Raw genomic sequence first — 71,459 nt, forward strand, 5'->3', positions numbered from 1 at the left:
ACAAGACAGGTGTACTCATGGCAGTAGGACATGCCATGTGGCATGGCTGGTGGAACCTGGAAAACCTTTATTCATCACCAAGCTATAGCTGTTTTCTCATTCAGAGCTGCCTGGTGATACTCATGAGGTTGACCCCAGGTAGTTTCTCCTGAGGTGGTGGTAGACAAGGTTCCTGATAAATAAATAAATGGGTGGAACTGCACTCTTGGCCATGGAGTCAGGTGACAGACATTAACACAGTGTAAACCTCTGTAACTCTCTGCTGAGAGTTGAGATCTGAGTCTTGCATGGTGGGAGAAAACACTAGAACAAAATGCATTGAATGAATAACTCTTGTGTGGTCTTGGACTCTTATTTTCTCAGTTCATCTACCATGAATTAGGAGGAATTTAATCAGATTGGCCATGCAGACAATGCCACAGAAGTGATTCTGAGCATAAAGCCACTCCACTGTCCTTTCCAGCTGCAGATGTATAAATATCACTTAACTGCTTGAGAAGTGCTTATCTGACAACTTTTTTGCCACTTTTTTAAACAATTATGTTTATTCCTTCCCTTTTTGATGGTCTAGGTCATGTTGTCCAGAGGCCATCGTTCCTGATATTAGTGTTCTTATGAGATGTTGCGTCAAGGACTCAGCCAGTTCCTACATGATACAGTCATCTTCCTCTAGCTCCTTGCTTGTAAAGTTAGATCAGTCCCTCTCCACCTCTGATGGGGATTGTCACCTGACATTGATCATCCTGTTTATCTCACCTATGAGAACAATACATAGTACCAACCTATACCCCATACTACCTGTTGGGATGCTTCAAGAGTGCCATTGCAGAAATCCATGGCTGAGTCTTGTTGGTGAAGTGCAGAACACTTCAGAGTCATCCCTTGGATTGTATCTTCTAGGAGCGGAGAGAGCAAGAATGATCAAAGAATCCGTGTAGAGCTGCTGTCCCAGGGATGTGGAAGATGCCCCTTCCATCTTTTGCCCTGTATTTCTTCCTTTCTACATCTCTGTGGCAAGGGAAATCCTTCCCCTGTCTTGAGTGTAAAGTATTTCTTGTTCAGAACTTGGTTACGTTGCGTAATGCACACCCAGCCCGGCCATAAGAGTTCTGTTGTTGGTGCTGGCCTGGAGATGATCTGTCATTACTAGCAGTGGCCCTGGCACAGGCCGAGAGGACAGGGTGGAAATGTTTTTCCAGGTACTTTGGCCATGTTTGTGCCATCTATGGGATAGGCAGCTCTGCCTCAGCTTTGCACATAGCTGCTAAGAAAAATTTATTGACGACATTTGTACCGCATGATGTTGTAGTTTGCTGTACCTGATTCAAACTTTCTCATTCATTTTGAACTCTCCCACCTGGGCCACATGGAACCAGCAAGAATTACAGGAAAAATGTGTTAATCTCACATAAATTACTTCTTTGGTTACCTACGAGGAAGGAGAAATGATCTGTGATGTCTCAGGGCAGATCTCATCAGTCACGCAGGAAAGTTTCAAATCAGATCTGTTAGAACAGAATATTTACAGTATACATTAGGGCAGATGAAACCTCTTCTAGATAAAGTAGAGCTCTGGCTGAGTGCCCAGCCTTGTTGCCAAACAGCTGGCCTTGCTGTTGGAACAGAAAGTAGAAAATGTACATTTCCCTGGAGTAATCTGTATGAAGGTTAACAGAGGTTAGAGACTTGTTCCCACAGACCAAAACTACCTGGAAACCTCACTGATACCCATTCCAAATGCTTGTTGGAGAGCCTTTAAGAAAAATGGTTTATTTAAAATCAAAGCCCATTCAAAGGCTGCCATTCAAAATGACCATGGAGGCATGCTTCCCTAGGCTGAAAGATACGGTGCTATGGAAATCAGTCTCTGTGCACAATGAGATCTGTGCTATGTATTTTTTATTTCCCCCCTAGATTTTATGTTACATTCATGTACTTTAGAATATGTTAAAGTTCCAAATCACTAATAAATGTAGGCCCAAAATCTACTTCTGATAAGTACCAGCAATTCTCTTTGTATTTTTTTCTTAAGGTAAATCTTTATACAGAGATTTGCTTTCCCCAGCTGGCCACACTCTCACTTTCCTTTCTGGGTGCTTGGAAGGCCATTTCGCTCAGCCTGCACGTGCACAGGCCAGTCTGCATCATAGTTATTTTTACATATGATTACTTCAATTCTGGGAAGTAGATAGAGAAGCTAAATTCCTTTTGTGAACATCAGACAATAATTCTGTTTATGCAAAAGGTCGTAAATAGTTTTTGTGTTTATGTCACTGTTTCAGATCATGAAGGGAAATATGTTTTGCTAAACAGAATAAACTTGGGCCAAAAATATATTACAAAAGTTAGGTTTCTTTAGTCAAGAAACAGAAGGAATATTGAAGATGACTAAGCACAATTAATGATTTTCAAGTATCTGGTATCCAATAATCCTTCCTGTGATCGGTTCATTAGGTAGTCCATAAATTGGCTATATATTTCTTAAACTGCAGAACAATGTTATATGTGCAAAATGCTAAATAAGTTTTTTTTTTTGTTTTTTTTTTTTTGTTTGTTTTTTTAAATGAAGCTATTTAGAGAAAATCTGAGCAGAGAATAGATTAAATATACCAGGCCTCTCAGTTTTTCATGCCTGTGTACCAGCTGCTGAGGAGAGCAAGAATCCAGAGCCAGGTATGTGGTGCCATCCATATCTAAGCACAGTTACTGTGTGCGTGTACAGCTTCGTGTGTGTGACTGTGAGCAAGGGCTGTGCCTGCAACTGGAACACAGCTGCAAACTCAGGAGCATGTATATCCAGGTGCCAGCAACTGTGCAGACTGGGATCCAGGGGCAGCTGTTGGACAGGCTGAATGCCTGAGGCCAGGTGCTGGGGAGACCCACCTTGCACATATAGGTTTATGCATTTCCCGCTAACATACCTTCATCCTGATCAGAGTGAGTGGGGGAACAGGATGAGGCTGTTACTGCTGTTTGTGTTTGCAGGTGAGCTGAGTGTGTCTGTTTATGCTGATTTGTGTGGCCAGCCATGCATGTACACATGTGTGTGTTGTAGATGGGTGTTTGTGTGCGTGCCTATCAGGAACACAAGCTCAGCCCTGATACTTTCTGGACCTGAGGACATGGAGCTGTGGCAGCCTTGCCTCTGCTGGGTAATGCATTTGGCAACCTCCAACACCTCAAACTCTGTTATGCTCATTCCTGGTCTTAGGTCTGTGGATATTTAGGCAGAAATTGAATCCCTACCATTACTGAGAATAATTTAGTTCGTCACCTTTGCAACTGTCTTCAAGTCATTTCAGGCAACTACTACGTGGCCTCCTCTCCACCAGGCTAAATAAGACCAGCTTCCTCAAATTCTTCTGATGGAACATGAGCTCCTGGCCTCTGACCACCATGGTTGCCTTCTGCAGGACTTTCTCCAGCATCTCAGTGACCTCTTGGACTGTGAGGTTTGCAGGTGGAGAGGACATAAACGGACACACTATTTCAGACTTGGCCTCACATGTGCTGAATGGAGGCAAATTGTAACTCTCCTACACTTTCATACATACACAGTCTACAGCCTGAAACGTGGCTTGGCCTGCTCATAACAAGAGCATGCTGCTGGCACCTGCTGTAAACCCCAGCTCCATTCCAGCAGGCCTTCTGCTCACCTGGCCTATGCTGATGCCTGTGATTATCTTGTCCCAACCCACACAGAACTGTGTTTTTTTCCTTACTGGACTGCATGAGGTTTCTGCTTCCCAGTCCTCAGCTTTCTCAACATCCCTCTGAATTGGGACACTGCTATTTCTTTTCAGCCACTCCCTCAAAGTTTGGGTCATCTGCCAATTTGCTGGGAGGCTGTACTGGGTCTGGCTGGGATGTTAACTTTCCCTGCAGCAGCCCATACAGTGCTGCACTCTGCACTTGTAGCTAGAACAGCAGTGGTATCACACCAGTGTTGTGTCTGCTGCTGAGAAGTGCTGGCACAGCATCAGGACTCTAACCCTCCTAGGGGGTGGGCAAAAAGTGAGAAAGAAACATCAGCAGGGCAGCTGACCTAAACCAACCAAAGGGATATTCCATACCATATGATGCCACACTCAGCAATAAAAGGTGGAAAAAGGAAGAAGAGGGGAGGGGTGGGCTCTCGTTGCGAAAACGTCTGTCCTCCTCCCGAACACCGGCTACGTGCGTTGAGGCCCTGCTTCAAGGACGTGGTCAAGCATCGCTCATTTGTGGGAAGTAGAGTAATTTCTTTCCTCTGCACTTCCACATAGCCTTTACTTGTTTTGTTTAATTATTCCCTTTCCCCCCTCCCTTTTCCCCTTTCCCTTTTTTCCCTTTAGTTGAATTGTTTAATTAATAATATTTCCTTAATTATATATATATATATATATATTTCCCCTTTTTAATTAAATCATCCTTATCTCAACCCGTGAGTTGTTCTTTCCTTTACTTCTTCCCCTCCTCATCTGAGGAGGGGGAGTGAGAGAGCGGTTGTGGTGTTCAACTGCCTAGCACGGTAAAACCACCACAGAGGCACGCTGCGTTTCACCATTCAGGTTGTTATTGAAGATACCGAACAACATGGGAATCGGTCTTAAGCCTGAAGTGCCACACTCCTTACCACACAGCAACTGGATATCAAGCTGATCACTCAGCTCAATGCGCTGGGCCTGGCCAACCAGCCACTTCCACGCACCTGACAGAATGCACTGCTCAAGCAAATACTCAGCTTCAAAACAGGAACGGTGGGGAAGATGGCAACCTCCTAAGAGTCAATGTGGCATCACTTTAAAGCAGTTTTAAAGCCTTTTTTTGCCCCCTGGTCAACTCCAGCAATATGGAGATCAAGGTACTAGTTTTTTTTTTGTTGTTGTTGTTTTTCCTCCTCTAAGCTCACTGTTTGCAGTTCCAGGCACACATTAGCTGATTTGCACTTCCTTGTGGGGCTGTGCCACAGAACGATCTGGAGGCTCAAACAGATGTAGTTGCAGTGCCTTGAGGGGAAAATGGGAACATGTGAGGATAAAAGACTTAGAATTATAGAATCATTAAGGTTGGAAGAGACCTCCAAGATCATCTGGTCCAACCACCACCCTACTACCAATGTCACCCAATAAACCACGTCCCTAAGCACTACATCCAACCTTTCCTTGAACACCCCTAGGGATGGTGACGATGGTGACACCACCACTTCCCTGGGCAACTTGTTCCAATGCCTAACTGCTCTTTCTCAGAACGACTAGTCTAGGATGGTGCTGAAATGCTGTACATGACAGAGGGAAGTCTGGCATTGTCTCTGGCTTTCATCATCACGACTGAAAACAGTTCCACCTAACAGCCCTCCATTCCAGCCCCCCCAAGCTATCTAACCAAAGAGACTCCACAGACCAGAAGTGTAACACACTTCATTAAATTTCCTTGACACCATATTCATTGCAAAATTAAGAGCAAAGTTTAGCATCCTTTGTTACTCTACACATTATGAAATAATCAAATAACTGACTAAAACCTCTGCTGATGACTTTGGGATGCCTGTTCTGAGGGGCATTCTTGTCTGTCTGTGGTCCACAGCTGGGAGAAATGTATCTTTGAACTAGAGGAGGTGACTGTCCTTATAGTTGCTATTGTGACTTGCAAATTTTGCTCTAGGCAGCACTTACTGGGAGAGGGCAGCTGTAGTGCTATAGGTACCCAGTAAACCCACATCTGTACCCACAATAAGATTTCAAGTGTTTGGATTTCATCAAGGTTAAATAATGCAGCTCGTGTTTCTAGTTAGCCTAGCACACCATATAATAGAAGATGGCATTACTTGATAAAAAATAAAGCAGGGTTGGTTATCTGCAGCGTTTCTTGTAAATTTTTATTTTATCTGGAAAAGGAACTGGAACATTCAGGAACATTAGCAGGAGTGATGTTGTGATACAAAGACTGACATTTACCTATGCAGTATTATCAGCTTTCAGAAATATAAATAATGTGCATGCTTGGCGATCTCTCAGATTTAACTCCAGTAGCAGATGGGATTATGTTTGCAAAGGACTTGCCTGTGTTGTCTACACTGAACTGAAATTGAAAGCTACTGTGATGGCAATTTATCTAGCATAAATAATTAGGAAACAAAGTATAATTACTTGACTTTTGTCGACTTCTGCTAGTAACCCTTTTAAAAGTAGTAATTATAACAAATCATTTGAGATTTGAAATGCTTACCTTGCAAAATATTGTGTAATAGTTTCAGTTTAAGAAAACCGCTTAAAGCAATTGAAAAAAGACCTCTGCCTACAAGTGCTATGCAATTGCTTTATTTCACAATTTAAAAAAATAAAATTTGCATAAACTTCTCTCAGCAGGAGTAAGTAACTATGAGAAAAAAGTGAGAGCAGTAACAATAATGTTCTATAAAAAGTTTATATATTGGAGTAAGTTATGACATAACAGAAGAGACTGAAGGGCATAAAGAAAAAAAGTTACTTTTGAAGGGGTTTTAAAGACTACAATAAATCAAAGTAAAGAGCTACATGGATAAACATACAAAGGAAAGAAATCGGAGGAGGAAATTTCCACTAACAGCAGCTATGTGGTATCTAATGAGGAGACCTGATCTCAGCGAGTAAAAGAAATAAGTAGGAGCCGTAAGAACATATCAGTTTACAGAAAAAGTAAGGTTCTATTCAAATCAAGTTTTATTAGAATATGGACAGATCATTAAAAATATCAAGAAAAGTGAACCTACAAAACAAGTGAGTTAAAATAATCCACATATAAAACAACGTCGGTGGAATTGCCTGGCTAAAGAGAGAAAGCTCAGTTTTACAAGCAGGTTATTTCCCTCTGAGATTTGGGTGAACTAGTGGGGTACTGCACCCCATACTGATCACTGCAACTGAGCAAATGCAACTCTTCAGAACGGTGTTGGAGGTCTCCTACCCTGGCAGGTCAATGGTATCCCTTCCCAGAAACACCTCAAGAGAAATTTAAGTGCATCTTCTTGGAAGCATTATTGAGAACATAACAGAACAAGGAAGTTGTGCTCAGTTTAATAAGGCAGCCTCTGTTAAGAAGGGCTGCTACCATATGCTCCATGACACCATCTTCCTTGCCATTTTAAGCCAGTGATCTAAAAATGATGTCCATAATGTCACAGGAATACGTTTTAGGATTTAGGAAGATGACCTACATGTAGGCCTCTATGTAATCAAACACGTTGCCTTGATTGATGAACTATATCGCCACATGCTCAATCAGTCATTATACAGATTTATACACTTTCATTATAATATTTCCATTCAGTTCTGCAAGCTTATTGCTTCCACTCAACAAAAATACACAACAAAACAAGGTATTGGTTTTGCCTGCAATGCCAACATTAAATTAAACAAGAGATCTATGAGACTTTTCAGAAGCTCAACAAGATTAAGTGGAAGCTGAGCCACCGTTAGGTGCAAAGCTTGTTATAGGCTCATCCCTTCCATTACCTTCCAACAGAAATTTCCATAATTGCTTGCTCATGCATGCGCACAGAAGTGCTGTTGTTGGCCCAAATGAAAAGTTAACTCTCAACTAGCAGAGGAAGAATCTGAAAATGTAGCCTCTGCTTCTGTTATTCTTTAATCTATCTATATGCAAGCACAGAACATCTCAGTTACTTACTTTGCTTTACATACAAATGTATCACTATACAACTTATCTTGTAACTTCTATTTTATTTTTTGTGTGCATCTAGTCAAGGTCACATATGTACCTAGGATATTTTAATACAATCTTACTATTACAGTCCTCAAGACCTCACTTGGGATAATGAAAGCACTGGTACAAAGACGCTTAGCCAATCTCCGTAAGTTATAGCAATGACTGCTAACAGGAGAAAGTACTCAAGCAAAATACCACAAACTACGTTTTATTAGTAGGGGATCCTTGTGAAAGATGCAGGTGATCTGAATAGACGTGTCTGTTAGAAATTGCTATAGCTATTACCACCCAATAGAGAGTGTACACATTTTCTCCTTCTGGAAAGGGTAGAACATAATTCATTTTAACACTATGTGCCTTAGAGAAAGATTTCTTGTTATTAGATATTTTCTCACAGATAAATTCTGTCAATGCTCCTAAAAGGGGAGGAGAGTACAGGTGAAGTATTAAAAATGAAAGGGAATACTGTTTAAATAAGAGACATTTCTAGAATTTGAGCAAATTGATTACATGGTTTTCACCAACACTGTTCACGTTGGTATACTGTATGATATATAAGAATGAACTGACTTAAATAAAATTCTGTACTTCAGTTGTGACAAGTTTCAGCAGTATAATTAGAATATAAAATATAAACAAAAACAAAAATCTTCTTCTGCATTTTTTTAATATTGCAGTTAACTAGAATTTCCAAATGCAGTGACATTCACATCCCATACAACTTAGTGTTTCCTTTTCTGTAAGAAGTACATGAAAAAAAAAAACACCAATAAACCCTCAGAACACGATATTTCAGACCTTCACTTCCTATATGTAAACCATAAATTAATGTTGTGAGCAAAGCCAGTTAAATTTTTGTTGAGATAAACAGCAGCATAGAACCAGAGCAAAACTGAGGCATCAATAAAAGTTTTCTGTAAACAATAATAAAGACTATAATATATAATAAATGGTTGTACCATTAGTTGTTTTCTTAAACTAACCCCAAAATATAAATATTAATTCACTGTAAACCATGCAAGTCTTTAAACCCCTGGATAAGATGTTGATACATTTTTCTCTTCTAAAACAGGTATTGATAACTGGATAGCTTAGATATCAGTATTTAAGAACTACCATGCTGCAGGAGGCCTTAGAAGTACCTGGAAATTAAAACAGTTCCTAAAATTCTCTACAGTTCCTAAGATTCTCTTCAGGCTATGCTTTAAGTGATCCTATTGAACTTCTGTTATCCACTAGCTCCACTTAGGGTAAGTCATCCTTTCCCTGAGAGACTTCATGACCAACTTTCATCAAAACAGCTAGGATCAAGTGTTGCATTATGGCATGATAACAAAAAATAAATAAAAAGGAAAGCCTCAGGTTTCCCGTAAAACACTAAGAAAAGACGTAAAAGACATAAACATAAAATAAAAGATAAAACAACTTGAGAACCAAGCAATGTGCCAACTGACACTAACTTCCAAGGAGTGGGCATTCCTAGATTCTCCATAGAGAACTTCCCGGATGTCTGCTGAGGCAGTAACTGGTCATCTCTGTGAGGAGCAACTGGCAGTCCAAAGGCTTAGCTGTAGGATAAGTTATCATCCTGGTATGAGTGACAGCTTCTCTCCCCTCTATCCTTTGGCTATTTCAGTCAATAATGATAAAGTGTATTATGTTTCTCTCTATCACTGAATAAATCCTTAATGATAGCCAAGACTTCAGTGCACTAAGTACTGTATAACTGTTACAAGAAGGAAAGCAGGAAGACACCACTGTTAAGAAAAATCTTGGGTGACAAAGTCCTTTTTCACTGCCCGTTTCCTGAATGTACTTTTTAAAAGAAAATATTTAAATTTAGAAAAGTAAAGTTCCACCCTCATATTACATGAATTACTACAGCCGTGTAGGTCATAGCAAAAGAAGAATTTTGAACACTGGACAAAGCTTAACACAACACCATACCAGAACACTCAACACCTAGTAAAGTTATATTATCAATTTGTTTTTGATTTCCAAATAGATTTCCAAAATACATCTGCAGCATTTTTTTCCTTGAGGGTTTCTGCAGAAAACCTGACTTTTCTGCAATTCTAAAAAAAAATACTCTTTAATATCACAAATATTCAAAGGACATAGATGTGTCCAAAACTCAGAAGTCTGTATACTTGAGATCCTACCATGTCTTTAAAATCCCTCTGGATTCCTTCAGGAAAAAAATATAGCAATGTGAGAACTAACATTAATGAAACAATAAGGAAGCACTAAAAGATTCCAAACTTGGAATATAAAGATTGACTAGACCTTTATCACCACAAAAATAGACTTTTTCAAAACTGCATAGTAAGAGAATTCTGTAAAAATCCTTGGAGAATAATGCATTAGCAGTGATAGACTGTTAATGCACCCTTAATAAAAAATGTATCTCCAAAAAGAGTGCTGAACACAAAAACAAATGTTGAATATTATTTGAGATAGTTATGAAATTTTAGAGGTAGATAACTAAATCAGTTATTTGGGAGAATTACCACTACAGCTACTGGTGTAAACAGTATTACATTTTACCTATATAGTGTTCATATCTGTGCAAGAGTGCAGAGAGCAGGAAGAACATTTCTCACCTAACAGCAACTATATTAATTCAATGTCTTTGGTCTGCATCAGTTCTCCTAGAAATGGGGGCAAGGGGAAGAACATTAGGAAGGCAAGACAAATCAACCCCATTTGTGTACGCAGGCAAGTAAGAGGCAAAATGCACCAGCCAAATTATACACTAAGGGTGACTGGGCTCACTGCACAATCCTCAGGACATGGCTAGATCAGATGGGTAATACCCAAACACTCTATAGGCTGAAAATTAAACATCAGAAATCTTGTACAGTAGTTTCCACGATGTGAATTCAGTCATCTTGCCTTACGTATTCACAACGGTGCTGTGTTGTTGCAAAAGCACTTTCATTCCTGTTCACCATATCCATCAGATTTGGGGGTTCCATTAAGAAGAAAAGCAGTAACTAATAACAGCACAAGGCTTTGTCACTAGTGAACAGAGTATGTTAACTGGTTAACACTTGTGAAGTGTTAGTTGTTCCAAACAGTAACCATTTCAAAAACAGCGTCACCACCAGAACCTGATGGTATTTCAAAGCATCTGTTAATACACAAATGGAATCAGAATTTTTCTATCCTTTGGGTAGTCTTCAAATTTCTCAAGGTACCACCTGAAAAACAAAGGTACAAATGTGATGACTATTGCATCTTTAAAATATTGTCAAGGAAGTTAACTATATAAAGCTTTCAATTTAATCCATATATTTTCAGGATACAAACCAGAAAAGTGTCTTTAGAACCTACGCTGGATAGAAACTCGCTATTTACCACACTCGTTCTAAGGAAATCTAATTGCCAACTACAACGAAACAAAGCTATCGTTGCTAGCAATGGGAAATCAAACTAGTAGGTGTGATGAGAGCAGCCAGGGAAGGAACGGACTTCTCTTCTAAGATGCGTATTGTAGTGCATCCTATTTATATTTTAAAAGTAGAGGAAAAAATAATATCCAAAGGGATAAAAGAATAAAAAGACCAATTTTATAATGACTACATGTAGGAGCAAGAGATGCTTTACACATTGGAACAACAATTCTCTTCTGGACAGAAACATCTTCAACTCCAATCAGGACATGGATAATCAAACTGGACACGTCAAACATCACCGTAGCCTTACTACTAACCCTCTTCAAATTATTATTTCAAATTAACTTTAAATTAACTATTTTCAAATCTGGACAATTTCAAAAGAATGACTGTATAGCACTAATAAATGTTACTTCTCTGATCACCTTAAGACAAACATTTACTCCCACTTTCAAATAGCTCTTCCAGTTCTCTAATATCAAAAGAAAAAATAAGTTTACTTCATCTGGGCTCCTCAAAGTTGCAAGTGTTCATATAACAATAATCAACTGAAATATCAAAGTTCAAATAAGCAGAGAACAAAATCGACAAACTACAACGTTTTGGTGTTGTGCAGGCTCATAGTTTCCATCTAGAATAAATGCTTGTGGCCTATTTGCAGTGATACGTGAGGGGAAGCCCTGTGACTTCTTGTACAGAAAGCATATACCGCATGATTACCTGAAGCTATGGGATACCACATTACATTATTTATCCTTTCAGCCATTTATTTTAAGTTTTCCAAACAGCCAAAACTAAAATATTCAATTACATGGGTTTGCTATTTCTTTTTTTTCCTTCACTCCTCTTCCTGTTTTATGCATTTATTCCCTTAATGCAAGTTATATCCTTTAACAACCCTTAGCTTTTCATAAAGCTCTAAGTAAAGAGCTCAAAGTTTTATCAAGGCTTAAGATAAATGGAAACCACCCATGGAATTTGAGCCTGAAGAACATCATGTACGAGTAGAGATTGAGGAATCTAGTAGTCACTTAGTCTGATGAGGAAGAAGCCAAGGGACCCTGTTATTTTTGCATATGATTACTGGAAGGTGGGAGTTACTTAATAAAGAGCAGAACTACGAACAAAATGCAAACTCCCACAGTAGGATGTAATAGCCCCATGCTAGACAACAGATTAGAGACTAACTGATTGGGTAGCAGCTTTGCACAAAAGGGCACGGACATTCTGGTGGACAAGTTGAACGTGGCTCAGTGATGGAGCCCTGCAGTGATGACAGAAAGCTGTATACTGGGCTGCTTTAACATGTATAGAGCCACCAAGTCAAGGGAAGTGCTTCTCCACTGTTCAGTCAAGAAGCTGCATCCAGTTTTGGGCTTCCAGTGCAACAGAAATGCCCACAAAATGAGTCCAGCATATGGTCAGTAATACAGCTGTGTAGTCTGAACATAAAATACATGGGGAGAGGCTTAAGGAATTAGACTTAGTCAGCTTGAAGGGGCATTTAATTGCAGTCGTCCAGTACCAAGAGATTTGAGAATATAAATAACTTTTTTAGAGGTGCACAGCAAATGGACGAGTGGCAGGGAATAAGAGCTACATCATGGAAAATTCCAGATAGACATAAGGAAAGAAATCTTCGCCCCCTTTGCCAAGGACTTGGCAAAATGGTATAGCTTTGGTGTTAGCCCTGGCACGAGCAAGTCAGACTAGGTAACTGGACTAGACAACCTTCAGCTGCCCCTCCCAACCCGAAGTACGTTATGGCTCACTCAGCAGTGGCAGGTGGTAGAATAAGGAGAAATAGTCACAGGTGACCTGGAAAGTTCAGGTTGGACAGTAAGAAAATCTTCTCCACTGGGACGGTAATACAGAACTGTAACACCCAACAAGGTACAGAAAGATATTTATTTCTGGAAGTTTTCAAGACTCTGCTAAACAAAGCCTTGGTTGATATGACACTTAGCAATGGCATTCTTCCAGTCTCTCTCCTCCTTCTATTCATTTCCTCTTATGCCACCAAGTTCCACAAAAACAGCCAAAGCAGGAAGCCAAAAATAACTAATATTAGTGTGTTCAGGTTCTTTTAAACGTGCTATTCCCAAAAATTAATTCTCTCAAGAAGTTTTCTCAAACTGATTCTTCTGTTAAGAAGGAAGCCAAAATGTGAATACAGCACCTTATCAGACTGATAGTTTATTTACAGAGCAGAACCTTTACATACAAAAATAAGCAATCAACTCTATCAAATGGATATTTAATAGACTTGATTTTGATGGTCCTGCCTGTAGCAGAAACATTTGGTTATTTTCAATAATTTAATACTATAGTAAGAAGTTTGAGCTGCAATGCAAAGTAGACTATAACGTATGATCAAGCAAAGGTAATTTTCCCAAATGTATCCAGTCCCTACAGGTCCAGGATGAATTGTGTTCATGTAATGAATAGCCGTTATTTTAACCACCTCATTGTACACTGTGTGCTTATGTTCCTTATGCTTAACACTACTCTTCTGCAATCATATGTTTAGTACTACTCAAAGCGTTATCTCATTCTTCATTGCAGTTAACAGCTTTTCATTAGACTTGTTCTGCAACATCCCTACGGGATTCGGTATAATTTATACATTGGAAATGAAGTGTGGCACAGAGACAACAGAAATAAGACAAACACTTACTGGTGGTGTTGCTTTGCCCTAGAGCCCAAGATAAAAAGTGTACACAATGCAAATGCAAGGCTTTCGATGGTGCAGCAGGCAAGGGCAAACCCAAACCATTCCAGGATCTCTCCAAAAAAGTTGGCTCCACTGACATACTCAAACATTCCTCCTAAAAGCAGGACAGGTTTATTTGAAAAGCACCTTAATGAAGGACATATTCAATCTAAATCTAAGACATCCTATATCACCAATGTCTCTATATATTTTTAGAGGCAGTGGAAACTGTTTTCCAGTTCAAGCTGTACTATGAAGGATTACTTCAGACATCCTTCTAGAACAGATCTTCTCCAGTTCCACTTTTCTTCTTCGAATCATGAAAAAAGATTTGGTACCAGAAGTGATTCCATACCTCTGTAAATAATTACTTCAAGCTGTATCTGACCATGTAATAAACCTTTTTTTTTTTTTTTAAATATGCAAAAAATAGAAAATACAATGCCATTTAAATAGTCCCATAAAATACACCGAAGGTTACTTAGCATACAATGTCTCATTTCTCCAGTTTAAGTATCTCAAATTATATTAATGGTAAAGAATATTTTTCTAAATTTAAGTTGCAAATTTATGCTCTAGCTTAAGATGCATTGCCCTTTTGTTCCTGTGCCCTGCCAGGTCTGGAGAAAGATCACTTTAGCTACTTCAGTCCTGACCCTCGTCAATAGAAATAACTGGCAGTTTGTATTAAACACATTTTACAGCTAATGATGCCTAAACAGTCAGTATTCACCTGCTGGGAGTTATTTTAAAAAATGAGAACTTTCACCCTAATTCCAAAGTTAGAGTACAAATTGATAACATCTCAGTAAGTGCTGTGCTAGTGGGACCAAACAAGCAAATATTTGCCAAGCGTAATAAAGGACACGTTTTGACCTTGCTTTTAATTACTCTGCTTTTGTGACAAAACAGCAGAATTCTAGCACTTGAAATGGAAAAGTAATATCAAAAAGACCAACTCCTCCTGATTATGCAGCAAAAGAAATCTTATTTCCTTCTAAACATCTGTACACTGAACATCTCACACGATGTCCGCATTCATATTAACAGATGTTAATTCAACTGCCCATGTAAAGATACAAAGTTATGTTCTTGGTGAAAATATGAACACTATGAAATCACTTCCTTAAATAGTCATTTATGATATGAGAGGAAACCGGTAATAGCAATTTGTCTATCTCTGGTGAAATATATCAAGCTTTGGAAGGTCTCCACACAGACTTGCAGAATATTTTAGGTTGAAAGGGTCTTGAGATCATCCAGTCCAACCTCACTCTGTTCAAAGCAGGGTCAGCTAGAGCAGGATGTCCAGAATCGTGTCCAGTCACATTTTCAGCATCTCCAAAGGTGGAGACTCCACAGCTTCTCTGGGCAACCTATTCTAGTCTTTGGCCAACCTCATAGTAAAAAAAAAGTTGCATTCACATGGAATTTCATGTTTTAATTTGCGTTCATCGCCTTCTGGCCTGTCACTGTGGACCATTAAGAACCTGGCAACCTCATCTTCATTGCCTCCCATCAGGTACTTCCTTACATTGATGGGATCCCTGTGAGCCTTCTCTTCTCTAGGCTGAGTAGTCCCAGTTCTCTCAGCTTCTCCTCACAAAACATGCTTCTTTTGCTAAAAAGATTTTTGTAACTCTTTACTTACCTCTTGGTATCTTGTAACCAGTTTCCCCTGGTTTTCTCAGATTTCTAAGAATATGATCAGAATGAATATTGATTGCCATGCCAGCCAGCCACCCTATAAAACCTGAAGAGAAATATTTAAAATACTTATCTTTAATACACTGAGTCAAAGCACTCAATCAGGAAGAAAAAAAGTCATATTTCAAACATTAGGCATACTGTCTCAAAGCAGTAGTCATGTAAGCAAGATAAACAATTCTAGTGACATTATGCACAATCCCAATCCCACAACAAGCTCTTTGGCCAGTAAAGCTCACAGTAATCAACAGGTCTCTTGACAGGAATAATATTTTTAAGTATAAAGTTTCATTCTCATGTTGCCAAACTCAGGTATGCACATATATTTAAATGTATATGTGCACAAATATACACACATAATGTGTATAACCCCTAACTTCCGTAAAGAAAATCAAACACGCCAACATTTTAAACAACACTGAAGGTATCAGCCATTCTCATTCCTAGCACCTTAGTCTTTTTTTCTTAAGTGACAACATGCCAGAGTTTCCACAGCACACTATACAATAAAAGGAATTTAAAAAAAAAAAACAAAAAACACAACACTAGACTAATAAAGACAACATAATCACGTTCCCGGAAGTTAGGTTTAGAGTCTTGCTAAACCTAGTCTTGCTGAGCACTATAAATATGGAGCTAGCAATTATTGAATAAGTATGATGCAAAGAGAGAAAGACCTTGGACTTCCTTTAGGGAAAAAATTCTGCTGTACTGTCTCAAGCTCAGTCCAAAGTCATAAAAGATTTCTTTCTGTGACCTAAATGAGAAATGTATTTTAAGATACCTGTAACAGAGAGCAAATTCTAGTGAAGTTGAAATAAAAACCTGAGAGAAATAAACAAAAGGACCTAAAGCTCTCTACAGATTTGATAGTTCTACAGATCTATTGACCTGGCAGATAGGAGATCAACCTGAATAAATTCATATTCAGTGATCCACAGAGCAAAGTAACTCATTTCACAGTCAGTTGTTGCTTTAGTTGTAATCCAATTCTACCGTGGACAAAGCATGCTTAAGGTTGACACTCAGCACTTCAAGAGAACCCTAGTTTTCTGTTCATCTTGGACTTCCTTTCAATATATGTTTGGTGATATTAGTGAAAGGGATAAAATAGTGGTAGGCAGCAAATAATATTATCCTATACAAGGTTATCTTAAACAGCCCTAAGTCATTTGGGAGTTATCCATCTGAATAGAACTTAGCTGTGAAGACTTAGTGGTGAGTAGGCTCTCATGAGGTCTCAAACCCTAAAAGAGCTGCAGGCTAGAACAATGAAAGGGACAACTGGAGAAAGAATGACTAGAGCTCTCATAGGCAGCCTGTGGGGTATTCTTTATTAGTCTGCTTGCTTTGCAACCTTAGTTTTATCACATGTTGTGCGGCATTTGAAGCCGCACTCTTTGCTTTCCTTTCAAAACAGACTAGTTCACTGCTCTGAACTAAACCGATGCAGTCTGTAGAAACCATGAGGGAACTGCATTAAAGCCATATTAGTGCTCCAAATCAATTGCTAGTGTATATGTAAGGCATTGATTTCCCAGAATTAACACCTAAGCATCTGAAAGCAGACATTCCACCAGTATCCTAAGGATCCACAGATAGAAATCTGGAGAAGTGAAGCTAATTAACCACAGTGGTGGAAGGTCTCAAAGAAACAGTGTTCTCTATCTTTGCTGCAAATTTCTCTTCAACTTTCAGCTGAAAGTTGTTTGTCTGCTACTTGTTGACACACTCCCATTTTTGTTTCTTGTGCAGCTTCATAAAGGCTAAACAACTTATTAACACAATTATACAGCAAGTGTGCTTTCCTGCTACTCTCTAATCTCCTAATTTTTTGTTATTTTAGCTACAGCTTTAAAGACACCGCCACGTTTCTGAAAAGCTAGAACATAGCCCAATTGTTCAGGGAGCATCTGGCGTACAATAAAGCACTTCTGCACTTGAGTGACCAAAACTACATGACCAAATCTGCATGAACTGCAGATATTCGAATGGTGCTATTTTGTGTTTATCCCAGATAACTATTATAAATAGCCACTACATTCCAAGTTTGAAATGTATGTATGTATACACTTTTAGCGGGAATTAAAGAAAAAAAGAAGTCTTAGGTTTGGTGCTCTCTGACCCATACCAACCTATCTCAAGATTTATTACAAAAAGCCTCAAAAAAAAAAAAAAACAGCGAGTGACAGTACTACAGTAGATGTTATGCATACCAACAATCTCCACTTCCTTACTTTTCAGGGTAACTTTAGACTTGAATAATAAGTCGCCCTTGTAGTCATGAAACCAACACCTCTTACAACTAGCAGTACAGAAAATAAAATTAAATTCCACATTGGTATTACTTGCAAAACACAAAAGTTAACATTCGTACACAGAAGTAATCATAACTAAAGGCAGATGAACCTAAACATTATCATTTATACATTTACATCTTTCAGAAATCCTTGAAACAGAGCAAAAAAATCAAGGAAACCTGAACATGGCCTATTAACTTCCACACCCCCCCCCCCAACTTCTCAGTAAGGAGGCATTAATTTATGCCTCATGACTCATGTTTTGTTTACCGCACAGTTTTGAGATAATCTTTTGATTAAGGTACTAAACTAGGACACCGGAAACTGAAGATTTATTTTGTGTTGCATCAGTCTTTAACAGTTTTGATCAACTGTTCTTTTGAACACTTTCTTTTGGAACCAAGTTTAATCAAGAGACTAGAACTTCAAATGTATCAGGAGAGTTTCAGGTCTGTCCATATGACTACCTACTTCCCCAGTGAAGATATTCCCTTGTACCTCATTTTCTCCATTTTTGTAGCACAAACAATACTTCCTCTTAATCTTTGCCAGATAATCTATTTAGACCCAAATTTCTTCAATCACAGTCATTACAGCACAGCGGCCCTCTACTGTCATCTGCCATAATACTGCAATAAAGCTGTACAAGGCCTGAGAAATCTGTGAGAAACACCATTTTGCTTTGACTCCATAAAAACAGTAAGAATTGTACTGGGTCAGATTAAGAATCCACAAAACCTAGTGTTCCATCTTTGACTGACGAGGCAAAACATTCTGCCTCATCTTCAGATCATAGAGAACCTTCAGTAAATAACTTCCTTCGAAAAATGGTATTACATTTGACAGTAGGCAAAAGTAGGTGACTAGCAAATAACAGGTAAAGAATAGAGTCAGCAAACACCTTGTCCTTTTAATTATACGCCTGGCTTCAAGCGTAAGTGTAATCTCACCACCTGATAGGACTGAAAGATCAGCCCTCCAACCCCACCCTCGTGGGACAGTTTTATTATTTACCAAAGCCCACTCATTGCAGTGTGGGCAGATAGGTATGTTTATAAAAAATAGCCTAACATCAAGAACTTTTGACGTTAGAAATGGTATTCTGGTATTTAGCAACTGACTTTACTTCATGAATTTGTTCAGTTCTGTTTGACCACATATAAACCTTTAGTATCTATGGCATCAAGAAGCAAAGGAATTTTAGCCTAATCTATGTGTTACATGGAAAAATCTGATTTGTTCTAAACGCATATTCTGCTAGTTTCATTTAAGGCCTGTAGTTCCTATACTAAGCAACACTTGTCTCTTGTTCACTTTGGTGTTAAAGAAGATAATACATTCTTCTAGCACTGACATCACAGGAAAAAAGATCTGTTTATAAATGTAAAATAAAAACCACTAAAAGGCTTCCACCTACACTACCACGAACAAGATAATTAAGCTTATTTACAATGCTGAGAAAAACTAAAACGTGACCGAAGAATACTATAATGTTATAATAAATAAAGCTGTGATGACAAAGGTGAATTTCTACTCCTAATGCTCTCATACAACGTCTTAACTCACCTGTAATGAAACAAGGATCTTTTAACCAGCCTGAAGGGTATTCTGCATAGTTGCTTAAGCTTCGGCCTTGTAAGTATCCATTGTAAATGCAGAACAGAAGTGCGAGCAGGAAGGTGAAAAATGGTGTTGGCTTTCCTTGCCGGATCAGGAAAGGAAATATGAGTGCCCTATAATGAACCAGGAAAGAAGAATCATTGCATAAATAGATATAATATTTTTGGTTTCCAAACCTGCTATCCATATTCCATATCCTGCTTGCCAAATTCTCAGTGGAGTCTTTGATCCTGGCTCAAATGGGTAGTTATCCTTGGACACGCAAACATTCCTTCTGCTGCCTAACAGGAACTGCAAGCCGAGTCCCCTCTCCCCTTACGAGGGAAATTTTGAACTTTGCATCCAAGGCAATTACTTTGACCAGAGTAATAAAGACAAATGATGTTAAGCACATCTTAGTTTTGTCCACTCACCTGTGCTGCTGAATGGTATAACCAAGCATTTTGAAGTGAACCTGGGCTCACAAACCCTATCCAAAATTCACCAGGTGGAAAAGCCCATGTGAAACACACTGCAGCAGACTGTAACCTAACCAAGACACCTTGCAGCCAACAGCTCTGGTGTCCTTACCTGTACAGCACCAGTCGGTGGAGAAACCTCCTGGGAGGATGGACAGCCACGTTAAAAGCACCTGAGCTGTCATACTGGGGAAAGTCAAAAACCAGCAGCAGACAGACCGGCCCCATACACCTTACACGGGGGAGCACTCATGTGTGTATGGTGGGCATTTCTGCTCAGGGGCTGGGCCATACGATGTATTTTGTGAATGAGCTGCCAAACTTTATAGGCTGTGCTATGAATGTATTCAAAAATGTGAAAATCCAGCGGATATTTTGATGAATTCACTATCTACGTTGATTGTGAGGCTGATGATAAGTCACATTTTCCACGTAGCAAATTTTCATGGCTTTGGCGAGGAAAAGGAACCCCCTTGATGTGATTGCAACGGAGCTATAATGGGAACAGCCTGAAAATACTGTTACCGACTCACAGAAGCGCTACGGTTGGAAGAGACCTCCAAGACCACCCGGTCCAACCAGCCCCCTACTACCACCGTCACCCACCGAACCATGCCCAACCCCTTCCTCGGCCACCCCCAGGGCCGGTGCCCCCCCACCCCCCGGACACCCGTCCCGAGGCCCACCTGTGCACGTAGTGCACCACGAAGCAGCCGAGCAGGACGCGGTTGGGCCAGCGGCTGGCGGCAGCCCCGCAGGCGGCCACGCCGAGCGGGACGAGCAGCGCGGGCAGCTCCTGCAGCGCCCAGGCGGGCCGCGCGGGCAGCGGGCAGCCGAAGCGCGGCGACGAGTACCGGCCGTAGGGCATGGGCACGAAGCGCAGCAGCAGCGCGGAGGCGGCGCCCAGCGCCACCAGCCCGTAGGCCAGCAGCTCCAGCAGGCGCCGCTCCTCGGGGCCCGACGCCCGCCGCCAGAACGCGCACGGGCCCTCGCCCCCCGCTGCCATGCCGGGGGGAGCCGGGGGGAGCCGAGCGGCGCCGAGCGGAGCCGAAGGGAGACGAAGCCGGGGCGGAGGCAGCGGAGCGCCCCCATTCATCCCCACGCGGCGCCGCGCGCCAATGGGCGCAGAGGGGCGGGGCCAGCGCCGGGGCGGCGGCGGAGCCACCGGGGCGGCGGCGGTGGGGGGGGCGGCACTGCGCATGCGCGCAGCGCCGCGTGGCGGCGGTAGCGGCGGACCCTCGCCATCACGGTGCTGGGCAGGCTCCTGGCCGCCATGGGCCGCAGGGCCCGCGACCGGCGGCGGCCGCAGCGGCAGGAGCGGGGCGGAGGGGATCAGGCGGTGAGAGACCGAACCGTGCCGGTCCGGTCCGGTCCGGTCCGGTCCGGTCCGGGCGGTGCGGCGGCTCGGCGTGACGGTATGGGTGTGTTTCAGGGCTGGTCCGGCGGCTACCCCGAGATCGTGAAGGAGAACGAGCTGTTCGAGCGGTACTACCGGGAGCAGGCCGTCGTGCCCGCCGCCGAGTGGGACGCCTTCATGGCGGCGCTGCGCGAGCCGCTGCCCGCCACGCTGCGCATCACCGGCTACAAGAGGTGAGAGGCCGGCCGGGCCGGGCCGGGCCGGGCCGGGCGGAGGGTACGGGGTCGGCCTCAGCCTCGCCTCTCGCCCCGCAGCCACGCCAGGGAGATCCGGCACTGCCTCAAGGACAGGTTCTTCGCCGAGCTGCGCGGCCTCCGCGTCGACGGGCAGGAGGTGGAGATGCCGCAGCCGCTGAGCTGGTGAGCCAGCACCTTGCCCACAGCCCTCTCCAGATATTCCTGCTCTATCTCACCCCCTTCCCCCACTTACTCCCCTTTTTCTCCTCTTTAATTCCTCCTTTTGCCCTCTTCCATCTCCTTCCCCCCCTCTCCCAGGTACCCAGAGGAGTTAGCCTGGCACACCAACCTGAGCAGAAAAATCCTACGCAAGTCGCCGCAGCTGGAGAAGTTCCATCAATTCCTGGTCAGCGAGACCGAGTGTGTAAGTCCCCGGTCAGGTCCTGGCACTGCTCTCCAGCCCCGCGTGGAGTTGTGTTTCAGGGCGGCGTGACAAGTTGAGGCAGTGCCTTTTTCTCCCAGAAGTCGCCTGACGTAGAAAAAGGCCGGGTTTTATATTCCATTGATTCATCCTGTAACTCTAGCACATAATTATATTGCTCTATATTACATTGATTCATCCCATAACTCCAGCACATAACTACCCTTTCAAATATTTCTGCTAAAATGATTGCATTTTTTTTTTGTGAAAATGAGTGCTTCTGGAGTAACACGAAAATAAGTGCCTCTGCACTAATTAGTTGCTGTTAAAAAATATCTGCTTGAGTGGGATAAAAACCATGTGTATACACACCAAGACTAACCTTTAGTAGCGGATGTTTCACACTTTCACTTGTTTGAAGCCAGTTTCTCTTTTCTTTTGAACAGAAGTGACAACTAGAATTAATATAAATGGAGTAAATCTGAAATTCTTTGAAATTTCTGTTTGAGGAAGCACTGATTGTTATATGGTAACATAATTTAATCCTAAATTTGAAGCTGTGTTTTTGACTGCTTTGTTATTTTAATTTAAGGAAGGGTTGTTTTTTTAAGTTTATTGTCAAATAAACATCAAATGTTTTCCTCTTTTTTTTTTCTAAGGGAAATATCAGTCGTCAGGAGGCTGTTAGTATGATCCCACCTCTGCTGCTTAATGTTAATCCTCATCATAAGGTAACTCTAAGATACATGTGCTAGCCATTTTTCCTAGAAGACGTTGATTAAACTGGACCTACAGTGACAGCGTCAATGCTAACGTTCTGTGCTGGCGTGTTTTATACTTTCTGCACTTAGACCACAGCGCTCAACTAGTGTTCAGTTCATAAACTGATTGTCAGGGGGACACCTGCTTTTTCAGATATAGGCAATACGAAGAAAAAAAGACTTAGCTTTAATGTAGTTGTGTGATCTTCATTGCAATGTGTAAATGTACTTGGCTCTATCCAAGTTAAGCATCCTATTTGCGTTACAACCCTGTTTTTAAAATAAGGTAACTAAATGTTTTTAATTTTCTGCTGTCTGTCACGCTGTGAACAGACATGCTTTTCCAGATCTGGTAGAGTCATGTTCTCTACCAGCTGATTTTCAGTCCTTTATACCTTTTGAAGAAGTTGCAAACTTCTCATCTGTGTATCTGTTAGGCAAAGTAATTTCAGTGAGCTGAAACCTGCTGTTGATGGTGGCTGAAAATTACAGGTTGCTAACTTATATTTGAGGAATGCACAAGACACTTTCTAATGGCAGATTGTAGGAATGGAGGTATCTGGTAGCAGACTTCCTGTTCTAAACTTGGCCACATTTGCATGCACTGTACTTCAAGTCAGAATGAATGTCAGTCAGGTAGCCTTGCTCTTTTAGTATGTATCAGGGAGCTAGTTAAAAGTGCCCTGTGATCTTAAGCACCCATGTTGTGCACTTATTTTAAAAAATTTTTAAATCTCCCTGTCTTCTCTGAAAGGATTGAGTGATAGAGATTGTCCTAATGAGTCCCAGGTGCATTTTGAGTTTTGTGTGGTGTTGAACAGGTAGTAAACGTGTTTGACTTAATGTAAAACACAAATTGTCAGAACATTTTTGCACATGCTATATTTGTATTGCTTATATTGGGGTAGCAGCGTACATTTTTGCAATGCGTATTTAACTTAGGTGACTGTATTCCAGTGAGTGCTTATCAGAAATGCAAGCAAAATTTCACGAATTTCCTCATAAATTGGAGTAAGTTCTTTAGCCTCTCTTGTGATTAGGCAACAAAGAGCTGCTGTAATGCCTTAGCTATTGTCATTTAGGAACTTCTGTGGTTCTTACTGCCATATATTCAGAGCTGCTTATAATGACCAATGTTCCAGGTTATTTGTCATGCTTAACCAGCGTGTCCTGTACATCGTGTCTTACGAAGCGATTCTTTAAGTTTCAGTGGGGTCTGCTTTCCAGTTTAGTCTTATTTGTACCAGGGGCTTAACATAAGGATCTGTGCAAATTTGTCCCATTTTTATCCTGTTGCACCAAGAGTCCGGGAGATAGATTTTTAGAATTGTGGGTTTTTTCTTCCACTAGTTTAGATTCTCCCTACAAACCACAGTTCTTCTCATGTTGTAGACCCTTAGAGATAAAACTGTTTTCCTTGATGTGTTTAAAGAACAGAACTGTACTTTGTAGTTTCTTCCAGATCAGTGTTCTGAGAATCATAATCATTTTGCATTTATATGCAAAAATATATATATTTAACCAAGAATACATAACACGTTTTTCAAGTACATAGGTAGGGCTTGTTTTTTTAACCTTTTTGTCTTTTTAGATTCTAGATATGTGTGCTGCACCTGGATCTAAGACTGCACAGCTCATTGAAATGTTGCATGCAGACATGAATGATCCTTTTCCCCGTAAGTTTGGAAAAATGAGCAAAAAAATACTACTTTAAACTTCCCCCTTTTTATGTAGTAGATTAATATCATAGATAGCAACTGCATTTAACTATGTACTGAATTTCATCATTGGTTAAATTATATGAGATGGAAAGTACTTCTGCCTTTTCCTTGAAATATTGTGGACTTCCTTGGCTTGAAGAAGAGAGATGGATTATTTATCTTCACAGTTGAGAGTGCAATACATGCAATCACAGATCAATTTTTGTATGTAAATCAAGTTCACTTACTAGGTGGTGGTCTGCATGCCTTTATGTTCTACTGGTATCCTGGCAACCAGGTTGCTCAAAGTCCCATCCAGCCTGGCCTTGAGAACTTACAGGGAGGGGGTATCCGCAGCTTCTCTGGGCAGCCTGTTCCAGTGCCTCACCACTCTCAAATCTCTACCTTTACTTAGATGCTCACAGAAAATGCTGCCTCTCTAAATTGTGAATTTGGGTGGATTCTTCCTGTACACCAGCAGATTTTCAGTGTAACCCAGAGATTGTATTTGGTGGTAGTGGAGGTTTTATCTCCAAGGGTTTTACTTTGAGAACAAGAAGGGAAGGGCCCTTGGTTGTGCCTTGGAAACTCAGCTGCATGGAAACTAGAAATCTTGAGACTGTATTTGTCACATTAGGTAAACCCTGCCATTCTTAATTTGTGTTCAGTTAGGCGTCCTCTGTTTATAAATGGTCTTCTCAATAAGAATCTCTAGTAAAAGATCTGCACAAATTCGAAGATAAAGCAAGACACTCTGTAAATTATTTAGCTGTTAAATAGTAAAGCTTCTTCCCACTGTTTTATGTTCACAGAGGGTTTTGTAATTGCTAACGATGTTGACAACAAGCGGTGCTATTTGCTGGTTCATCAGGCTAAAAGATTAAACAGTCCATGCATCATGGTGGTAAATCATGATGCCTCCAGTATTCCTAATCTACAAATAGATGTTGATGGAAGAAAAGAGGTCCTCTTCTATGACAGGATTTTATGTGACGTCCCCTGCAGGTATCTTGCATGCATACAAGTACTTCAATTTTTGTTACCGAGTTATGTGTTCTGTGCTGCTTACTGTGTTACCACTTTTGGTTATGTCCAAAAGAGGTGAATCTCTTAAACTGTCGTAGGTAAGGGGATACCAAATCAAGGTGGCCTTTTATTATTCCAAGTGGTACTTAAATTTGATTAGCTGAAGGGTTACACATTTTCATTTTATGCTCAGAATATTAAAATACAAATACAGCGTAGAAATAAAACAATACAGTGTAACATGGGAGAGGGACTTAATTTTTCGCAATTGTAAATGACTTGGATATGGAATGAATTTTACCCACAAATAATACAGAGGTCAAACAAATTTGTTACAGTGGAGATGGAACTATGAGGAAAAACATTGATGTATGGAAGAAGTGGACAACACAAAACAGTTTGCAGCTCCATGGGTAAAAATGCTTGTTATACATCTGTCCCTTTGTTTCTCCTCCTCTTCCTTTTACTACCTTTTTAGCACTCTCATGCATTTGTATATTAATATATGACAAAGCAGTGTTACTTTTCTCTCAGATCAAGAGCTTATATGTTATTATGAGAAAGTGTTAATGTTTTAGGTGTAAGGTCAACCTCCAGTGAGATGTATAAATCCAAGTTGCTTTTATTGCCATGAATATATGACATTACTATTCACTGAATTATTTTCTACATGGTAGGTAATAAAATAGGAAACAGATCATTTGGTAGGATTCTTAGTGTACATGCAGGTGAAATACTGATGGAAAATAACTGATAATCACAGAAACTTGTAAAGTTTAATAGTGGTGTTCTAATGTATTCTAGAATATTGGAGCCCATACATAAATGGTTTCAGTTACCTGAGACTGACTTATGTTTATTTATGGTGAATGAGTGTTTAGCCTAGGACAAGGTACTAGGTAAAAAAGCCATAATTTAAGCATAGATGAAAAACTTAAAATTTTTTATTTGCATTTGTTGCAATCTGGGAATGCAGTCAGTTAGCATGACTCGGCTGACCTGTGATGACATGTTACTGCTTGGTAACTCATCTGTAATTGTAGGGTTTATTTCAGTTGTAAGTATGCAGCTATAGTATAAGCTGGTCATCCAGCTCAATGATACTTTCCACTGAAATCCAGTGTTAGCTAAGCTTTTTTTGTCTGTGATAAGTCATATTACACTTCATTTTAATTCGAGATTTCTGAGAAGAGTAGGGTTTGGGAGGTTATTTTTCTAGCGTTGCATACTTCATTAGAAACTTGATGGGGCGCTAGATAGAACAAAATACAGAATGTTGTGTTAAAACTTGCCATGCAGTACCACTAATGTTTGACCTAATTGCTGTTTTTAACAGCTGTAATTGTGAGTGTGTGCACAGCATAGAGATAGCTGACAGTTTACAACTGACTTTAATTTGTGTGTTGGGGTAACAACTGTTGAACTCAGAATGTGCTGAGTTAGCCCATCAAGAGCTATTTGTCTGAGGCATAGGTAGCATAGCTTTCCCTGGAAGGAAAAAAAAAAGGGGGGGGGGGATGGGAAATGTTTCTGTTTCCTGAATGATGCCTGATTAGACCAAGAATGTTCTTTTAGGTTGCAGTTACGAATTGCGACCCGTGGTGTTGAGCAGCTGGCAGAAGGTGGGAGAATGGTATACTCTACATGTTCATTAAATCCTATCGAAAACGAAGCTGTAATCGCAGCTCTGCTGGAAAAGAGTCAAGGTGAGAATGCAAGGGGAAATGTTATTTTTTCAGTCCCCCGTCCCAGTGCCCCACCACCCTCTGGGTGCAGCACCTTTCCCTAACCCCCAGCCTGACCCTCCCCTGTCCCAGCTCCATGCCATTCCCTCGGGTCCTGTCGCTGTCCCCAGAGAGCAGAGTTCAGCACCTGCCCCTCTGCTCCCCTCGTGAGGGAGCTGCAGGCCGCCATGAGGCCTCCCCTCAGCCTGCTCTGCTCTGGGCTGAACAAACCAAGGGACTTTAGCTGTTCCTCTTATGTCTTGCCCTCCAAACCCTTCACCATCTTTGCAGCCCTCCTTTAAACGCTTTCTAACAGTTTTATGTCCTTTTCATACAATGGTGCCCCAAACTGCACACAGTGCTCTAGGTGAGGCTGCAGTAGTGCAGAGCAGAGCAGGACAATCCCTTCTCTCAACTGGCTAGCGATGCTGTTCCTGATGGTCCCCAGGGTACAGTTAGTGATTTTGTCTGCCAGAGTGTGCTGTTGACTCATACTCAACTTGCTGTCAACTAAAACCCCCAGATCCCTTTCTGTGAGGCTGCTCTCCAGCCTCTCATCCCTCAGTCTGTACATATAGCCAGGGTTGCCCCTTCCCTGGTGCCAGATCTGGCACTTACTCTTGTTAAACATCATGCAGTTGGTGATTGCTCAGCTCTCTAATTTGTCAAGATCTCTCTGCAAGGCAGAGGGATTTCCACCCTCGAGGGAGTCAGCAGCTCCACAAACCCAATATTCCTTCAAGTCCTGCATCCAAGTCATTTATGAAAACATGAAGGAAAGCTAAAATGGAGCCCCAGGGAACCCCACTGGCTGCCAGCCTGTAACATTGTGAGTCCAACCCATCAGCTAATTGTTCGCCTATCATATTATGTATTTATCTAGCTGTGTGCTGGACATTTTGTCCATGAGGATACTTTGAGAAACAGTATCAAAAGCTTTACTGAAACTAAAAAAGATTGCATCAGCTGTTTTCCCTTGGCCAACTAGATGGGTGACGTTGTCATGAAAGAAATGAAGTTCATTAAGCAGGACCTTCCCAACTTGAACACACTCTGACCAGTGACCATGTTGTCCTTCAAGTGTCTTTCAATAACACCCAGAATAATCTCAATAATATTTCCAGGCACTGAAGTGAGACTGACAGGCCTGTAATTACCAGGGTCTTCTTTCTTGCTCTTCTTGAAAACTGGGACAGCATTTGCCAGCTTCCATTTGACTGGGACCTCTCCAGATTCCCAGAACCATTGAAAAATAATTGAGAGAGGTCTGGCATTGACATCAGCCAGAGTACCCTGTGATTAATGCAGTCAGGCCCCATGGACTTCTATGCATGCAGCTGGGGTAGCACATCCAACACAAGTTCAGGGTTTGCTGGGAGTTTATTGGTCATTTAAGAATGGCCCCTAGTTCTGTTAATGATACACTAAAGAGTACAGTAGAGTTAATGAAAGTCAGTCTGTGTTACCTGTCTTCTAACTGATTCCACTGGCTGGGCTCCTCCATGACTGCTACTCACATTCCGTGTGGAAAACACAGCGTGGGACCTTGCTGATGTATGCCATAGGGATCAAAATCTGGGTGCCCTTAAGCGGTTTGCGGAAAGTTTCTGTGTGCCAGTAAGTGCGAGCCACTGATAACCGTTAGTGTCCTTTGACTCACATTTTAACATGCTTGTAACTTCAGTTTGTTTGGGCTTGTTTTTTTGTATGTTTTCGGCTTGCATATGAAGTCTTTCATATGCTGCCGTTAACTGTCAATCACCTGAAATAACAAGAGGTGGGAAAAATGATCTGGGAAGGTGCACTGCATTAATTTGTGTTAGTAGGGTTCAGTAGCCAAAAATCGCTGAATTTCAGTTGAGGGGTGTTTTTTCTGAGTCAGGAACTTGAAGCTGGGAGACACCTAACTGGATTTTGCATGAATTTTTCCACAGAGTTTATTAATTTGAGCCAAGTACAGTACAGAAGCAGCTATATTACTCCTTGGAGCTGTGCTGTCTCTGGAAATAGAATAGAATAGCCTGTTCTGTGCAATGTTTTCTTTGTGTTAATTGCTATTCCGGCCCCAAATTAAGTACAGAATCTCATTGTCTCTGAAATCAGCAGTTTAGCTGAAATGCCTGCAGATAATTTGGAATTGACTATTTAATTTTCACTCAAAAGACATTTTTATTTAAAGGTGGTTTGTTTGGCAGACTGAGTGAAAGAACAACATAGGTCTGTTTCCAGTAAGTTGTTATATATGTTTTTTTTTTAGGGCTGTGTTAGACCAGAGATAAAATCTGAATGATAAGATTGGAAAGTATTAAGGACTGTTTGGGCTAGGATCACAAACCAGAATGGAAATGGACAGAACTCAGCAACTACAGTATTTGGAGCAAATTTAGTACTTGGAAGTAAGCATCTTGACTGCAGTATTGGGCTGTGGCATATGGGTGGCTTGCTTGGGTATCCCAGTGAGCTAACGCTATCCTCACAGGGCTTTGAGTATAGATGTGGCTGAAGAAGGACAAAGTAGTAGTGCAGTGGTCTGTGAGGGGCAGTGCACCTTGAGGAACTGCTTAGGTCATCCTTAGTACCTAGCACTTTGTAATACTGCTTCTTGTGGAACACATCAGTGTTTCCTTTCCCCTTAGGGCAGAAGGAGTAACGAAATGGCAATTTTGTACCACGTTTCTCTGCTGGGAATTGTACTTCTGATGCTTGGTCTAATGTCTGATTGGTCTCATGTAGTCTTGAGGCATCAGCTGAAGTCATACTGAAAGTAGTCATGAATATTCAAAGGAGAGACGCAAATGACGTTTTGAATCTTATTCAACTTGACATTTTAGAATATGTATAGCTGTATCACTTTTTCATTTATTTAAAAGGCTTACTTCAACTGTCACATACAGCTAGCCGCTGTAAGAGTAAATGTTTAGTCATGTAGAAGAGGTTGATAAATTGTGCAAAACATGAGGAAAAGTCTGTCTTAGTTTTAAATAACTATTCAGAATCACAAAAAAAAGAAATTATGAGGTTACTCTTCATCCCAGAAGAGTACTTAAGTGAAAAATACTTAAGCAGTTTTGTGAATCCGAATGCTAAGTAAATGAAAATAGAAGCTGTTCTATGACTGCACTGCCTGGAACACTGATGTTTAATTGTATAGGTTGTGGTGAATTACTCTGTGTAGCAGTTGGGAAAAGTGTCTAACCATTGTTTTTCGGTTGATTTATAGGTTGCAAACATCTGTAGTTAGTATGAGCAGCTCTTAGCATCTTTCTTGTTAACTTGCACTGTAGTAACTGTATTATATTTTGTTCCTTGGAAGTCTTAAAAAGCAATGGCATTAAACTGGTCCTAAAACTTTAAGGAAAACTCTTTTTATAAAAGTTAATTAGGAGAGCAACTCTCAAAATGTTTTAAATAATTTTTTTGTATCTGTGACATTTCAGGTGCCTTAGAACTTGCTGATGTCTCTTCAGAGTTGCCAGGTCTGAAGAGAATGCCAGGAATTACAAAATGGAAGGTACTTTAACGTGGTATTTCTGTCATGGTCTTGGTCTATAGTCGTGTGTTAAATTATGGAAATTGCAAAACTTTAGATTGAGCTGAAATAAGGTTAGCAACTTGCTGTTTAGAGTTTTAGACTATATAGTATTGTAGAGAAGAAGAGAGGTAAAATCTTTCTAATGGTAAATTCTTGTCTCCTCATCTGCTCTCCTCTTTTTCTTTCTGTTTTCTTGGCTCTATCACCTCTGCTTTCTTAATGATTTCCTTTCCTATCATGTGCAGCTGATGGCCTGTAGATGGCAACATAATTTCAGCCCTCTTCCTCTCTCTTTACAGTCTGTAGCTGTTAGATATTACAGTTGTGTAGCTGGTCCATTTGAATAATTTGGAAGTAAATGCTGTTAAATCCACTGGAAATAAACTGCAAAAACTGCAGTGATGTGAGTAATCCTAGAATATAAGTAGAAATTCAGTATTTTGTTCCAGACCTTATCTGATTTCAGTTCTGGAAACAGACTAATAGGGAGGGGCAAAAAACAAACAAACAACAACAAAAAAAAATACACCAAAATCCCTAAACCAGAGCTTCTTCAACTTCCTGTTAAGAGTATAATCAAAGAGAAGTAGGCAGCCATCCTGGTAGTAGGGAAAGGAGCTCTGATTAAATTTTACTTGAAAGCATGTGCCTTTGCAACACCATTGCTTGTTATGTCTTTCACCACCATTTTGATAGTCTCTTGCAGTGGTACAGCCTGAAGGTTTGTGCCTGTGTGTAGGCTAATGAACAAGATGCATACAATAAAGGTTTGCTTATGTTCTGCTATTAGAAATCCAGCATAAAAGCTGGCTGATTTCTTTGTTGTTACAGTTCCATAAGTTTCAATTGTATTCTTGTAGCTGAAAGGTAAATGTAAAATTCATAACTGGCTCTATAATCATTGTTTTATTTTGTTTGTGCTGTGTAAGGCTACAAAATATATACATAAAGATTGCAAAGATTATGTTGTGTTCCCAGGAACATTTATTTCTGTGATTGCAATTGAAATACAAATCTCCCTAATGGGTATCTTAAAAAAAACTAGGCTAATAAAATTTGTTGGAAGTTTGCGAGACATTATTCAGCCTTTATTTGCTGCTACTACATTCTTTTCAAGCCTTGCTTGTTAGCTTGTCAGTGAATGTATTAGCTTGCTTTGGTACTGTTTTGCTCGGTATAGTCTTTTGTTTCCTGGTGAAACATCTGTTCAATGGGAGTTCTGTGACTTAGTGATTACATTAAATATTCCTGAGCATGAGTTCACAGTAGATCTCTGGAAACAGCAAAAGGAAAACAAGGTTTTGTTCACGTGATGTTTAGATGCTTGAAAACAGCATTTAGTACGCTGTCCTTAAGCCAGATGATGAGCGAAATCCAATGACTTATTTCATAATCTTGAAGGAAAGAACCTTTTTAGCTTTGGGTAATGGTAATCTACTTCTGCATCCCTTTTAGTCTTTGTTGTACCTTAACAAGAAGCTAAGAAAATGTGTGATAGAGAGGAGTTCGGTACATTGTTTTTGATGGTTTGTCATTCCAGCAGTTACACTGTGAGGTTTGGTTGGCAAACCGAAACTGAACAGAGCAGGGCTGTTGGGCAATTATTCTAGTATCCTCTATAATTCCAGACTTGTTTACACATCTAGTTGTTTATCAGTCGTGTGGTTTTTCTCCCCAGCTGAACTCATGATTTGCAAAGGAAAACAGTTCAGAATCACAGTCTATCTTGTCTCCATCTAGCAATATGGCATGCAGCATGTATGGACTTGAAATACCTGCAAAAGGGTAGTATTTTAGGTGTAATTAGTTCAGTGTCTGAGAAAGAACAGATTTCAGCATCATGAAACAGGCTAACATTCTTTGTGAAATTGTTGTTTATATAAATCTCAATATCACGATGATATGTATGAAAACACTTAATATACCCACAGCATACGTACCAGTCCTGAAGTCACCGTCTCTGTGGCTTCTCTGTTTTGTTGCCTTAGAAGCACAAATGGCCTTCCAATTCAAACATTAATTTTACACATTTTGCCCCGCATGTTCCCCGGAAGGTGACCTTTCTTACAGCCTTAGAGGCCAATACAGAAGCAGGTATTCTGAAGCCAAATTTTTGCTATTTTTCTCACTTAGGTGTTCTTAAACAGCATTCAGAATATCTTACTGCACGAGTTGTGGCTATAAACTTCTGCTTTTATCCTGAGTCCTTAAAAGCTTTGAGCCTTCAGTGGAATAAGGTGATGTTATATACATCCAGTATCTTAGAGTGGATTTATAGATGTGCTTTAAGTCCTGGATAAATATACAGACAGTGTAAAGTTCATGGGGACATGGTTGTTAAGTAGCTTTCCTTACAAAAAAGTTGCTATCTATGACCTGTGTATTTGTCATGGGGCTCTGTGCTAATATCTTTCCTAAAAAATAAAATTGAGATTCCTCATTTCTTGTCTCTCCTGGAATGCAAAGAAGAATGATTAGCATTCTTTGTATCGTGCTTGGAAGGTGCCCATAGCAGGATGTCTCACAGCCAGTCTCATGGAGAAAAAGAAGTAACATACTCTGTATGGTGGCTTACTAATCTTACACATTCCACTTTTGTCCTTCCTTCTTTGAATTTTGGTGTTCTGTATGTTCTGGAAGTTTAACAGAGATAATGCAGTTGATTCTGCAGCAGTGTTTACTTGACTGCTTGCAGCATACAAAGTGGAGCAAAGAGGCATGGCTGGCAAGAATCTCCTGCTCTTAAGTGCACACGTACAATGCACTTTAAAGGAACAAAGTGCTATAAAGAATTTAATTTACTATAACAGAAGATAACTTTTAGGCACCTGAACCTTGGTTTGAAAGTATTTTAATTAAAAATGGTGAGCTATATTCTTCATGTTATTTATATTTCCTCTTTGAAGGTCATGCTGAAAGATGGACAATGGTTTGAAGAGTGGAAAGATGTGCCTTTAAATAGACAAACACAAATACGTCCCACTATGTTTCCAGTAAAGGATGAAGAGAAGCTAAAGGCAATGAATCTAGAGCGTTGGTAAGAGTTTATCCTGAGTAGATTTTACGAGGTTTTTATGGCTACCTTCTGTGGTGATGGGCAAATCATAATTAGGAGTTCAGATTAGGAATGTGTTGCAGTATGTCTGTACTTGCGTTATGCCTACGCTATGCTTGTACATGTCTGAATTTAGTTTGGTTGCTTCATAGGTAATCTCAACACACAATATTTAGATTTCAGTGAACCTTGCTTACAAGGAATAGGTATTAATACAACAGGTCAGCTTCTTTGCAACCAATAAAGATACATGGGCAAAATTACTGGAAGAGTATGCTAAGCATTATCAATTCAACACCGTGACTTATTTTCTACGAAGGACTTAGCATAGCTATTCTAAAAATAGTGTTTAGAAATGAGTCATTAAAGCTCAGATGTGAATGGTGAAATGAATGCGTTGCACTGATGCAAGTAATTTTGTGAGAACGTTCTATTTTAGATCCCATTCCTACCTTGAATTAAATCTGCACATTCCTGATGGGGATACTTTACACTGAAAGTAAATGTGACGCTTCTAGTACTTTACAAGACTCTGAATGCTGATGATGAATCTGCTGCATTTTTTTTTCCTCTAGTCTTAGGATATTGCCACATCACCAGAACACAGGAGGTTTTTTTGTGGCTGTTTTAATAAAAAAATCTCCAATGCCATGGAACAAGCGCCAGCCAAAGGTAACTTCTTTTAAAAGAGCTAAAATGCTATTTTTCAATAACATTTCTGGAATTTGCAGTCTCCTTTTAGTATAGGAGAAAAAGGGGATTCTGCAAAAAAGGGGGATTCATAGCAAAATAGCAAGTTAAAATTGAACCTAAAATTAAGACTCTGAAAGAACTACAGTACCCAACTGGATAGGGTGTCTAAAGCTGTCACTGCCTTCAGCTGTGTGGTCTGTCTGCTAAATTTTTTTTACTCCTGTGTTGTAAGCTAATTCTGAGTTCACTTTATCTTACTATGTGTGACGGGTTGCCCAGGAGTGATTTGCTAGCAGATTAGAGTCCAGCAGATCATCAACAGGGGGAATGGATGTAAAACTATAAGGAGCAGCAGCAGCTTCAGCCATCTGACTTGATCCGTTGTTGTCAGTTGTGTGGTTTTTAATTATTAGCATTTTAAGTTGATATGACTTGTTTGATCTCTTAGACTGCTCGTATCTTTGAGAGAAACTTCTTGTGTGAATCCCTTTTAGCTGTTTCAATTTATTTGATATGCTTCATTAGAAGCCCTTATGAGTAAAACTTCTGTGGCAGAAAGGATAAAGCATTTGTTCAGAAGTAAGCCTCATCCAAATAGTTTATACTGTTCCAAGTTTAATGCTGTAGCACTCCAGTGCAGTTTAATGCTGTACATCTTGTGCAGCAGGCTGTGCGTGTCATTTTCAGTGCTGGGAGGAAAGCAGCAGGTCCTGGCTTAAAGTGATCTCTGTGAAAGGTTGAACGTGATTTTATAAATGGTACAAGAATATCTTTCTTGCAAACTTGGTAAGACATAGTCTAGAGCCATGCTTAGCAGTAAATGCAACCTGTGGACTTCAGTAGTTAGATTAACTAACTAAATGGATCTGTTGAAGCACTTCCATACAAATTGGTAAGATCTAAGCATGTGCAAAGAGAGGACATGGCTACCTTTTGTTACCAATTAGGTACTGCTTTGGCTTTGTTAAAATACTTTGTTTGAAATAGATTCATCAGAGATTACCACAGAGAACAGGAGATGCTGAAGTAACAACAACGAATGCAGATGATGGTTCTGAAGATACTGCTGAGGAACCAACACTTGCTGAAAATGCAGAGTCTAAGAAAATGCAGGAATCTCAGAATTCAGACACTGAGCAAAGCAAAAAAGGAGGAGTATGTGGGTAAGAGACTAAGTATTTGTCTTGTTACTCATTTTTACCTAATTATTGCTGAGTATTGTTTAGTTCTTCTGTTATTGGACTCTTAGAAATAGGTCAATAAGAATTACTGAATTTGCTCAGTTGTCTACTGTGTCTGTCTTGCATTTAAGCAAATTAGGAAAATGACAACCTTGCCTATTAGCATTTGCAAAGTCTATTAGCTCTTTCTTCTCTGTCAAGGAAAAGAAGTTAACCTTTGGAAGATCTTTAACTGCCTCTAGAATTTTTCCCTCACAAATCTGTGTACTTTGTGGTTTCTGCTCTTAAGCACTGCTTTCACTTCCTCATTTTAAGAGGTTAAATTATAGGTAGTATTGTCTTACTGAAGTACAGGAAAAATGTCAGTATCAAGTTTGGCATGCTACCAGTATCATAAGGCAAGTGTTGACTAAATGAACTGGATATACTGATTATAAACTCATTACTTTTTGCTAAAATTGACAATGGTACTTCCTTTTTAGACCGCCGCCGTCTAAAAAAATGAAGATGTTTGGTTTTAAAGAAGATCCTTTTGTGTTTCTCCCTGAAGATGATCCATTGTTTGAACCTATCCAGTAAGAAAAAATGTTTCTGTTTTTGCAGTAGGATTACGAATAGTCTAGGAATATTAATAATTTAGTTAATCACACAAGATGGGTCTACTCGATCATACATAAGCTTTTTCCTTAACTTTTTACAAGATGCCCCTCTCCTCCACATCTGAGCTCTTAAAATGAAAGTCTAAAATGTCTGGATTTGGCAGGCTACAGAGGACAGTTTGCATTGGACACTTTGAAATGCATCTTAGTATTTATGACTGAGAATCTTTTCTCATGTTAGAAATGTTAGTTTTTGTGTACTGAAGCCAGTGTCAAGTGACTGAAGGTGTTTGTAAAGATAACTCAAGCAAATATGCTAATCTGTACATTTTGAGTATGTGATTTCATTGTTTATTTAACCAAAACAATTACTACACGGCCACAGGAAGTTTTATGCACTGGACCCTTCATTTCCCAAGATGAATTTACTAACTCGAACTCAAGAAGGAAAGAAGAGACAGCTGTACATGGTTTCCAAGGAGCTAAGGAACGTGCTTTTAAACAACAGTGAGAAGATGAAGGTATGGTTCATCTCCATAACAGGGATTATAAGCATCAGTCTATGCCTCCTTCAACTTTTTTGCAGAGTTGACCATTCATATGGAGAAATAGCCCTCTAACAGGCCTCTTCTTAGTCTGAGTGAATGTTTTCCTATGTTTCCATCCTCTGTTAAAGAATTGAAGTACTATCTCAGAGAGGTAAATATCAGTATCCAAGATTAAAATCACTATTATGCTGAAGGGAACTTAAAAATAGAGGAAGGGACTATATGACTCCTGTGCTGTGTGTGTACATGAATTCCTCTGTGATCTTCAAGTACTTTCACAAGTAATCACAAGTTTACGTAGATGCTGTTGTAGATATGAGCCCCTTAATTATAGGAAGTATTAAGACCTTGAAAGCCTACCAAAAACAACAGATAACCTCAGATGAATTATTAGCTGTGTGCGTTATATGGGGGCATTGTTTAAAGTAATTTCAATAACTGAGTATTTTGAAAAATGGTTAAGCCGAATGATGTTGACATACAAAATAGTTTTTTGTAAATTACAGATCAAGGAGGAAAAATATTTATTTTATTTAATAAGACTCCGATGCTAAATGGATTCGGCAGGCCATGGAGGATAGTTTGCATTGGAAATTTTCAAATGCATCTTAGTGTTTATGACTCCCATGCTAAATGGAAGTAATATTAAATAAATAAATAGTCCAAATGCTAAAGATTTGTCTTAAAGGTTATTGAATAAACTGTGGGCTGACTTCAAAGCTAGATCAGATGTGGTTTAGGGTCTTGTTCAGTTGAAAACTGAAAATTTCTGAGCATGTACAGTATGCATTACAGGTCTTCAAGATAGTTAAATGCTTATTACTTTACCCACATGCAGAAAATGGCTACAAAACTGACCATTTCAAGAAACTGGTGCGTTTCATTAGACAGTTAAGACTTTGGGTATCACGGGGGATATTGTGTCCTAATACTAAGCATCTCTGTTTTTAAAATCCTGTCCTTGATTGACTATCCCAGAATCACACAGAAAATTCTGACAAAGATTAAAATTAGATCATGATAGCTGGGTGCCCTCATTTTCAGACTACCTCTTTTTCACGTTGTTAGGTTTTCAACATGGAAAGGAGTAAAAGTTGTCTGACTTCAGAGAGAACTATATTTTGATATAGGAAATTCCTTTTTTCCTTGAATGAATCTTCACATGAATTTAAATAAGTGCCCAGTGCAAATGAGCAGATGTCATATTTAGCCTTTTTTCCTAGATTTAGTCTAGCAGTTGAGAAAAAGCAAAGTGGTAATTTTGATTTGTACTCTTTAATGATGCTTATTTGCTTTGCTATTTGCAGGTTATTAACACAGGGATAAAAGTCTGGTCTCGCAACAGTGATGGTGAGCAGTTTGGATGTGCCTTCAGATTAGCACAGGAGGTAATTATATAGTGTTGTATTTTCAGAGAAGATAACCTTGGTGTCCTCTTCAGCTTAGAGCACAGCTGGCACTAGATTTGTCAGATTAAGGGCAATTTGCATTTTTAGAATGTTTTAACATTTGAAAATTGTCTTCTGGTATCAGCTAAAGCATGTACTGTTTTTAACATTTCTCCTTCAGAAAGTAGAGGCTGCATTTCAAAATAATTATATTTATCTATTATACAGGGAATATATACTCTATACCCATTCATTCATGCAAGGATTATAAATGTCTGCATAGAAGATGTTAAAATTCTGCTAACCCAGGAAAATCCATTCTTAAGTAAATTTAGCAGTGAAACACAGAAGAAAGTCAAAGACATGGGTAAGTCTTTGAGTTTGTGATATGACAAAGCAATCATTATATGATGTTTAAAATGGAAAACTAGAGAAAAATCCTGTCACATAAACTGTATTTGCTTAAAAATTGACTAAAGTTATCTTAAACCTGTTAATGAGGTAGTTAAGCATTACTGAAGCCCTGTGTACTACTAGGGTTTGTAGTCCTTTCTGGTCACAGCCTTTGAGGTTTATGAATTCCAGAGAAGAGAGGACTTGCAAAACATGTGAATTCATGCAGCAGTACTATGAGGCGTTTAAAATACCTGAAGAAAGATTTTTAGTTCCACTATTGATCTTTGCTCCTCCTAGTGTGCCAGTTGAAACTCCTTGTCATCTGGAATTGTTTCTCATGATTCTGTGTATAAAACTTAGGTACTCAGATTTTATTGTCTTAAATATGGGGAGCAATATGTACTCAATGCTGATTTTTTTTCCTCCATACTGGATGCTTGAAAAAATTAAGACTTTTTCTGTTTATTTGTATCATTTTATTTCATTGGTTCTTCTACTTTGTGATGAGACAAAATGGGAAAAACTTGAGAAATAAAGTTTGGGCTGGCATATTCTTATCATAGAATCATTAAAGTTAGAAAAGACTTCCAAGATAGCTGGTCCAACCGTCCCCCTACCACCAATATCAGCCACTAAACCATGTCCCTTTTACTTAAGTAAGAGTTCCTTGCTGGATTTTCTGAGTGAATTAATCCACTATGTGGTTTTGTAGCTTAATTTGTTTGCTTTGGGGGCCTTTTTAGGCAATTGCTGATGTAACTTTAAATATTTTGGTCTGCCCAAATAAATAAGCACTGTTATTGTCTTTAATTTATGGTATTGATGTAGGTAACTGCTAATCAGCTGTCAAAGTCATGCTGTGAGGCTGTCTAAAAATTTGTTTTTGTTTTTCTTTTCAATATTTTTCTAATTACATTAAATTCAACATTAACATTGCACCAAGTGACACATCTGTTGTTTTTCTCCCCTCTTCCCCTGCCCTAGCAATGGGAAGTATAGTTCTGAAGTATGACCCAGACCCTGAGTAAGTAGATATGTTGCTCTCTGTTTACTTGCTTTTAGATTTTGGAAAAAAAAATGTTTTCACTGAAAAAAACAAAAGTGGAGATGCATGGATGTCAACAATAAAGCTAGGCAGAATGCAACGAACTAGAAGGGAAAGAAGCTATCTTGCTTTCGTGCTTTCAAAAACAGCTGTAGACTTCAGCTCTATAAAGGAGAGCCGCTAGTTCTGCCAGAGATGCACAGTATCATTGCATGTGATGTTTTTGTTTCCCTGTTAAGGAATAGGAAAAAAAAATTAAACATTTCCATTGTTCATTTTTGTTGCCTAAGCAGTTTCAGAAGCTTTTGAGGTATCTTTTTAAATGTAAGCTTATATCTCACTGTTGCTTAAATTAGTTTTAGAAGCCATCAGAGCCAGAAAATCATTTTACATGTTGCAGACATTAATAGCTTTGAGCTTGGTTTTTCTTTTCTTTCCTTGCTGGTAGGCAAGCAAGTATATGTTTAGACATTGAAGTTATGAACAGAGTATTTGCATCTTCTACAGATAGTTATAAATTGCATTTACTGTTAAAGATTGTGTGTTTATTTATCAGGTTATGCCTCTAATATTAAGTTTTCAAGATTCACATTTTTCTAATTGACCAAATATAACTGCTTGTTCGTAGAAAACCTGATGAGCTTCAGTGTCCTATAGTGCTGTGTGGTTGGCAAGGAAAGACATCACTCCGTGCCTTTGTGCCCAAGAATGAGAGACTTCATTACCTGAGGATGATGGGAGTTGAAGTGTTTAAAGCAAAGAGGAAAGAGGAGGAATCGGAAGGTAAAACAGAGGAAGAAGTTCAATACAGAGCAGCGCAAACAGAGGAAGGAATGGATGTGGAAGATAAAGAACACGATTCAGTCACAAAAATGGAAGCAGAAATAGGTGAAGAATCTTCCCACAGTCCTGTGGAAAGCAGTGCTATGGAAGTAGAAAATAAAATTGAGGATTTGGGTCAATTTAGTAAAAATAACAACAATCATGTAAGCCAGGAAAGTAAAGGCGGTGATACAAATGATGTGAAAGTTTAAATTTCTTTCTCTGTTACTTTGCTGCTTCCATGAGAACTCACATCCAGTCTTTCGCTTTTAGCGTAGAAGAATATTTTAAAGTTTCAGTTGGAATGTGATGTTCCTTTTTTAAAGTTTAACCTATTTTATTTTTTAAATCAAAAACTATAATGAGATTTCTCCTCAAGCGTGTCTTATTTGTACCATTTTTAAGCTCAGTTTCACTGGTGGATTTGAGTGTCTGTTGCTGGCAATGGACCATGCACCAGTAAAATCTAAAGCCTGTCTTTGAAATGAAATAATAGTATGTACAAATAAACTGCCTGTGGAACTGCTCTGCATTTTATGAAGATTTCCTTCAGAATAAAACAAGCAAGCAACAACCAAAACAAACAAAATACCTGGTGTTTAATTCAAAGCATTAAAAAGTTCTAGAAATAATATTTTTACCTTAAGATTGTTTACCCCACCAACCACCCAACCTGAGTACTACTTACATGATTTTTTTTACTGGGTCAGGAAATCATTGCAAGTATGCATACAAATACATATAGGATACCTAACTAAAAACATGTTTGATTTATACAAAATAAAGTAATGTGCAGCATCCTGGCAAAAAAAATGCAGAATGCATTTTGTGAGAAAGTGGTGTCTGGTATTTTTCTTCAGAGTTGTAAATTCTTCGTCAGGGAGATGAAATGTCTTTAACTAGATCTTCAGGTGCACTGAGCATGTTTCAGACTAGTGTCTTGAATTGTGCCTGAAAGAGTCTGTGACTGTCCCTCATGGCTACAGTAGTCATCTGTTTCTCAGTCATTTCATCAAATGGGAGCTGTCCCTAATGTCTGCAAGATACTTGTTTATAGCTGAAATAATACTTTTTTTTTAAAAGCAGTATGTATATTGTCATAGAGTAGATGTTTAAAAGAGGTTATTTGGGGCCAAAAAGGTTGATTTACATAAGCTGACTAAAAAAAATTCCTTGGCTGTCCTCAAAGTTTATAATTTACATTCCACCCTTTGTGGCTTAGTTTCTTTCTACTTTTATCAAGTTGACCTGAAAGGAAAGTGACTGGTGGTACAAGTTATTGTCCTCCAGTAGAACCACGTGATGCAAATATTTGTGCTGCTTGTCAAACTAAATTTACAATGTTTGCTTTTCCTCATGAAGTCCTAACGTGGCTTAGATCCATTTGCTGTACCTTGCTACAATGGCCTTTCTGATGCCTGCCCTTGAACTACTTCATCACAGGGTGTATTCTTGAGGGAGAGGTGTAAAACTGAAATAGTGACACGTCCTCTGGTAAGATGCTAAGTCTCATCCAGTGAAAAAGCATTGACAGGACTCATTTTCCTCTTGAGAGTTCGTAAAATAGGTTAATAAAAACGTTCTTACCCTTGTATTTTGCTTGTCAGGGCTAAATGCTCTATTGTACATATCCACAACCAAGGTTTGAGTTCATTCCTTGAGCTGAGAGCTGTAGTTGGATGGGTGGCTTTTTGACAGGTCCTGCGTAGCGGAATACTCTTTTGAAATGAAGTATATATAAAGTATAATTTTTAATTCTATCAAGATATGAAAGAAGAAATCCTGCTGATGCAGCAGCATCCAACTTAAAGCGTGAAATTAGTATTAGTTTTCATGTTTGCATTTTTTTTTACATATTGGGTATTTGAAGTGGAGTAAGAGTTGGAAGATCAGTATCATGCAGTCTGCAGTACTCAGCCCTAAGGACTAATTATAACACAGCCATTATTTTTATGGTCTAATGATGTCCGCAGATTATCAGAAGGTCAAAAATTATGTAAAGAAATCAGAACTGATGTCTGCTTCTACTTCATCTGTTGGTGCCTTTGAGCAGTAAATTAAGCTTTGTTTCAATCTGTGACTCTGCAAAGGTTTCCATTGGCAGGTTCAGCTGATGAGAATACTTGATACAGCTGATTGCAACAATGGGCAGAAAGCTATCTGTATAAAAAAGGAACAGTCCTGGTGGCTTTTTTTTTGTTTTGGACAGCTTGCCACTGTCAGACTAAAATGACAATAGAAAGTTAATGTCTGGGAACTAAAAGTGCAGTCAGATCATTAACTTATTTAAATCAGGTATAACGTAATAGATGAAGAGCCCACATCTGGACCATTTTAAATTCTTTGAGTAGTCCCCTTTTCCTGCAATATCTACAAAATTTTGCTCTTTTTAGTGTGTTTTTTTTTTTTTTCTTTTTCTTCTGTCAAGTGTAATGGGAAATTTGAGCCAAGAAACTGGGAATCTACTTTTCTTACACTGATCAGCAGTTTTACTCTATTTCAGAAACAACACCACCCCCTCCAACAAACAACAACACTACACAGACACTTTGTTTGTTGAAATACTGCTAGTTTGCTTATTGTGGTTGCTCTGTCCTAGTTAGTTATTCTTGCCCTGACTGACAGAAAGAAGCCCAAGATGCTAGGCAGTGGCTGAAAACACTGTCCTGGCTTCCCAGGCTGGAACTCCAATGAAAAGCTGTGTATTTGTCTTTCTCTGCGAGGTATGTGCTTCTGTGATTCTGATGGTCAGATGACTGAACCTCTACTTGGGTGGTTTTGAGCATTGGTTGCTGCATAAATGATAATTGAACAGTCTAAAAGGAAGAGAGGTGATGAATATTCTTGGTAGGTGTGAGAATGTAAAAGTCTTCAAAATGACTGGGTTTGCAGTTAATGAATTAAGTCCATCCTTGTAAACAGCTCCTATTAAATGTCTTTAGACTTTTTTCTAGTTTGCCATTTTTTAGAAGCACAGGGACTGTAGATATTTGCACTGGTGGCAGGGCATTTTAAATGTGATAGAGAAGAAATAAAAAATTTATTGCATCTGGAAGAATACTCTGATTAGGTTCTGCTCAGAGATGCGCTCAGAAGAAGTGCTAGGTGCTGCTAGAAAATAATCAATTGCATGAGAAAATTAGAAAAGGAAGTGGATAATGTTTTGTAGCCCTGTTTTCAGCGTTTACCTCATGTTAGTTGTTTCTCTGGAAGTTTGTTAGAATTCTGACAGTTCGTTTTGCCTCTGAATTAATATACTGTAATCTCTTGGCACCAGGATTATTTATTTTTTTTCCTTAAACATCTGAAGCCTATCAGAAGTCAGTGGGACTTTGCAAAGAAAAGCATTTGCAGTGAAAGGAACTGATTCAGCTCCCGTGACAACCCCTGTCCTGGGCCGCAGCAAAGGGCAACCAGCGTGCTGCTTTCTCCCAGTGGGAAAACTCCAGCCTGGAGAAAACAAGCAGTTGCGTGCTCACGCCGCATTGCTGGCAGAGCCAAGGTCAGCACGTGGTTGTGCCGTGGTGTCTTTGCAGGACGAGTCTTGTAAACAAGCTCCAACACAGCAGTGCGGGCAGCATGGCCGTTTCGTTACTGCCATTGAGCATCCTGATAAAGTCGGCTTGATGCACTCATAGCATGGCACATATTTTTTTTTCGCCTTCCCCTGAAGCAAGCTCTGTAACCTGAACACTGACAGGTAGTGAGAGTGGCTGGGAAAGCGTTCAGGCATCACGAGAGAGTGAAAACCCCTGTTATGGAAGATAGATGGGACAGCCACGGCAGCAAACCTCAGGATTGTTCTTCAATTGTAGTCTTGTCTACTACTCGCAGGATGGCTCCTTGTTTTGAATGTTAATTAAGTTTTCTTACTTCTGCACCTGGTATTTCTATTCAGTTACGTTTAAGCAGGTTGTTGACTACATACAGGTTTGCCTTTAATGCTGCTTTTTTTTCTTTATATGAGTAACCCAGAGCAATTTGTTGTCACTTAGGGAAAGAGATGCACTTTCATTTATATTTATTCTATCATCTGCTGTTTGGCTTCCTTCCAAACAGAGCAGCAGTGCAAAACTCTGAATGTATCTAGCATTCATAATGCCTCATCTGCAGTCATTACTCAAACATCAGATTTCTTTTTGGCTTCCAGGGTTACAATAAATGTACAGAAGTCAACATATTTGACAAAAAAAAAAAAAATAGTTTAGACAACTCTACAATGTATTGTTTCTTGATATAATGACATTTCAATGGAATCTCCCTCCTCAGAGGTTTTCAAGAGTCAGCCAAAGTCACAGCTGACGTGACTGAGTGTTTATTACAGTCCCGTTCTGAACATGGGGTTGGGCTAGAAACCTCCAGAGGTCCCTTCCAACCAGCATCCTCTGTAACTGCAAGAAAATGCTAAAATAAAAAGTTAGCAGATGGAACTGTTAAAGACCTTGTGGAAGATTGAAGTCAGGCACTTAAAAACAAGCAGAGAGATGAACTGGGTAAGCGTTTTTTGTGACTTTTAAGTGTACAGTTTACTACAGAGAAATTGATTATCCCAATTCCAACATGGGTTCGCTAATGCTTACATCTAGTTTTGGGGGGTAGAATTGAGGCACTAGCATTCCCTGAAGAAATACAAAGTACTCAAATTACTCAAAAGTACTCAAAAACCCCTTGGTTAAGGGGGGGAGCCTTTTCTCTAGGCTTACACGAACCCAGCTCTCTCCTCTCCTTGTTCAATATAGACTAGCCCCCTAACCCTCTTGGTGGGTCTTGACTGGTGGACCTCTCCAGTATGTTGACAATTTTTCTAATGGGGACCTATTGGGCTGTACTGTAATGGGCTGTACTGTGGGTACAGCCTCACAAACTATCAGCAGATGGAAACAATCACTGCCCTCAACCCCCCTGGCTACTTCATAACTCTGAATTTTCATTACATTTATGCTTCTGCACTTATTCTAGAATTTTCTTGGTGGTTTTCCATGCCTTATAACTTCATTTTCATATTCTTATTTTTCAAATTGCTTTTCTCGCGATGACAGAAAAAAATCCTTGTAGATGTGTGAAATGTTCCAATTTAGTAAACAACGAGAAAATATAACCAGTTTTGTGCAAAGTTTTTTCAGTAATCATGGGTGAAGAGCTTTTTATGTGGTGGCATATTCACGATGATAAATAATGTCAGTTATTTTGAAGGGTGATTTTTAAAATTACCATATTAATTGCAGGGATCATTTTTAATGCAAAGTTACTTTTTTTTTTTTTTTTTTTCCCAATTTAAAATATGTTCCTCATAATGCAGAAAGGGGTTAGAAGTTGTGTGAATGCCTCATGATCTCTCAGTGGACCAGTAAAATTTCCTAGAAATCTGGGCTGTGGAGGTAGAAAACGTGTTCCTCAGCTTCTGTCTGCAGTGCAGAAAATGGAGCTAAAGGTCATGACTGCACCATTTTTTAAAAAAAAAAAGGAACCAGCAGAAGCTCCCAGCTTCGTCCACTTCCCACACACATATGTCCTACAAGCAAGGGGTGTTTGAGAGCTTTGAGTCTTACTGTCTGGCTCTTGGGGACAGTCTCTAAGTACTAACGAAACGGCGATGCAAACTGCTTCTCATCCCCTTGCCTGAGGCCCTTCCCGGATTTGTGTGTGTGTGTCTGCCTTAGCCTGACATCCCAGTCAGGGTTTTAGAAGATGGTGTTTCATCAGAGAAGTAGAATCCAGTCACCTTCTTCAGCTGCCTAGGAAACAATTAACAAAAAGGATGACTGTGATAGCAGGATGGGTGGAAGATAATGGGTTTCCTTAGGCTTGGTCCGTTGCTGAGAGGCCTCGAGATAGCCAAGGTAGCAGAGGACGTGCACTACTTGGTGTAAGGCCCTTACCATGCAGTCAGGTCTCACTGTTTGCAATAGGTTACCTGCCATGTTGATGAAAATGCTCTCCAAACTGCAGAGAAAGAGGAGATCATACTTCTTTGGAGCTTTACCTTCTCCCACAGATAAAACAGGTGCAGCGGGGCGGTACAGGCCCGTAGTCAGATATGGATCTTTTCTGAGGAAAGCTCCCTCCATCTTCTGTAACGCCCCTTCTTAGTGCTTATAGGGTATTAAGCACAAATCCGCAGAAACAATGAGTTGACACCTTCTTTTACAAGGATAAAGTGAAAGACACCCCTCACTTTCCAAATGGGTTGAACATTGCTACTTCTCTTGTGCCACAGACATCTTAACATCACCTCATGTTTTGCAGTCTCAGTTGATCTGTTTCCTGTTTTTACATCTGTCACTTGCGTAGGCACAGACCTTATTGAGTTTATAGTAAACTTATTTTATTATGTATTTCTACTTCCTATAATTTCCTAGCTTTCAATCTGAGGTTGTTCTTTTTTTTCTTTTTTTTCTTTTTTTTTTCTTTTTTTTTCTTTTTTAAGTGTAGAATTAAAAGTGCATTCAGCTGTGAGTTGAAGAGGCCTTTATAAACACATTAAAAACGTGTTTTACACCTTAGTAATAAATTTTCTTGGGGGGGGGGGGGGGGGAGGAAATTGCTGCAGAATCAGCTTAGGTTATTTGGATTTCTATTTTTTATTGTTATAGTAAAAGTAATTTAGAGCTTGTGGAAGGTGCCAGAATGACAGCCTTGAAGTTAAGCTGATTGTTCCGTCATTTCCTGGCTCCTTTCTTTCAGTCTCTCAAAAACATCTGCTCTTTCTGGTTCTACAATTGCTCCTTGGGTGGATGTCTATGGTAATGCACAGAATCACAGATATCTGGGTCTCTTCTGCTCAGTACTACCTTTACATACCCTCTGGCAATTTAGAAATAATATTGCATTTTGAACTTATGACAATCCTGAGGGCAGTGGTTTAACAACACAGTCATCAGGTTCCCCACTGACTGTACAATAGTTCGGTATTGCTAATTCAGTTAATTCAGTGGAATCTGCAAAAATGCAGAAGGAATCGTTCAACTATTTTGTAAATCAGAGTATAAAAGATGACTGAGTTGAAACTAGTTGAAATTGATAAGGTTAGATTGCCGTGCTAGAAGTGAGCCTCCTCCCTGGCTTTTTGTATTGCCTTTCCATACTGTTATTACAATAGCACTACAAAAAGTACAGGGCTGGTGAACTGTGTCCCGCGTTTCAAAATGCTGCATTTCTAGCTGAAGAGGCTGCAGTACATAAACAATGTGAGGTATCTACAGATCTGAATTGTTCCTGGTTTTATTAAGTCATATGCTCAGCCGTAAATGTTATGTTTTCTCTAGAGGCAGAATATGAGCTCTATGTAGTGACTATGAGTCTCAGATAGTAAGAGTAGATTTGAGCAATTGTAGGACATTTTCATTTCCTGCAAAAACCTGAAATCGGGGCAGAATTATCTGGTTACTAGACAGTACAGGAAAGCCCAGCTCCCTTTGACTTTGGCCATCCACCCCGACACTCAGTACACCTGTGCTGGGCCTGAACTTTGACCAGAGGGAATTTAAGACATTGAGGATTGATGTGTGGTAAAATCAGGATTTGCAGTTTCTCAGTTATTTCATTTTGGAAAGGAAGTCAAGGCACTAAGGGAATGCCAGGCTGTGAGGCACTAATCCTGGCTGGACTACAGTATGTTTCAAGGAGGCTGGGAAATTCCTCTCTAGGAAAGGAATGCTGTTGGAAGATGTTGATAGCAAGCATGCTTTGTTTGTTCTAGGTGGCTTGTGAGACCATCTTAAAAACAAATTGTGGAGAAAAGTAACACGTGTGTGCTGCTGAGTCTCCGGTAGGTCCCACGTGATGTCACCCAGCACTGTGGAGATGTTTCTGATGCTCTGGAACATCTTGCAGGCAGTCAGAAACAATATTAAGGCAACTGAACTTTACTTGCCTGGGGGTGGGACTTCAGCAGCTGGATAATATCAGAAGCAAATTAGCTAATCTGGGTTTTCTTTCTAAAAAATGTTGTGTTGTTTTGTTTTTAGCAAAACCTTTTCAAGCAGTATTGCTATACCTTGCACTGAAAAAAAAATGAGCTACAGAAAAGTCTAGAAAAGTGTATCAAATAATGAAAAGTGTCATCACCATTGACACACAATTTATCTGTTTCTTATGGATTTGAATCCACATCCAATGTTCAGGAAAACTCAAATAACCAACTCAAAACCCTCAAATATTAACTAGCTCTTTAATGCTTCCTGTGACAAACTGCAACAGGTCATGGAAGTGACACGTTTATTAAGAATTGATGTTACGTAAAAGCTTTGCACCATTAAAATAATTTCAAATCTCCGATCATGCAATTACAGAGAATGTGCTGTTCTCTCTGAGAAGAAATAATAGGGATAATGTAAGATTAATGGTGGGAAATAATTTTGGGGGCTTTCTGAGAAATTTGAGCACAGGATAGAACATTAAGATTTTGTATTACGGTGTGTCTTGGTACAGCACAGTGATAGCAGAGTAACCCCACTGACCTCTGTGTACCATACTGAAAGGAGAGCAGAACTCAGTATAATCCTTTCCCGAAGTTCATAGAAAAGCATGGCATGTCAGATTTGGTCTGAAAAGGTAAATATCACGAATCAGGGTATTTGCCAATATTCTTTGTGTCAACTGTCTGTGAAAAGCTGACATAATTTTCTGTCTCCCTAGACTGATTTCCAGGCTATATTGTGAGGTAAACCAAGCTATATTTCAAATCGACCCTGTCCACCAAACAGAGGACACAGAAACATGGAATTAATGGAACAAGTTGGGTTGGCAGGCACTGCTGGAGGTTACGTAGTGCAGCCCCTGCACCAAGAAGGGCCAGCTTTGAGGCTCAAGCAGGTTGCTGAAGGCCCAGGTAGGTATTGGGAATGCCTCCAGATGGAGACTCCACCACCTCTCTGGGCAACTGCTTGCCCACTCCTGTAGGGAGGATGTTCAGCTGAACAAGTCAGCTCACCATTTACACAGCTGCACTGAAATACTGCATTTTCCTGAACTACACTATGCTTGTTTAAGACAAGGAAAAAAAAAAAAAAAGATGGTACATGAGAGAACAGGGAGATCTCAGTTTGAAATGAGTGATTGCCAACAAATTACCATTGATTTACAGGGAGAATGTGTAGAGACTTACGTGAAAGTTACCTTTCCGTTAGGCTAACTGTTAAAATATCCAGTGGAAGGGCCTTACTGTGCAAAAATGAGTAGCAGATGCTGATCACAAAAAGAAGTCAAAAGTCTCAAAGAGCTGGTAAGGACACTTACATTTATGACTGGTAGCACCAAGCAAAGCTGTCGACTATTGTTTCTATGCAAGGGCTGCAGACAGGATTTTAACAAATGCATCGTGATTACTGGAAAGCCATTATATTTGCCACCAGAGCTTGAAAGTCAAAGATAGAAAGATTGGCTCTAGCTCTAGAGCTGCTCAGTTCCTTATGTATGGAAGATGAATGCCAGCAGCGACAAATTGCCCTTATATACAGAACATGTAAGAGATGGCCCAGAAACAACCTGTCAAAAGAACCAAAGCATATGCAGCCCGTGACGACAGCGCTGCAAGTTCCTGTTACATAAACATTCTTCAGAGGAGGTGACCTTGTTCAACAAACTTCAAACACACTGGCACAGCACCACTTAAGGACGTAGGATGGGCCCAGGAGCTTGGAGAAGCAGGGTTTGGGACTGACTGGAGCACAAGAAATGCTTTCTCAGAACCATTGCATATATCAAATGAAAACCACTGCCCTCAGCAGGTACCCCTGCAGGGCTTTCTTTGCCTAGAGGTCTGCCCGTGAATATCCTCTTAAATGCTATCCGCTCATTCTCATGTGGATGCGCCCATTCAAAAACTGCTTCCTAGCGAGGAAATGAAGTAGCTGTGAGCGTGAAATAGCTGTGAGCGTACACGCTGGGTGGGAGGAACCTGGAAAGCTGGGGAAGCTTTCTGAGGAGAACAGAAACCCCACAACATGAAGGAACAATAAGCAAATGCGGAAATGGCAGCTGGCTTTGGATGAGCAGAGTGTTAGAGGATTTTGAAGATCAAATATGCCATGCTGAAAGGAAAAGATGCACCTGAGGATTGTGTGCCTGCATAACGCTAAAACAATGGCTTTTAAGGAGTGCACAATACATTTAAGCACTGATGCACTTACTGGTTATATTCCAGCTCCTGAGGGAAATGTGTCCACAGAAGAGCTGATCCCCTGAGTGCTTAAAGGAGCAATTAAGGGTATTGCTAGCAAGCTATATGATTTCTTAATGGCAACTTTGTCTGCAGACAATGTTGAAGACAAGCCAGTTCTGGGCTTGTGAGTAATGAGGGTGTCTTACAAGGACAGGAAGCAGCAGAGCAATGTGTTGAACAAAACGGCAGGTACAAAACCAAAACGACACACAAAAAAGAATAGCCTCTTCCATAAAGGTCCCATTGGTTGAGTGTCAAGAGCCTGTAAGCATACAAATTAAACCCTGATGTAGTATATAACATGTCATAAATATATCAAAAAAATAACATTAATGCATACTCTATATGTAATGTGTTTTATATGGGTATACAAGCATTTCATCTTATTGATTTGAATATATGTTAAATGACTGATTCATTTATGCTTTAATATTTTAGAATTTTACTTTGATATATAGTACTTATTTTTTTTTATAAATTGTACCTATTTTATATTCATATTGTGATATAGCTCATAATGTATTACATATAGATATGTTAAGTATTCATAGGTTATATAATATACTACACTCATTTACTATATTTATATTACATATATTGTATAATGTAACCCATTTATCTATACACATTTATATATGTTGCATTCTGCATGTATTACACAATGTATAAAGTAATATATATTACCTATAAAAATAGATATGTTAATTTCTTACTGAAATCTAGTTATGTGCCAGGGGTTAAGGGTAACCAAGACGCTAAGGATCTGTTTTGTTCTGTTTTGGTTTTGTTTTCAGATTAAAAAAAAAAATCTTTCTGAGTGATCCAGAGATTCAGGAGCCAGTAAGCCTTGTGCATGTAACTGACAAAGTTTTAATTGGTCATTTGACGTGAAAAAAAAGAAAAGGATAAAGGAGAATATAATGTAGTTAATCACTCAAAAACCTTTGAGGAAATCCTTACTTAGCAGCTATAAAAATGCAGAATCTTGTGAGAGCTACAAATCTGGCCATGAGACAGGAAATAGACAAGGACTGAGAAATCAATTTTCAGGACAGTAAAATATGAGAAATGTCAAAATATTTAAAAACATTAAGCTTCAACAGTTGACCTGTATAACATTAAATACTTGGAAATTTGAAAAGAAAAAAAAAAAAACAGTTAGTGAACAGTGAATTAGCAAAATCTGCAAAGATACTTGTTTCAGTTGAAACCTGAGAATATTACAAGGAAGTCTAATGAAGAAGGATGTAATGAAAGGCAAGGAAATGGGTGATACTGTCTCAAATGGCCCTTCGTATTCAATACAAAGGAAAGAGCACTGGAGGGAAAATAGAAAACTCTTCAAACACCTCAGAATTTTAAGTGGATAATACTGTCTTTGTAATGAAATATGGTCACTGCTATACTGCCATATGCTGATCATGGTAGACCTCTTCTTGGTCAATCATTTAAGTTGAATGAAATACCAAGACGTCAAGACACAACTTGGCAAACTGTAACAATTATTTTCTCTCTTTTACAACAAGTTTTACTCACTTCTCCCAAGTGCAGGCTCCTCTCGGAGGTCCTCAGTGATGGAAGACGAGCCAGCAGCCATGGTCTGGGCTGGTCAGATGGGAGGAAAAGGTTGATCTCCTGCGGGGTGACCAAGCATTGGAAGAGGCTATCCAGAGAGGTGGGGGGATGTCCATCTTGTGAGATATTCAGGACTCACCTGGATAATGCCCTGAGCAACCTGATCTAATCTCAAAGCTGGCCTTTCTTGGAGTAAGGGGTTGAAGGAGATAAACCTGTTCCAGCCTGAGTGTTTGTGACCCCCAGGATGAGTCTTACACTCTCCTCTAAGCCATCAGGATACAGACTTAAATGACTGCCTCATCCAGCCACACAATTCATTCGGACTGGTCTCAACATTTCAGTTATATCAAAAATACAAAACAGATGCCTGTTTCACATCTTGCCTAGCATAAAATAAAGCAGTTGTTTTTATTGCACATCATGAATGCAGGATGGAATTTGCAAGTAATATTGAAAGATTATGAGATACGGTATGTGAATGTTGTCAGGCTTTTTTTTTTTTGGAAAAGCATTGTATCTTCCAGTGTGTTTGTACAGCACGTTCAAAGTCTGAATATCCTGGCAATAAAGTTACTGACTAGCTAAAGATGCCTCACACGTAGCACAGCATGAACACTAAGATTCCTTTGGGATCAGCTTTAAGCGGGATAAAATTTCCATTGGGATCAGGTGTAGTAAGCACAACAAAATCAGAGCTCACTGCAAAATGTGTTACCTCACCCTTTCCAGTTGTCCCTGCCTTCTGAGGGTGTGCACAACTCCGAGGCACTGCAAGAGCTTTCTGCCATCCTTCACAGACCACCAGCTGTGCTTGGAGCAATCCAGGGAAGACGCTGTATCCTACCAACGACACATGGGTCCTGTGGCAGTCCGTAGTTAACTCTTGCTGCTTTCCACAGGGCTGCTTTCCACTTTCTGAAGTATCTGGATGCCTTTATACTAAGTAAAACGTTATTTTTATTTAAGTAAAAAACATGCTTTTGCTCGGTGCTGATAAAATGTATTTATTTATTTTTTAATTACTTTTGACCTCGAAAATGGAAGACAAGGTGAAGCTTTCTCTGGAGTAATTTCTCTGTTCCTATTCAAAGTGTTAGGTTGCTTAGGAAGGACGAGACAGAGGTATGAAGGGAGGGTGGGGTTTTTCCTACAAACTGAGATGAGTCACTTTGTTGGATTTTTGCCTTACTGATAGAAAGTGGAAAACAATGAGAGTACAGAAGGAGGGACGTGAAAGTGCTTGTCTGTCTCAGCTGAGTGCATTTTCCTGCCACCTACTCTCCTGATTTTACTCCCTTTGGCTAGATCAGTCCAGAACATAACACCTTTGCTGGCTGCCCGGTGTTAACTTTGCCTTCCTTTTTTTCTCCCCTTTCCCTATCCTACCCTCCTCCCTCCATTTCCACTCCCTGCACCACCTCACCACAAGGCATCTGGTAGGTTTATCCATTAGGCAGCAGCAGCAGACTGATCTGGGAAGAATAAATCAATCTTTTCAACATGTAGCCCTTAGGCAAAGAGGTCTTCTGGTCAGAGAGCAGTGAAATAAAAAAACAGTTTCCTATTGCTGAGGTCAAGAAGGTAAGACCTTGCATTTTCTCACAAGTGAGTACATTCCTCACTTGTAAGAAAGACATATTGAGATACTTCAGAATTTCTCTTCCAGATTGAAAGAATTTAATTTAATTGAAATAATGCCTACAAGGGATTACATTTTGACTAGCTGCTTGAGTCAACCTCTTATGTTACTGATGTTGACTCAGCTTTGCCAGTGTTGTCATCCATTGAGCAATGGATTTCTTGGTTTGGCTGAGTCTGTCAGGGAAGCAGGGAGCTGGAAGCAATGTGGCAGTGGGCTGCTTAAAAAAGACTGTTTTCCTTCAGCATCCTTTAGCCCCTGAGAAGTTCAGGATGCTCTTAAGGAGCCTTTCTTCAATTGGAAACAGAGATTCCTACCTAGCTATTAGTTTTTTCTTGCATAGAGAAAAATCTGGCCAATCATTTATTAAATATATATATATAGTTGCTTTTGCTGTTCAGTTGAAGCTGACTGAACATGCTAGCTGTTTAACTCCACAAGTTAATGAGTGTACCTAAAGCTTCATCATTTGTTCTACAGCATCATTATTAGAGGATGAACGGATGCAAGTATTGGTAAATAAAATGCTGTTTCAATTACTCTATTACATGAGAGCTATTGTTACGTGCCACGTGACAAAATCTCAGATGACTTGAAAAATTGTCCTGAAGAGGTAATTTATTTCCTGAAATTAATTTCAATGGCAGAGAGGGCACAACTATGTTATATGTCAGGGCTGTCTACTCTTTGTTTCACGCATCAGCTCTCATGAAGAGATAGCTGTCACTTTAAACCACGCAAAGGCAACAGCACTGTTTATTTGTGCTCATTAGATAAGCACACACTTCAATTACTTGTTATATTAGCAGCTTCCCACTTTCCTTCCAGCTGATATGTTGCACAAACTTACCTCAAAACATATGAAATCAGGTACAGCTATGCAAAGCAGAAATGAGTCGTACAAGTTTACAGATGCCTGCTAGCTGAGGAAGGAGGGAATATACACTTATTTGTGAGTCCTTTCTGTCCTACACACACTTCCCGTTTTTCATTCAAAAGGAGTCCACACTGGCCCATGATGGTGTCAGTGACACGGTCCCTTGGGTATTATCCAAACGAACCCGAAAATCTCTTGGGAAAAAAACTGGGAGGGTGGAAAAGTACATGAATGGCTGCTTGAGAAATGTGAAGTGATTTAGGAGAAAGAGTATGAAGAAGAATTTACTGGTAGCATTCTAAATTTCTAGATCCCTTCTGACTTCTCATCCCTCCCTGTCTGTCTTGCTTTACTGCCAGGAATTTTATGTTCTTCTCCATCAGTAGCTTTCAAAAGAAATCAACAGCATAAACTAAAGCTTCTACTTCAGGAGGCTGCAATAATTTTTTTTTGTTTTGTTTTGCTTCCAAAGAAATCATAAATTCTTCCAGGAACATGGTTACCTAAAATAATTTATGATTACCATGTGTACTGCTCTGGACACAGTTTTCAGCTCCTTTGCCACCTTCACCATGGTGGACCCTCACAATGCATACCCACATTCTGCTAGTTACATTAGGATTTACCATGGGTCTTACGCAGTTTTTTACATGGGCATATGGTGATAGGACAAGGAGGATGGTTTTAAAATAAGAGGGGAGATTTATATTAGATGTTAGGAGGAAATTCTTTACTCAGAGGGTGGTGAGGCACTGGAGCAGGCTGCCCAGAGAAGCTGTGAATGCCCCATCCCTGGAGGTGTTCAAGGCCAGACTGGATGGGGCTTTGGGCAATTTGGTCTGGTGGGAGATGTCCCACCAACCCCCAACCCCATGGCAGGGTGTTGGAACTAGGTGATCTTTAAGGTCCCTTCCAACCCACACCATTTTATGGTTCTATGAGTATGGGCAGTGTCCTGCTGTCTCTTTCTGAGAGCTGGTGTATGAATTATTGACCAGATAGCAACCTGATCATGTCTTCTGCCAGTGAAATTCATGTCAGGAAATATGTTCTCTCTTCGGGTAACTTCCAATGGGCAGAAATCTTTGATTTTAGTATTGCCAGTACAGAAAGAAGAGCAGAAATGGCTTCGAGGCAAAGCTGTCATCTGTAGCTCAAGTGCTGCACAAGTTGTATATGCAGTAATGTTTCAGGTCTGGAAGCCTTATGGTTGTTACAGTGGAAAGAATAACAGAATAGTCTCTTTCAGCTTTGTTCTTGGGTCCAGTTTTGGGTCCAGCTTTCCCCTGATCTATATATATATAAGACATATAAGACCAGGTTGGATAAGGCACAGGCAACTTGATCTAGTTGGTGGCAACCCTGTCCATGGCAGGGGGTTGGAACTGGATGGTCTTTAAGGTCCCTTCCAACCCAAACCAGTCTGTGATTCTATGATATATAAGACATTGGGAATAAAAACTGACTACCTGTAGAGGAGCTGGCCAAAAGGTCAGACCAAGAGTAAGATTTTTTCTTTTTGGTGCTAGAGAGGTGGCCGGCAACTCAACACACCTCATTTCAAGAGACCCTATAAAGGCTGGGCACCAGTTGTGCTCACTGACAGAACATCGCACAGCAGAACTGCTCGTGCGACGCTTAGCATCAAAACCAACTGCACTTCCAGTGTTATTCCATTTTGCACCCTGTAGAGAATAAACGAGATGAATCACAACACTACTCACTGTTGCAATGTCAACAGCTGTGCTCTAGGGCCAGTCACTATGAATACATTAGTTCTTTGTTCAATCCCTTTGTTTTTTTCCAAGTGCTCTGACTGTGCTTGTGAGGGAGGGGTACTTGACAACACAACTTTACCTCAGAATTGGTGTTAAAATAAGTGCCTTCACAGAAGGTTTTCCTGCCTAGTAACAGTGATGCAAAGCACACCAGGGAGCAGGAAAGGAAAGACAAATGCAGGTCCTCACACTGGCCTTCTTTGGACAGGGGGGCCATGTGTACTGAGCAGATAGGGATCTGTCGTGAAGCAGAAGGAGGATGTAAAGAACAATTAGATAGGCTGTATTATAACACATGCCAGGTTGAGGTCCCTGTCAGAAATGCCAGCAAAACCTTTTTTTATTTTTTATATTTTGCTTCAGACATCAATCTGCAAAAAATTAACAGGGTGCAGGTAAAACCAGGACAAGTTTGATAACAAGAGTTTGGGCCCTAGTAATTCAAGAATGGCTCACCTTAGCGATCATGAAATCCTTGCTATGTGAGGCAACCTCAAGTATGGTAAATTGCTTTTCAGAATTTAGAGAATTTTCCCACAGGAGATGCCATCTGTAAGCACCAGGTTTGCTCTACATGCTTTCATTTGTATTCTCTCTGCTGAGGGAGATATTTTTCAATCTTGCATTGTAGGCAAAGAGACAGCATGAAAAACCTGTTAAGCTTAAAGTGCTTCAGGGAAAAAAAGAACTGAGAGTTCTCTCAAAATACATATTTATATGAAAATATTTCTAACTGTGGACTGGTAGCTGTTGTATGTATGGAAAAATTTCAGTGTGGCTCTGCTAACTAGGCTTAATCCAGGGACACCTTCAACAGGTGTTTGCACGAGGTTATACAACTGCACCTACACAATTATGTTAGAGCATGGGTTACCTGGGAGGGGGTGGTTTACACTAAAAATTGGTTGGTACTGAGCCATGAACAGCTGGTCCTTGCTGGAGGTTTGTCTCCCCTGTGAAGAAGGTAGAAGAGTTCTGCTGCTTTGATTTTCTTCTGGATAACTGAGAGGACATGGGGACCAGAAGGAGCTGGCCCATCTTCTGGTGCTGCGATACTGCATGCGCCATCTTCTGCCCGTTTACCTTCCTTCCAAACTTCTACCCATCAAAGGCCACATAGCATGAAGTACTTCTGCAGCTTGAATGTGCTAATGTGGCAATTCACGAATCACCAGGTGTTTTCCTTTCATTCGTGCCAGTGTAATTAATTTCTGAATTTGCTTGTATGCAAGTTTTCAGGTTCCTTTCATTTATACTCAGCTGTGGTTTTGATTATGGTTGACACAAATTATTTCTCAAACATAACAGGATGGAAAATGCTACTTCTCATTATTATAATCATTTAATTCAGTGAGTTGTAAATAATGAAAGCAGCCTCCTGGAAGTGACTGAAGTTGCATAGTTAGCAGCTTTATGGATCAGGTGGAGCTTCACATATTGGGACAGGCATATTTTTGGCCATTAAATTTGTTTATTTGCTATTTAACATCGCTATTTATTTAATATTATTTAATTTAGTATTGCTTATTTTTTATAATTATATAATTTATTTAATATTGCCATTGCTATTTATTTGCTATTCAGTGCCTCTGAATAGCAAACTTAATAATATTAATAGTATTACAGAATCACAGAAACATTTCGTTTGGAAGGAACCTTTGGAGATCCCTAGTCCAAGCTCCTGCTTTAAGCAGGGCTAAATTTAAAGCTGCGTCAGGTTACTCAGGGCATTGTCGAGCTGACTCCCAGAAATCTCCCAGGGTGGAGATCCCATTACTTCTGGGCAACTTACTCTGGTGCTTAACTGCTCGTGTGGTGAAGAGGATGTTCCCTCCATCCAGCTATAACCTTGCTTGATGCAACTTGCATCTGCTGCTGCTTGCTCTTCTGTTCTTCATCTCAGAAAAGATGGCTCCATCTTCTCTGCAATCCCTTTCTAGGCAGTGGAGGGCTGCAGTCAGACTCCCCTCGGCCTTCTCTTTCCAGACTGAGCAGAACTTGCTCTCAGCTTCTTCCCACACATCTTACGCTTCAGACCTCCAACCATCTTGGTGCCCCTCCACTGGATTCCTTCCAGTTTGTCAAATACTGTCTTGTTTTGGGAGTAGGGGTCAAAACTGGACACAATACTCCAGATTTCTCATCACAAGTGATGATCAGAAGAAAAGAATCCCTTCGCTTGACCATTTGTTTTTTCTCTTGCCAATGCAGCCCAGTGTGTGACTAACCTTCATTAACACAAGGGCACACCATTGATCCCTTGATCCCTGCTGTCCATGTCTTTTTTGGCAGAACTGTGATCTAGCCAGAGAGTCCTTAACCTGCACTGATCAATTGGGTGGCTCCATTCAAAGTACAAGACTTAGCTCCTGTTGTCAAATTTCACAAAGTTCCTGTTGGCCTGCTCCTTCAGCTTGTTCAGGTCCCTCTGGAGTGAGCCTTGCCTTCTACAGTATTGATCATTCCTCCCAGTCTGGTGGGATTCTCATAAGTTCTTTTAGTATATTATAAAATTATATTTATGTAATAATTATATTTAATAACAAAAATTATGCCCAGTATGAGGCATTACCTGAGTTTGTACTGTTATCACACAGTCTCACAGCTAAAGGATGCTGATATAAATGAAGAAATGTGTTTTTTTTTTTTTGAGGCTGGTCTGCTTTCGTTCCCAAGATGCATGCTAATTCCTGAGAGTATGGATTTTTGTTCTGAATTCAAAGTCTTGGTTGTGTTGAGAAACTTCAGAAGGGGAACCTTTGGCAAAAGTCTACAAACCTTTTTAATGAAAATGGCAAGTGAAGAACTCCTCTAAATCACACAGACAATTAGATTTGGTTCAGTTACATTTCATTGATTTTGCGGAGAGAACCTGAGACACACTTCAAATATTTATGTTAGTAAACCAAAGCAATTTAAAACACACGAGGTCAGCGAGTAAGAAAACACAAGAATATTTGACAACATAAGACAATGCATGCTAAGTGTGGTGGCAAACACTATGTATAAGATGCAAAGTTTTCAGAATGTGAGGAGTTATCTCTGAATTCCCATTTGGTGAAACACAACTTCAATGAATATTTATCACCACCTTATTTAGCAGTATGAACAAAAGGAACTGTTATAAATAAACAAATAACACTATGGCAGTTTCACTGCTGTTATCTTGACATTCTGTTCTGAAGTCAATCAAACTGAAAGACAAAGCAATCAGGGAAAAGACCAATTCAAACATCCAAATTACAGTTTCTATTTTTGTGCTAACTACCGTCATCACTGATTTGTCCAAGACTTGCTAGTGTGAGGAAGCTGTCGGTGAAATTTGACAGGTGTCAGCATGGCATTTGCATGCTTCTAGAATGAAAGGCAGGTTTTAAATGTCAATTTACATGACTTGTTTTAAGATTCCCTTAGCATATTAGTGAAATTTGGAAGTGATTTAAAGAGGAGAGTGAAATTTACAAAGTAGAGTAACATAAGTTTAAGTGGCTGCAATTAAAGAGTCAATAATACAGTGAGGGAAAAAGTCTTTATACCTTCTTGCAGTGTCCTCCTGGCTGCTCTTGTGGCAGTACCTCACCTCTAGCCTTTCCTGTTCCAAATGAAACCACCTCTCTGGTGTAGTTGTGCTGATAATAGCAGCTGACTCACTTTCAACCTATTTGTCCTCAGACCTAGTTTGAGAGCCGCTTTATTCTTCAGAGCGAGCAAAGCAAAACTTTAAATGTGTCGCTAACTTGCACAAAACCCTTCAGTGCATATTTAGTAACCCATCTGCTCTGCAAATCTGAACCCAGGTCAGAAATGTACTGAGCACTTTGACTCAGTCCAGCTAATATATGCATGGTTGCAAGATCGGTATATGGATACGAGGCAGGATGCACATTGCCTAGACAAGCTCAGAGGCTTGTTCCCCCAGCTGAAAAGGCTGGAGAAGGTACATATCCAGGAGCTTTTCTTCAGGGCCTCTACTGGCTATCATCTTCTGAACTGTGGTGTGGGCAGTAGAAACCATTTAATATTGGTGTGTGCTTGTCAGGGATGGGGGGATAGATAACTGGAAAATTACATTGTACTGGCTGGTTGGCCTACTTAATTCTGTTGGTATAATTCATTGTGCACTTTAGGATAATCTTCTTCACCAGCACTCACTCACCACATGAAGGAGACAAACCTTTCACCCTGACTATGCAAGCGTTTCCCCATGTAAATCAGATAAACTTTCAGACCCCTAAGCGTGCATCACACCTGCCCATGTATTACTAAAAAATATATCCTCAGTACTCCAGCAAAGCTCCATACCCAGGCATTCAGATGGAAGGCAGCAACCCTCCAAAACCCTGCTGGACAAGAGAAGTGTGCTCACAGCCAACCGTCTCACTGGAGTCATGCAAATAACCATGCTGGCTTTAATGCGAGTGTCAGACCAAGACACTATGGCTGTGCTCACCCATCTTGAAAGATGAGTAAAATGTGGCAAAGAAAAAAACAGAGATTTAAATCCCAAATGCCAATTAGTTCTACAATATTTTCTCTGTATAGCCAGCATATCAAGACTGATTTCTTCTGTACTATAAGTTCTGGTGGAATGCAAAGTCCACATGCGTCGGGGTAGTGGCCGTGAGAGTGATCACTGCTTGGCAACTGTGACTTCAAATGTCTTTCTAAATGAGTTTTCTAAAACCATATATATTACACAGTCATATCACATGGATATGGTATGCTAGAAAGGCTTTGTCCCAACCCTGCCTTTTATACAAGAAGCTCTGTTTTAGGATCTTATTTACTGCTTTGGAGAAGGAGAATGAATTGAACCTTTTTTATATGACATGGTGTTATAGCTCAAAATAAACAGGCCACACTTATTAGCTTTCTTTGGACTTGGGACTGAAGTGCAGGTTGGAATGAAGGAGATACTTTGCCTTTGGGAGAGAAAATAAGGCAAGTTCAAGAGGTCTCTGAGTGCTGATTTTTTGCTTTTAAGAGTTTTTAGGACCAACTTCTAATGTCACAGCAACGTGCTCTCTCATAAATCATCAGCTCTGTTCTCTGTGGAGAACCTTCGGTGTTTAGATATTCAGAGACAGCTTCCTTCCTTTACCATAAGCTTTCTTTATTCAATGTCAGCGTTGAGTAGTTTTTCCAGACTTATAGAAGCTTCTCCAAAAGGGCATATTCTAAAAGCCAGGAAGCAACTTCCTAATACAACTTAACACCTCCACAGATCCTACTTTCAAATTAATCATCTGTTCTGGGGGCAGCAAATGGAAAATAATATTCCTGAGTACATGGCTCTAATGAGAACTGGAGGACCCGTGTTGACTGCTGAGTCTACAAGAAGCCCTGTGAAGTTTTTGGACTGAATAAAGATGGAATATTGACATTTACTGCAAGCAGAAGAAATCCTCCCCTTTCCCTTCTCCCCCTCACCCTCCCGCTTTGATATTGTGGACCTCTGAGAAAGACTGGCCAAACTATTTTGGTCTCTTAGGTCTTGCTCCCTTCCTTTCTCTCATACACCTCTCCTCTCCTGATGCTCTCACTGACTTTTTTAGGCTCATGAGGTATAAGCTACTGATACAGCTAGACAATAACAATGTACTAATTTCTCTTAAAATAGATCAACCCTCTTTCTAAATCTCTTAATTAACTATGTTCTCACCAATCTCCCTTCCTCCCTGGTCAGAAGCATAATGCTTCTAACGCTTCCCGCTGTCCCCTTTTTTACTGCACTCCCCTCTAGCACAGGCTGCTGCTGCTATAAGCTGTCTCTTCAATAAGAGCATTTTTATTTTTGGTGTGGCAGGAACTTCATCCCGACCTAGTTCATGCAGTGTACTTTTGCTTCTTTTTTTCCTTGGACTATTTGTTGCTGTAGCTTATCACATGTGCTCTGCTCCCCTTCTGCTACAGCTTCAAAGCACTCCAGATTTTTTTGATTTGCCTCTCCTACAGCTCCAAGACTCTGAGTGATACAGAGAACCTCCTACAGCCAGAAAGCAACTGTGATTTTTAGCAATGATGTTTGCTATAACTATTTAAAGCACACTTAAGAAGATACATAATAAGTAGGTTTGAGGAAAGTGGTAGCAATCCACCCACTACCTTCCTTTTAGCTAACCCTTTAATTAAATATTAAAGATATGGTTCTCAGGAAGATTTAAAATAACCCACTGACAGGAAAAAAAAAGAGACAGGTTGAAAAACGGCAGAGAAAGAAATATTCCCTCTCCCCCCACCCCAGGATTTACCACACCTTCACATTGCTTTTAACAGCATTTTACTGTGCTGACGAGGGAAGAGCTTTTCAGAAGGGAAATAACAAACCCTATGCTTTCCAGCGCTGTATGTCCCTCTACATGTTTTCAGGAACTCCCCCTAGGGATTGCAAATTATTTGATGCCAAACTAAACATAACAGTTTTCTCTTTCCTAACAGATAGCAAAAAGTGTTCATAAAAAGGAGCAACTACATGATTTGAAATGCTGTCCCTCTCTCAAAGGATACATTCTGCTGCTGGATGCACAGAAGTGACAGCCTGAGAGGGAAAGTATATAGACACTGAATTGCAGCATTGTCTCAGAGTACACAACAGGGTGGGATAAATCACAGCAAGACCTGTGCGCATGTATCGTAAAAAGCATTTCCAGTTATAACTGAGATAAGGCACGCCAGGAGGGTATCAGAAATGGTCTCAGGCGAAAGAAGAGGCAGATGAAGGAGATGAGGGAAAAGCGTGAGAAACCAGCTATGTTCACAAGACTGAGTGGCTCTGACCTGAATAGCCGTTTCGCTGCAAGCCGAATGTTTTTCTCTTCATCTAGCTGACAAACAGCTACATGGGCAAAGCAGATAAACTGAGCAGTGTTTGCACCACTGCTGCGTGAAAATCTGCTCTGCTACTTCTTCATTTGTGCTCCGGTTCCTTCGTTCTTCGTTACTCTTTGGTCTTCTCTGTTGTGTGTTGCTGTAAATCAAACTCTAAGCCCCCGACCTGTCTGCACAGTCCACACATCTAGAAACTGGTCAACCACTTTGATGTAGTCTTGCGTTAGAGATATAATGGAAAGTGTTTTCAAGCTCACACTTTTTCCCCCACCAAATTAGGATCTTACAAATGGTACTGTCCTGCTTGCAATTAACATACTGCCACAACAGATATATGTATTGGATTTCACAGTAGGAAATCTATTTCTTTGAATACAAAAGTTGGCCAAAATGATGGAATCCTTGAGGCAACGAAAACGATACTGGTGATTTTATTCAGCATGTGTCCAATACGATTTTCCATTTGGAATCCACATTTTTTAATGCTTTCCTTATACCATTCTAAACATTACCTTCAGCTTTTATGGAGTCCCTTAGAAACTTTTTCCATTTGTTTACCAGAAAACTTAAATCTTAATGATTAAATAATAGGACATTTATATACATCAGTGGGTTTTCTCAGATACTGGGCTCTAAGTACATACAATGTCTACTGAGTAGAAAGAAAAAAGAAAAATCCAGTCATGCAAATCATCTTACAAACCATGTTTCATTTGCTTTGAAAATGTTTTACTCTGTTACTGGCATATCATTTCAAAATTAAGCAGATAATTTTTAAGGTTGCTTTGTCCATTTCCACTTGTTTGTTTTGCCGTTTTGAAGAACTGAGGGGCCACATGCGACCGCAGAAGGTACTGACAGGGTAATAATGCTTCTGCTACCACCAACCACTTCAAGCCCTGGCATGGATGTGTTAAAAAAACCACCTAACCTTCAGCTAACTGCACTGGTTTATTTCTGAACAGCACATCACAATATCAGCATAGATAGCACATTGTAACCGGTTGGGTGATTCCACTTAATAATTTGTCAACACTAGGACCTTTCATCATTTTAATTCCGGTTTCATTTATGAATTAAAGGTCATATATTGAGCACAAATGAGGTCTAAATTTAGTCACAGCAGACCACAGTTCCACATAAAGACAAATCTTCAAGTTATGTTGACCTGCTAGGAGACAAAGATAAACAGCACAGCAAACATGTACCTGCAATGCACTGCTTCCCTATTAAATATTAACTGTTTCATTTACATTTAAATGAACTGAGCAGTAATGGATAGACTTTCCAATACTGCTGTTTGGTGCTGCTGTCATGGAAAGAAGCTGAAGACAATGTGGGCTGTATGGGGGCAAATGATGCAATCTCAACATCCGCTCAAGTGACTTCAATGACGACCATTCTCCAGTCTTGAAACATAATCCTAAACAGCATCTTTTTTTTCCTCTCCCTCTGTAAACACATCTGTTCATAAATAACTTAGATGTCTCCTTGACATTCATGGTATGTAACTGAAGCTGAAGTAGAAAAGGATGGGCGGTGTACAGCACTGAGGAGATGTCACAGTACTTTTGTTCAGCATTTTTGTCAAGTGCAGGTTGCTAACATCAGCCATCAGAGACGGGCGGAGTGACCCACCCATACTTTTCATGGGTCTTCACCAAACTCTTAAATGTTGCTTCAGCTTCCTTTCGACTGAACGACTTTTTTGATTTGCCAGCTTTTCTGCAGATACGGCCCTGCACCAAACAAAAAAGAAAACATTAAGCATGTGAATATACGCAGCTGGAAACCGCAGCTTAAGTTTTCAACACCTCCACCCACCGGGTATTCGCTTGCAGATACCAGAAAGCACTGTTCCCAAACTGAGGCGGACAAAGATGATCTTAGAGATGATTAAAAATGGTAATGGAGTAAAGGGGGGGGAGGGGGGGAAAGACAGTAATCTGCTGTCTGCTTCTTCGCGATGAACCCCTGTGCTGGCAGGTTGCCCTGCATGCAGCAGCACCCTGCTGCTGCCATGGGGCTCGCTGCTCTTCTCATACCCACTCAGACAAACGCAGGGTGCTCAGCCTGCAGTGCTCTGCCTGCAAACCCCCACGCAGCCCCATGAGGTCAGAGGGGCAGCCCTAAGCAGGCAGGGAGCCTTTGCAAGGTGGGGCCCCGTGGCCCTTCCCAGCCACAGGAGAGGAAGGGGCTGCCCTGGTGCTAAAGGAGAATGGCACTACAAAATACGCCCTTCCCACCAAGCACGCTTCATTTTTCTTCCTCTCCTCTCAACTGTCAGAAATGAATAGCCCTGGCACATCCTAAAAGCACCTCAAAACATGCTTGCTTCCAACCTACATATGAAAAATCTACCTTGTTTACTACCCCCTTGTGACAAGCTGGCTCGACAATACATGAAAAGATACGCATCTACACATACTGCACCTCTATTACTTTGCCATTAAATATTACCTCCAAACGAACATCAGTATAAAATTTCAAATCCTCGTTTGGCAACACAGACATTTAGTCAGTTATTAATAGCCCACCTTAGTTTGCACATTGGTCCACGTCAATTACCAAGTAACAGAAGACACAAGAAAGAAATACAGCTGCAGATTTATTCCATTCTGCAGCGCTAATACTCTTTACAGTATTTCTGCCTATTAGGTTTGTCACAAAACAGACATTTAATAAAATCACGAGTGCAATAATTTTTGTAACTTTTTGACAGACTGCACTTTGTTGTATTAAGTGGTACTTCATGAGCAGACACCACAGTACCATGTTACAATTATTAAGAAACAAGTTAGCACCTTCTGATTTTTTGCACTCTTTTGCTCAAAAGGATGCATCGGGTCACATTTTTTGCTTCCTATATTTTGCTGCCAATTTGGAATTCAAAATGAAAATTGTCATTCTTAATTACACGCAACAATTAATCCTGAGAAAATTATTACCAATGTGGAGAAAAAAAAAATAAAAAAGGGGAAAACAACAAACTCTGTCTTCAGAGCAACAAAGTTATTTTTACACAGTAAAATGAGTAAGATTCCCCTGCAGTGTGGACAAATCATTTCATTGTAGAAAGCTGTCACAATATTGCACAGATATGCTTTTCTGTTCAGCACCACTATTATTGTAACAAAACTAGACATGGGACATAAAAAAGCTGTTTTTTATTCCTGTTTTAAAAAGTCCCTTTTCTGTGTGGTTTGACTTCTCTTTCAGGGAATTTAAGATTAAGAGCGGCCTTTAATTCCACGCTCCATTTATTCGAGCTGCCCTTGGTTTTCTCAAAAATAGCTATTTTACCTTTGGACGCTCTTTCTCCCTTTTCTTCCTATTCCCCACTTATAAACTGTGAGCATATTCAGCATAATTTCTCTTTAAATATTCTTGTACCAGACTGAACAGTAAGACAACTTCGCTATCCCCACACTAATCTGGCAATTAGTATTTCACAAACAAGGATGGTCTGAAAGATACTCATTTAACCCTGAAAAGAAGTTTTCTTAGAAAGAGATCCTTTTTAATTTTGACAAAAGGAATAATTAAATAAAACTAGGTAACATTTTAAAAATCTCCTGTGTGCTACTTCTAATGCTGCTCGTCCCTGGAAAATTGCTGTTCCTGTTGGGTGCTGCACACACACCGCGTCCCCACTGAATAATTAAATTCTATATCCTGCAATAGTATTCTTGTTATTACAAAGCATGTTTTCTATTTTCTTCCTCATCCATGCTTCTGTTGGAAGCATACTTAGAGAAATATAGGAAAAGATAAAGCAAAGTGCAACAGAAGATGAAATCAGCACAGGAAATTACATCCTCAAAATCTCACCAATGAAATACTTTTGAATGTAAATATAAATATAAATCTGCTCTAGCATTTAATTTATGGATGAGGTCCATTTGCCATCTCTTGTCTTACATAGAAGATTTTTTGGCTTTTATACCTTTCTGAATTGTCTGCATAACACCTAGCATAGGATGATGATCTATGTCTTCCTCAGTTTTAGCAAAATATTAATACTTATCTGTACCTAGATATAGGATCCTTGCACTCAGAACAGCCACCACTCATATTCAGTGTCAACTACTTGCTGCTTTGAAATAAGGAAAGTAAGAATTCTTTGGTGTTAGAATTACACAGTGAATATCATGCCACCTAAAATGTTACTGGAGTTACAACAGATGAAATGAGCATTGCTCCATGAATTTATTCTCATACTTATTAATAATGTAACAGGTACCATACGCAGGTTGTATGCAAACTGTGCCATCAAAGACCACCTAATTCTACTAGATGCAGTCTACTTATTTCTGTGTATTTATACAGAAATTGTAAGTGGTATTGCTAGCACTGTCTCTTATTAACCAATACCCTGCCAGGTGTTTATAATTTGGATAAAATTTAACCTTGTGGATTGAAAATCTCAGTTTCTGGTGCCTCAAATAAATCTGAGGTAAAAAGAAGGATGGGTGAAATTTCAGTCAAAACAATTCAGATGATTTCATGTCAGCTCTATAGTGGTATCAACTGTGCTAACGAATTACAGCTTTTTGCCATTCATACAAAACTCTTCCCAAGTTTAACTAAAAACGGCATTTTGTGTATGGCTATAAAATAGTGTCAAACAAACATTTTAATGGGCACTGCTACCAGCTATGACTAGAGTTTGTTTTCAGACTGCTACTAAAACATATAGTCATTTTAACTCTGGTCTGGAGACTACGAGCTGCTGTATATTGTAAATATGAAAAATATGGTAAATACAGTATGCAAATACAGTACTGGCCATAGGTCAATTGCACACAACTGCATTTTGACTAGTTTCCAAACCATTCATGTCACTACTGTTGTGGCAAGACACACAGAGCATTCGCATGCCAATGTTTTGATGTGTCCAACACCAAATCAAGAAAAGACATCAAACCGGTATCTGAAGAAGATGAGCACATTCCACAAAAGATTTAAAACAACAGAGAAAACCCCAGAAATCCTTTCATAAATATATTAATTTTGACTTTAGCTCTGAGTAGTCGCACCAGGAGCTTATTTAAATGCTTGCAATACTTTCAGACATTCATAGGGAGCTTTTCATAAAGGGATAACTGAAAACCTAATTAAAATAAAGAATTGAAGAGAACATTTCAGATTTTACCATCTGCTGTAACTGCATGTGCTTACCAAGATATAATTTTAACAAGCTAGAAACATATGAAAGGTGGAAGTAATGACACAGCATCCAACTGGTTTACACAGCCATGCTGAAATGCGGGAGGACGTGCTGCACTGAGCCTCCTTATAACTTCTGCTCCTACGGTGCCTAGTTTTGAATGTCACCCGTCTACACTTTGCCCAAGCTCACCAATTTTGTGACTCAACAGCTGGTAAGGATCCAGTCTGTACGCTGGTAACTGCCAGGTGCTGCAGGCCACCTTCGCAGGACCCTGGCCATACTGAAGGACTGCTCCCTCCCTCCATATTCAGCAGAAGACCTGAGGTAGGCCTCACATACGGCTCACCAATCAAATTTACAGACCATCATGGGCAAATCTTGGAGCTTTTCTACATCTCAGTGATGCCACCATGGTAGCCTCCACATTTTTCAGAGATTCATCGTATGCAGCCCTCAGCCCCTATATAACTGAGGTTATTCTGTAGCACCCCTGTGCTACACATCCCTGAGGTGCCACAGCAGACCCTTCAGGCACATCCAGACTTCTTTTTTTTTTTTTTTTCTGGCCTGGTTAACAAGAAGTTTATTCATCACAAGCAGTACACACCTAATAGAATCAGAAGCAGACAGGCCTTCATATTGTTAACACCAGTCTTATCACACACACCTCAGCCCCGAATTCCCTTCATTAATCCTGGATATGCAAATAACTCATGACTGGTCTTCCAAGGTGAAACCATACCTGCCTTCTGCACATGGGGCTAAACGTGGTCTCTGTGTTCAAGTCAGCACAAGGGTGCATGGGGAAAATTTCATTTTCTCCCTTTACCTCTTGAAGGGCTGTGCCATGCCACAGCTTTCCATGCCCAGAAAGAGCAGGCTGTAGTGACCTACTTCCACGTAAATGCTGAGAGACAGAAAATGAGCAAAGGTTTAGACAAGTACTCAAAAGGCTGTAGGAAGTCACTGTGCCTCACAGTGCATCTGTGGTGATCCCTTCGAGGACAGGAATGATGTGCTCGCATCCCAGGTCTGTTGTCTCGTCGTCCACAGACAATGCAAAAACACAGATTTTTTGGAGAGCTGGAGCACAGTGTGAGGCTCTGGCAGGTAAAATGTTCCACTGATGTGCCTGTGACTAATGGCCTTGGGCCTCAACTGTGCAAAGCCACATATTGTGCAAACACAGTCAAATATTTTCAGATAAGTAACAGAAGAATACAACGCTTAGGTCCCGGATCAGTCCTATTGTAGAATATTTAAGCAAGTTCTCAGAGCAAAACATTTCCACTGGCTTTAGAGAAGCGTTCAAAAGCAAAAAAAAGAAAAAAAAAAAAAGCTAAAGTGAGCTACTGTCACATTCTCAGTGCCATGAGTACAATGTGCCATAACATCACTGTTAAGAGTGTAATATACACACTTATATGGGTTTATATATATATGTATATATATATACAGAAAGGTTTAAGTTTTTTCTTCATATACTGATGAGGCACAGTTAATTGTGTCTCAGAAACTGCATACAATTTATACTGCACGGTAGATAAGTATTACCTATAGCTAAAAAAAGCAGTACTGAAAATGATGCAGATAAATATTGTTAATGTCGCAGCATAAGTGAATTAAAAATGTGATGTTTTCCCTCAAATGTGTAATTTCTGAAGCAGTATCTCCTTGTCTTTTTTAACCTCTGTTTTATGAATAGTCCATACAAAGAAGTGGAAACTCAGCAAGTTCCAGCTTTAAAACATGCTATAAACTTCTCCTTTTGGGAATGTGCCTGTTCTTTGACAAGGAAAAAGAAACTGTGTTCCAGCGGAGTAATTATTAACACTCACTTGTCTGGTGCAAGTAGCTTTTAATCAATGTGAGAACACCTACAGCCCTAACCCCTGTTGGGCTGCTACAGAGCACTCTGCCACTCCTCCCTCCCTGTCTTTCCCTGAAACCAGCACAGTCAGCAGCCCAGCTTCAGTACAGCTGAGGGTTAAAAAACTTTGTTTGTGCATCTTAAGGATGGGTCAAACTGCTTTAGCAACAGAACAAGAAAACCTTGACAGCCAACCACATCTGTGGAACATGCCTCCAGCCACGAAGTCACAACGTGAGTAAAATCAGGCTAATGGTGGGCTTCCATTAAGAGAAAGCCCTACCATCACATGGTACCTGCTAAACTAGATGGAGAAGGGTCATTTTCTATGTCAGTTTTCTGCTGAGCTCTCAGAGTACCTCTCTGTGCTATCAGGTACCAGCACAGTTATTGACTGTCTGGTCCAAGCGACAGGGCTGGATCCATGACAGCCCCTCCTTGCATTAGCCCACAGCTCCTCCACATCATAAACCTGAAGTTACCCAAGTTGAACGCTGCCACGGCTGCAAAGCAAAGCAACTCAAAACAGAGCAAGGCAAAGCAAAGCAAAGCACCTTTATGACAGGTGCTATGGACAAGGGAACCACAGCCCAGACAGCAGTGTCTATCTCCACATTTCCCAAAGTTTCACCACAACAAAAAAATAAAAATAAAAATAAAATTTAAAAAGTAAAAATCTGACTACCTCTGGGAACATTTAACTGATATAAGACCAAGTTCGGCAGGCTTAGTGCCACAAGCTGGTGTGCTTTTTCTTCTGCTATTTATGCAAACGTGTCTATCTCTTGACTGTGATATGTTTCGTACTGATGCACATGGACATCTTAATCATAGAGCTCCCATTTCTTTAAGCGCTTGCTTTAAGCATGTATCCTCATATCACCTTTGAAAGAAAGATTATCTGTACTTCACAAGCAGGAAAGAAGACTATAGAGAAGATATGCACCCAAAGTCAGCATGGCTGCACCCAAAGTCAGCAGCAAAACCTGGATGCTAGGTTTGGATCACTACTCCTCCTCTTAAGTGCTCTAATTAGGAATTGAAATTATTAACCTTTTTTTTTTTTTTTTTTTTTTTTTTCCCGCGTAACTGTGGGGAAAACGCTTCATTCCTCAGTATATTTTATAGAAATACTTAATTTTGTCAAAATAACAGAAACTTTGTCATTTATAGAAATGTATAGAAAAT

At 39.9% G+C, this 71,459-nt stretch overlaps 3 protein-coding genes and 3 long non-coding RNA genes across 6 annotated transcripts in view; 3 read left to right on the top strand and 3 right to left on the bottom strand.

Moving 5' to 3' along the window:
- Positions 1–10,822: 10,822 nt before the first annotated feature.
- On the bottom strand, positions 10,823–20,933 carry SRD5A1 (steroid 5 alpha-reductase 1). The gene is made up of 5 exons (XM_035317816.1): positions 20,569–20,933; positions 19,371–19,537; positions 15,449–15,550; positions 13,762–13,912; positions 10,823–10,889 (listed from the first exon to the last, which is right to left on the bottom strand). The coding sequence occupies exons 1-5, from the start codon at positions 20,886–20,888 to the stop codon at positions 10,823–10,825; spliced, it is 807 nt and encodes a 268-aa protein (XP_035173707.1). The 5' UTR covers positions 20,889–20,933.
- Positions 20,934–21,282: 349 nt separating this feature from the next.
- On the top strand, positions 21,283–40,898 carry NSUN2 (NOP2/Sun RNA methyltransferase 2). Its single transcript, XM_035318165.1, has 18 exons — positions 21,283–21,472; positions 21,554–21,658; positions 21,794–21,899; positions 22,556–22,627; positions 24,249–24,333; positions 25,170–25,362; positions 25,722–25,796; positions 26,959–27,089; positions 30,545–30,618; positions 33,546–33,676; positions 34,270–34,366; positions 35,375–35,550; positions 36,051–36,143; positions 36,553–36,688; positions 38,023–38,103; positions 38,332–38,470; positions 39,484–39,523; positions 40,173–40,898. The coding sequence occupies exons 1-18, from the start codon at positions 21,300–21,302 to the stop codon at positions 40,576–40,578; spliced, it is 2,313 nt and encodes a 770-aa protein (XP_035174056.1). The 5' UTR covers positions 21,283–21,299; the 3' UTR covers positions 40,579–40,898.
- LOC118162161 lies at positions 25,803–26,874 on the top strand. The gene is made up of 2 exons (XR_004748322.1): positions 25,803–25,961; positions 26,080–26,874. It is a non-coding gene; the product is annotated as an uncharacterized LOC118162161 (long non-coding RNA).
- Positions 40,899–47,626: 6,728 nt separating the features above from the next.
- Positions 47,627–49,368, top strand: LOC118162159. The gene is made up of 3 exons (XR_004748321.1): positions 47,627–48,134; positions 48,797–48,919; positions 49,004–49,368. It is a non-coding gene; the product is annotated as an uncharacterized LOC118162159 (long non-coding RNA).
- Positions 48,518–55,302, bottom strand: LOC118162162. Its single transcript, XR_004748323.1, has 2 exons — positions 52,065–55,302; positions 48,518–50,197 (listed from the first exon to the last, which is right to left on the bottom strand). It is a non-coding gene; the product is annotated as an uncharacterized LOC118162162 (long non-coding RNA).
- An 8,339-nt stretch (positions 55,303–63,641) lies between these two features.
- Positions 63,642–71,459, bottom strand: part of UBE2QL1 (ubiquitin conjugating enzyme E2 Q family like 1) — a 16,653-nt gene continuing 8,835 nt past the window's right edge. Inside the window, exon 3 of the mRNA XM_035318058.1 lies at positions 63,642–64,967. Within this exon, the coding sequence (XP_035173949.1) occupies positions 64,836–64,967 (132 nt within the window). The 3' untranslated portion in view covers positions 63,642–64,835. The remainder of the gene's footprint in view (positions 64,968–71,459) is intronic.

The sequence above is a fragment of the Oxyura jamaicensis genome, chromosome 2 (assembly GCF_011077185.1).
Source record: "Oxyura jamaicensis isolate SHBP4307 breed ruddy duck chromosome 2, BPBGC_Ojam_1.0, whole genome shotgun sequence".
Lineage (NCBI taxonomy): Eukaryota > Metazoa > Chordata > Aves > Anseriformes > Anatidae > Oxyura > Oxyura jamaicensis.

Bases quoted from the DNA above. Each gene is read 5' to 3' on its own strand.
- SRD5A1 (XM_035317816.1), bottom strand. From the start codon at position 20,888: ATGGCAGCGGGGGGCGAGGGCCCGTGCGCGTTCTGGCGGCGGGCGTCG. The intron at 19,538-20,568 runs GTGGGCCTCGGG...GGTTCATTATAG, and splicing joins GTGGTGCACTACGTGCACAG to GGCACTCATATTTCCTTTCC. The intron at 15,551-19,370 runs GTGAGTTAAGAC...ATTTCTCTTCAG, and splicing joins AGATCCTTGTTTCATTACAG to GTTTTATAGGGTGGCTGGCT.
- NSUN2 (XM_035318165.1), top strand. From the start codon at position 21,300: ATGGGTGTGTTTCAGGGCTGGTCCGGCGGCTACCCCGAGATCGTGAAG. The intron at 25,363-25,721 runs GTATCTTGCATG...AATTTGTTACAG, and splicing joins TTATGTGACGTCCCCTGCAG to TGGAGATGGAACTATGAGGA. The intron at 25,797-26,958 runs GTAAAAATGCTT...ATGTTCTTTTAG, and splicing joins AACAGTTTGCAGCTCCATGG to GTTGCAGTTACGAATTGCGA.